Source organism: Pinus tabuliformis, chromosome 2_1 (genome assembly GCF_031772625.1).
Source record: "Pinus tabuliformis cultivar Carrire ecotype Pingquan chromosome 2_1, CPIR1, whole genome shotgun sequence".
Lineage (NCBI taxonomy): Eukaryota > Viridiplantae > Streptophyta > Pinopsida > Pinales > Pinaceae > Pinus > Pinus tabuliformis.
Genome location: NC_142299.1, coordinates 913,697,302 through 913,769,390, shown reverse-complemented (window position 1 = coordinate 913,769,390; position 72,089 = coordinate 913,697,302). Strand labels below are relative to the sequence as shown.

Below are 72,089 nucleotides of genomic sequence, written 5' to 3'. Positions count from 1 at the left end.
TTGCAGAACAGCTCACACCCATAGAATTAAATCCAGATTGCATGGAACAAGCTGCAACTGATCGGATCATGGACACACAGATCAAGAACACTCGCCAACAGAATATCCAACTGTATCGAGTTGTCAAAGCAGGCCAACTCCTTCACTAGGGCAAGTGGCTCACTAGGGACCAAGTTCAACAAAAGTTTCCTCATCTCATGGAGGAACTCAACGCAATGGGGACCATTGCTTCCTAAGGGGGTAGGAATAATCCAGGTGGATCTTGGTGGCCACCTTACAAGTCCACCTAAACCCCCACCATTGTTTCTATCAACATTTTCAGTTTCCTTAATTGTAGCACAACTTACTATTTTTAGTAGTTTTTCGGGTCTTGAACTTCCGGAGCCGTTTTGAGGCCATAAAGACGTTTTTTGAGAGGGCAACATGGGTCCATGGATCAATGTTGCCTCCCATAGTGGTAGTGCTTGGATAGATCTTTCTAACGAGCTATTATACGCGTCAAACGGAGATCGTATGCCAAAGTTACAACCCCGGGAAGTTGATGTACCAATTTACCCAAATGGGGCCCACAGTTTGGCGTTTCATCTTCTAGGGTTAGGTTTTGGAATGTTAAGGGTTTTCCATTGTTTCTCAGCAATAAATAGACCTTCGAGCCTCATTGTAAGACAATTCAGAGGCATGTAGCCACCACATCTCTTCTCAGAGATAAGCTACTGCCCTAGCTGGTTTACTTCCATTACTATTTGTAAGCATATTTCAGTATTTTACATTAATGAAATGAAGTATTATTTCTGCTGCATATCTATGTGTATGGTTATCTCTGTAATTTGTTTTGTTCCTGTTTAAGTCCGGATTAAGTTTTATAATAAATTTTCATGTACTTGTAAAGTCTTTGCGTTTTGAGGGAGCGTAGCATGAAGGTCATAGGAATTAAAAGGGGCTTTAGTCCATTAGTTTGTTAGAATATAGGGAGTTTTGAGACCCATCCATGGTCTGCGGACCATGGTATTGTAGAAGCGAACCATGGTATTGTAGAAGCGAAGGCTATATATAGAAGATTCATAGCGAGTCTAGGAGATAATTGAAGAATATAATATCATTGTATGGGCAAGTAAGGTAAGGCAGAAAATTCTATTTCTTGTACTTAGGCGAAGGGGAAGGCTCCTACAGCTAAGTACGTGGAGACCTTGGTAAGTCCACAGGCTGAGTGCATGGACCCCTGCAGCTAAGTGCGCAGGGAAGAAGAGTCTGTAACTGAAATATTATATCAATAAAACATTGTTTTGAAGCTCTACTTGTGTATCTTTGCATCTGTATTTAATTCTACAAGTTTCTATATTTTCGCTCTGTATTTGAATTTATATGAATGAATGCTTACAAAAAAGTAGTACATCATCTTAATTAACTAATGTTATGAACAATTCAAACCCTTTGCGAAGGTTTAGATTCCATTTTCGTGAGTTACTGCCATTATCTGTCTTTTAAGGATTAGGGGCCGCGAAGACCAAAAGAAGCCCTAGGAACTACAAAAGTATGTCACACATAACTCTAGATGCAGAAACCTGGTTATGTCATCCCCCAATACTGCTTCAGATGAGGCTACATCCTGCGCTATGCAGGTTGTTGCTGAAAGGACTAGCAATTTAGGGTTTTTTTGGTTGACACAACTAACTTTGAACCTGGGTCAGGACCCCTCAAGCCAACAAATGGTTCTATTTTTAGGACCAGGATCTATCTAAGGGATGTGTGATAAGTGGTTCCCCACTAAGAAATAGATAGAAAAGTGAATATATCAGAAACTACACATGTTTGCAGACCAGGAAAACAAGAATTCACGCATATCAAAGGAAGAGTGGTTGAATAGATACCTATTCACAGACGAACATGAGATATTCTTCTGCTCTTTTCCATGTGAATTTCACCAGTGGTTGTCCAAATTGGAAGATAATCAGGGTAAGTGGAAGCTTGACGACCGTATTATGTGGACCCCAGAACTAGTGAAGTGCCTAGAAGCTTTAGAAAACAAAACCGCGAGGGCTATCAATTATTGGATCGATAGTATTATGGGAGGGTTCATTACTGAGTTTGTGATTGATACATTCAACAGCTATAGCAAAGTAGAGCGTAGGTTTTTCAAGGGGCCAAGAGGTAAGTACCTGAAATCCTTAAAGACCTGGATTAAAATGTTGTTGTGCAAAAATCAAGTTATGCCTTTAAATTGATGTTTGGGGCTACGTGAAGTGGAAGATAATTCAAAACAAACTTAGATTTGGGTGGCTATTATAGTCCACTATTAGGATCGTTTGATAGTGACAACGAGAGCAGTAATTTGAAGACACCGTGAGGTGCGCTGTAGACTGTGAACCAAGGTGTCATAGGGATACCTCATCCATCCACTCCACCTCCACCTCCACCTCCACCTCACACACCTACATGTCCTCCTCCACCTCCACCTCCACCTCACACACCTACATGTCCTCCTCCACCTCCACCTCCATCATTCAACATGGATAACATGATGAAGATTCATGTGTTTAAGGTTCTAGAGACTAAAGACCCTGAGTAATTTTGGTTCATAGCAGATGCTATATGGAAGGCACAACAGATTACTGATCATGACATGAAGAAAGTGCAACTGTTCACAATGCTACAAGACAAAGTGTTGAGTTGGTATATCAAGTTTTTCTCAGGTAAACCCAACACAACTATGCTAAAACACAACAAATGCTAAATAATGAATTTAAGAAGCATAAATCGCAAGCCCAGTCAGTGGAAGAGTTTAAAGAGATCCAACAAAAGGTAAATGAGTCTTCATGGGACTTTGATCAAATACTGAAGTTTCTGACTCAAAAAGCTAACATGAGTATCACAGATGATCAACATAGAGACTAGTACATTTCTTTGCTCCTGCCTCATCTGAGATTGCCACTTTTGCAATAGAAAATAAGAACCCAAGATGAAGCATTGGATAGTTACATGAGACTAGAGGCTTCACTTGGGCAGGATACGAATCTGGGGGTACAATAGATTCAATCACAATTGGCCAGTCTCCATATGGATTTTGAGAGCCTTAAGAAGGGAAAAGAAGTCCAGCCCGAGGTGCACACATAATTTTGGTGCCTGAAGTGTAAGGGAAATGGTCATGATAAGGACCACTACTGAGTCTACCAGAATTATCTTATTGGGGGAGGTCCTGTCCCCCTGAAGCTAGAAAACATTGCTAGGCCAAGTGAAGGAGTAGCATTATGGTGCGCTATTTGTCAAATCTCCAGGAAGCACACGACTGATAATTATCATCTCCTACAAAAGTTTGTGCAGACTCTACAGCAATTGTTTTTCACTTTCTACAAATTGGTAGGTCATGATGAGCACAATTGCCGAAGTTATGAACTAATGATGGAACAGACCCCTACATATAGGATGGAGGAAGAAAATCGGCCTCAAGATCAAGGCACAGGTGCAGCACGTGGAGGATTTCGAGGCCGAGGAAGAGGTCGCTGAGGAGGAGCTGGGAGGGGTCAGCGACAAATTATTTGTTACAACTGTGGGGGGGCAGGTCATTTTGCATGCGGTTGTCATAATATAATACACCCCTCCTGTTAGTATTGCAAGCAGTTTGACCATGTCATATAAGATTTCCCAATACTTATAGAAAATATGTAAGAAGATAAGGCTCAAGCACCTACGCCGAATATCCAAATGATGAAAGCGAAGCCTCACGAAGAGGAACCTAGTGTTAATATTGTAACGCGAAACGATATAGCCAATGGAGAAGATAAGGGGAAGCAACCAGAAGTTGAGGGATGGGTACACAAGGCTGCTGAGAAGGAAGTTGGGTTCGATTTAAGTAGAGTAAAGGAAACCTTTATGGAAGTTAAAAGGAGCTTCGTAGAAGCTTCTACGTCGGGAAGTTAAGAAAAGTATAGAGGAAATAATAACGCACAAGACATAGACCCTTCGTTGTTAATAACATTTTTGAAGATTTGCATGAAGATTCTAAGGGATAGAAAAGTGGTGGAGGGGCTATAGGAATTGATTGATAACTATACAGGTAATATTAAAACTCCACCGAAATAGAGCCCAGTACGCAAACTAGGCAAAAGCATGAAGTGAGCAGGTCACGAGATGAGACTAATTGCGCAAATTGGAGAGTATGAGATGGATTAGGTGATTCTTGATCTAGGATCTGATGCAAATGTTCTTTCGAAGCAAACATGGGAAAGAATGGGGAGACCTACGTTGCAGTGGTCTCCTATCCAGCTACGTATGGAAAACCAACAAAAGATCATTCCTATGGGGAGCTTGTATGGATTAACAGTAGATATTGAAGGAGTGAGTGCCCTAGCTAACTTTGAAGTGATCGAGATAGTTAACGATAGTAATCCTTACCCTACATTACTAGGGATTGATTGGGCCTTTGATATGGACTTGGTTATTAAAATCTAAAAGTGCAGAATGACGTTCGAAAGAAAGGAGCTTTGGGTCATTGTTCCATTGGATCTAACTGAAGGTGCACGATATACTGAACCGGTACACGATTATGAAGAAGAGGATGATCTCGATCATATCTATAAGATCACTGTGCACGATGACGATTGAATCAACCCTATGACAAATGGATGGATTATATGGGATAGGGATGGTTCCTGCACTTCAGATTCTTATGAGGAGCTTGAGCATTGGCGGAATCGATTATATGAAGTCTAATTGTTGCGTTGTAACATGCTGATGAAATCGCTTCAATGCATATCCACTGAGGTATGTAATTTACCTTATTATGATGGTTTAGAAGATTTTAATTTTTTTTGGATAATTTTGAAAGGGATGTGCCAGAAGAACATCGGTTCTAAGCACTAGATCTTGCACTATGAGCTATGCCTGCTCGTTGGTGGGGTACGCATAAGGACATCTTCATCGATTGGAAATAATACCAAAGAATGATGAAGATGATGTTTGGGTATGCCAATACTTGAATGGTGGAGAAATACACAGAGAAGGACGATCCACGCAATCACTTGGTGCGATGGACAAAAGCATGGGGAGAGGAACTGCAATCTTAATGGGTTCACATCTTTTGTCATACTTTGGATACCATCCAAATGAACTGGTACTTGGAAACTAAGCTGTGACATGGGATGACCGAATGGGATATCCTGAATGAAACATTTTTGCTAAATTTCAGCTTTGAAGATGGATTTGAATGTATAGATGAGGCACTCTAGGAAATCAAAGCCGCGATCTTCAAAATACCTGAAGAAGCGGTTGAGTGGGTGTATCTAGATTGGAATGCACAACTGCAACATGTGCTTGAATGTTATAATGTAATTATAGAGGAAAGCTAAGATGATCCCAGAAATATCGATATTCTCGATTCCAAAGGGCAGCACGAAGTCGAGGGACCTAAGGCATAAATCCCTAACATATCAGAGCCTTTAAAAACTAAGCAAGTGAATATTGGATCAGATGCGCAGCCAAAGTTTGCAAAGATAGATGACTATTGGGATGAAGATACAGTTGATAAGTTCATGAAGCTTGTACATGAATATCAAGACTTTTTCCCCACCAAATTCTTTGATATCAAAGGGATAGTAGGGGATCTGGGCGTTATGAAGATTACTTTGAATCCAGATGCGAAGCCCATAAAGAAATGCCCCTACTTCTTAAATCCCAAATATAAGGAAAAGGTGCACAAAGAGTTGGATAAGATGTTGGAAGCTAGAATTATTGAACTTGTTGAGGAATACGACTGGGTGAGTCCCATGGTAGTTCAAGAAAAGAAGCGGCAGGATGAAATTCGGATATGTGTATACCTAAGGAAGTTTCATGATGTGTGCGTCCATGATCCATTCCCTACACCATTTAGAGATGAGGTGCTAGAGAATGTTAGAGGGAAGGAAGCTTACTCATTCAATGATAGGGTGCCATTAGATCAAGATCTCACTAGAGGATCAAAGTAAAACCACCTTCGTGACGGAATGGGGTTGTTTTCAATATACAGTGATGCCTTGTTAGGTCCTTATACTACTAGTGTAACCCCTTATTGTTATTATATTGTTGTGCCCATGTAGTCCCCATATTGTTATTATTGTGCCCCATAGGAGCCCACTATTGTTATTGTTGTGCCCTTGCATTATTATTGTTATGTCGGCTCTGATTACATTATGACCCCTTAGACTCCTATATATAGAAAGGAGGTCTTGTCATTTGTATCATCCAATAACTGTTCATTTGTGTAATGTAAAGGAGGTTTCCACCTTGAAGAGGCTTATTTCTAAGGCGTTCAGATTCATTTATCTTTTCTATCTTTTTGTGAGCTGGTTTCCTAACATTTGGTATTAGAGCTTTGGATTCTAAGGTTTCGCTGCTCCAAATAGGTCATCATGGAAGTTTCGCTATAACTTTTTTTCTATGACATTTTAGAAGCTAAAAAAAACCCATTTGAGAAGAAATCTCACTGAACCTCGGGTCCGAATTTCAGATCTTGTCTCACTACATTTTCGGAGATATGATCTGAGGAAGTTAGGGTTTTTGGAAGCTCCATAATTTCATCTAAAACAAGTCATCGTGGAATTTTCACTATAACATTTTGGCTACGAAGTTTTAGAAGCTAAAAAAAACCGTTTGAGAAGAAATGGGTTTGAACCTCGGGTCCCAATTTCAGATCTTGTCTCGCTATATTTTCAGATATATGATCTAAGGAATTTAGGGTTTTTGTAGACTCCCAAATTACATCCTAAATAGGTGACCTTGGGAAAATCGTCATAACTTTCTCTTTGAGCATCAGATTGAAAATTCGTAAGAAGTTACAGAAAGAGGATGACCTGTAGTTTTTTGTATATCAGTTTCAAGTACGAAGGTCGAAAGAGTGACACGTGGCACTTCGTAAAAGTTCTCTCTACTGAAAAATTATATAATTAGTTCATCTTAGGAGATTGGGCATAACTCTTTCTTGGAGAATCAAATTCTGATCAGAATTTCGGGGTTGGAAAGAGGACTCAGAAGGGCTATTACAGGAGACAATTTCAAAACTTGGAGATCTAAATTTACAAAGTTACAGTCATTTCAAGGTCGAGCTCCTAAAATCAAGAAAATGTGATATGAGGAAGTTTGATGGAAATGATCCAGTAAATTGGATACTACAGATGGAGCAATGTTTTGATCTACATGAAGCGCATCTGTTACAAAAGGTATGTATTGCATCTTCATATTTAGAACCAAATAAATTTTTATGGTATAAAGGGCTTTGTTCTCGTAAACCACTTGTTACGTGGTCAATTTTCATGGAGGAAATGATAGCACATTATGAGGATAAAAAGAGAAACACCTTCTTTAGCCATTTGATAAATCTCAAACAAAAGTGTTCAATGACAAAGAACATTGAGGAATTTCAAAAATTGAATATAAGGGTAAATAGTATTCCAGAGAAGCCAAGGATTGATGTCTTCATAGGGACTTTAAAGGATAACATTCAACATGAGGTTTGTCTTTGGGAACCTAATTCACTAGAGAAAGCATTCAGTTTGCAAGAAAAATTGAAAGCGGAATTACAGAAACAAGGAATTCCACCACTCACAACTATAAATATGGAAGTGTTTTTGCTCCTAGCCTTCCACAACATACAATGTTTATACCGCAACAATTGGAAGAAAAAAGAGGAAAAGGGCTTTGCTACATTTGTGATAGCAAATACACTAAAGGTCATAAGTGTGCTGAGAAGAAATTATTTTACATATATTGTGAAGAGGAGGAAGAAAAGGATCAAGAAACGTAAAAAAAAGAGGATATACACTGGGAACCAACCCTAGAGAAAGAACAAATGAATCCTACCATATTTTGTACTGCATTAGAAGGAATTACCACTCCTCAAAATCTTAAGATAGAAGGACATATCAAGAAGAAGAAGGCTCAAGCAGTGAAATATCAGGAAGAAAAGGATTAAGAAACGTCAAAAGAAAAGGATACTCACAAGGAACCAACCCCAAAGAAAGAAGAAATGAATGAAACTGTATCTTGTAATGCATTGGCTAGAATTACCACTCCTCAAACTATAAAGATAAAAGGACATATTAAGAAGAAAAAGGTAATAGTGTTGATTTATTTGGGTAGTACCCATAATTTTAGTCATTGTAAGATAGTCAAGGAATTGAATTGCTTCCTATATCCAACACCAGAGTGTCAAGTGACGGTTGCAAGTGGAGGAACCATAAATTTCTCTGGAAAGTGCCATAATATCAAGCTATCCATGGGAGAATATGTTTTGAATAGTCCAATGCTTTCCATTCCAATGGATGGTGCTGATGTTGTACTAGGAGTCCAATGGCTACAATCTTTGGGGAATCTGGGAAAGATAATCAACTCTAACGTTATGACAAAGTTTCTAAAGGAAGAACAACGTGGCCTAATTGCACAATTATGTTCGCTAGAGGTTCCCACGTCAAAATCATCTATTTCTTCAGATCTCCAAAAAGTCTTGGACAATCATTCCAAGGTATTTGACTCCCAAAGGCTTCCCACCTATTTGTGATCATGATCATACTATTAATTTTCCAGGAATTGTTCCTCCAAACATTAGGCCTTACAGATATCCCTTTGTACAAAAGAGTGAAATTGAAGGATATCATCAAATCAGAATCTGAAAACAACATTTAGAACTCATGAGGGTCATTACAAATTTTTGTTCATGCATTTTGGCATTACCAATGCACATTCTACATTCCAAGGTCTGATGAATTCCATTTTCAAACCCTTCCTTAGAAAATTTGTGTTAGTATTTTTTGATGATATACTAATCTACAAAAAGTCTTGGAAGGATCATGTTCAACATGTTGATAGAGTGCTCAGACTATTGAATGAGAAACAATTATATGAAAAAACCTCCAAATGTTTCTTTGGAGTACAAGAGGTGGAATACTTGGGTCATATTGTATCTCATGAAGGTGTTAAGGTAGACCCTCAACAACAAAAATTTCTCCAACTCTTAAAGGATAACCTCACTTTGGCACAAAATAGAATGAAACAATATGCAGATCAACATTGCAGCGAAAAAAGTTTTGATATAGAAGACTGGGTATTTTTAAGAATACAACCATACAAACAAATGTACCTCAAGCAAGATAAGAAGGATAATAAATTATCACCAAAGTATTATGGTCCTTACAAGGCACTGCAAAAGATTGGTATTATGGCATAAAAATTCAAGCTTCCTGCATCTTCCCGAGTGCCCCTAGTTTTCCATGTTTCATGCTTAAAGAAGTTTATAAGTGAGAAGCTCCTAGTTCAAACAATATTTTTGGAACTTGAAAAGGAAGGAAAAATCATATTGGAACCTGAAGCAGTCACAGAAATAAGAAACGACAGCTACGGAATCGATCAATTTCAGAGTATCTCATCAAGTGGAAGAACTTACCCACTGAAGATTCCACATGGGAGGATGAGAATTTTATATAGAAGCATCCAGAACTACTCAAGCGTTGAGGACAACACTTTTTGAAGGAGAGGAGCATGTTAGGTCCCTATACTACTAGTGTAACCCCTTATTGTTATTAGTGAAACCCCTTTATTATATTGTTGTGCCCATGTAGTCCCCATATTGTTATTATTTTGCCCCATAAAAGCCCACTATTGTTATTTTTATTTTTATTTTATTTTATTTATTTTTATATGTTTAGACTAACCTATGTACCCACGGGGGATTTGAATTGGTGACCTATCGTAAGGAGTGCCTTAACAGTGCACCCATTCACCATCAATCCAAAGCCCCGTGGGTGAAGCCCACTATTGTTATTGTTGTGCCCTTACATTATTATTGTTAGGTCGTCTCTGATTACATTATGACCCCTTAGACTCCTATATATAGAAATGAGGTCTTGTAATTTGTATCATCCAAGAATTGTTCACTTGTGTAATGTAAAGGAGGTTGCCCCCTCGAAGAGGATTATTTCTAAGGTGTTCATCTATCTTTTCTATCTTTTTGTGAGTTGGTTTCCTAACATGCCTTTTGGGTTGAAGAATGTGCTTGAAATTTTTTCATGAGTGGTAATTGTAGCTTTTAAGGAATTTATCCACAAATTTTTATAAGTCTACTTTGATGATTGGACCGTGTTTGGGTTGGTAAAGCTCCATGTTTCTAGTTTGCACCTCATGTTGGATACCTGTCGAAGACATCAGACAACCCTTAATTTGAAAAATGCATATTATGGAATATTATTGGGTCATGTGGTATACAAGCAAGGATTGATGGTAGACCCTGCCAAGATAGAAATCATTGTTAATTTAGAGGCCCCAAAGAATGTAAAATAGTTGCGTGCAATGTTGGGCCATACTAGATATTACAGGAAGTTTATCAAGGCATATGTGCAAATAACTACACCAATGGAAAGATTGTTGAAGAATGATGCAACATTCTGCTAGGATGAATATTTCTAGATCAATTTAGATGTTTTGAAAGAGAAAATGGTCACCACAACCATTTTGGTGTTCTCAGATTGGAAGCAGGAGTTTCATGTTCATGTGGACGCGTCCTATATTGTGCTAGGTGCGGTGCTGACCCAACTAGGCGAGGGAGACATTGACCATCTTATAGAATTTACGAGTAGGAAATTGTCCAAGGTGGAAAAGAACTACTCGACCACAGAGCACGAAGGGCTAGCGATGGTGTACACGCTACGTAAATTTTGGCACTATTTGTTAGGTTCACATTTCAATATGTATACAGACCATTCTGCTCTAAAATACCTGGTCAATAAGCCTGTGTTGGGGGCGAAGATTTGCAGGTGGTTATTGCTATTCTAGGAATATGATCTTGAGGTAATTGTGAAGCTAGGACGCCTGAATGTTGGTCCTGATCACCTCTCGAGGATTGAGACTGGTGATGAGCCTACAAGTTTGGAAGAAGGGTTTTCTGATGCGCAACCCTTTGCTATTCATGTCATAGATGATCACTTCGCAGATATAATTCAGCTTTTTTCTACAGGAACAACCCCAGAAGGATATTCAACGCAACAAAAGAAATAATTGGTGGTCCGAGCAGCTGAATTCTCTGTGATCACTGGACACTTGTACAAAGTTGTCTTTGATGAAATATTGAGCAGATATGTCCCGAAGTATGAGCGGCCAAGCATTCTTGTCAAAGTGCATGGAGGAGTATCAGGACGACATTATGCATGCAGTGCGACTACACAGAAGATCCTACGTGTAGTGATTTGGCGGCCGATAGTGCATAAGGACTTGAAGACATATTGTAGGGCATGTGATGTTTTCCAGAGGATAGGAAGACCATCACAAAGGGATGAGTTGCCACTAAATCGGCAAGTAACGTTGCAGGTGTTTGATAAGTGGGCGATAGACTTTGTGGGTCCAATTCAGCCGCCAGAGAAAAAGACGGGGGCTAGATACATTATTACACGGACTGAATACTTAACCAGGAGGGTGGAAGAATAACTTGTAAAAGAATGTAGCACAGCTACAGCCGTGAATTTTATCTTCGAGTTTATTTTGTCTTGGTTTGGCTGCCCTAAAATTTTAATGAGTGATAGGGGCACACACATCTTAAATGAAACAATTACTGCAATGTTTGAGGAATTCTAGGTATACCATGCGAAGAGTACGCCCTATCACCCTCAAGCTAATGGCACCGTAGAATCCTTCAACAAAATTTTAGAGAGCGCCATGACAAAGATTTGCAAAACAAAGCGAAATGACTGGGATGTGCGCATACCAACGGTCCTTTGGGCATATAGGACCACTTGTAAAAAGTTGGCATGACAAACCTCGTTCAGATTAGTATATGGGTAGGAGGTTGTAATGCCCATGGAATACATTGTGCCAAGTTTGCGGATTGTAGCATTGACAGATATGGCCGATTGTGATACTATGAAGGAGTGTCTCACGCAGCTGGTAGAACTGGAAGAAGATCATTTACTAGTAGGATTTGGTCAATAGGTGCAGAAGGATCGTGAAAAGGCATGGCATGATTGCCATATAAAACAATGCACCTTCCAAATTGATGATTTGGTATTGTTATATGACAGTAAATTTACAAAATTCCCTGGGAAATTTCAAATGCATTGGCTAGGGCCCTATGTTGTGAAGGAAACATACATTTTTCTGCTTCTTGCACTCAACTTGTTTCTTTGTTGTTTATGAATCAAAAATAAAATTGAGAACGAAAAACTATGAAATGTTGAACAACAAGAAGACGATTAAACCACATATCATATGGAGTTCTGTTGTTGATGACAGAGGAAGGGCACCAATTTCTAATATAAGCTGCACAGAGAATTTCTTCTCCCCAAAAAATCAATTTTACATTCTTAAAAACATCATTGAGCTTACCATATTAAGCAATGTTATGTTCATTCATTATGCAACATTGTTTTGTTGTGGATTATATGGTATTTTGGTCTGGTGTTTGATGCCATTTTCTTGCAAATATTTTTCAAAAACATGTTAAGTATATTCTCCCCCGTTATTAGTTCTTATAGTACCAATATTAAGTTGAGCTTCATTTGTAATCAAGAGATGAATTTTTTTAAACACATCAAAAACTTGTGATTTTTCTTAAAGAAGATAAACCCAACACATCCTTGAATAATAATCAATAAAAGTCAGTATGTATTTATTGTCATTCGCAGTTGGTACATGCATATGCCCACATAAATCGGAGAGTATAAGACTCAATTTCCTTGTAGCTCTAGAATTAGTATTCTGAAAAGACTATTTGTGATGCTTGGCCAATATACAAGTATTACATGGGGTCAATTTTCTTGGAACTATTGGAAGTCCTTTAATCCCACATCATCTCATAATTCTAATACTTTCATAATTAATATGACTAGAGCGTGCATGCCACAATAAATATGACAACATAGTATCATTTTGTTGAACCAAATAATTAGCGTTCAATGCAACATATGGCATACCTTTCAACTTCAACAATTTATCTTCTTCCACACCAGTAATTACAGTTTATTGCCAGTTTCTCTTCGAATTTCTACTTTATCATCAAATATGTGAATGGGATGTCCCTGCTTTCTTATTTGTACAAGAGATAATAAATTCCTTTGGAACTGAGGAATGTAAAGAACATCATTCAAATTATAATCACAAAGTCCATGAATTTTTAACTGAATAGAACTAATCCCTCATGGTTTGATTTGAGACTTATCAGAAAAATACACTACTCCATCAATATTATCACTGAATTGTTCAAACAAATTTCTTTTAAAGGTCATATGACAAGTGGCACCTGTGTTTAGAATCCAGTTGTCATGCTATGAAGAAAAAGAGGTACTAAATATATTTTCCATATGAAAATTACAATGAGCAACAACATAATGTGAATTCTCAGAAAACTGTCTTTTTTATGGAATTAGTTGATCTTTTGTTTCAAGCATTTGTTATATTCTTTCATTAATTTTCTCCTAGGGAATTCTACAATTTGCAGCAGTATGTCCAATTTTACCACATCTAAAACATTTTAGAGTGGTTTTATCAGAAAATTTTATTTGTTTATCATTACGTTGTTTATCTCCATGAATATTTCAACCCCCCTTCCTCTATAATTTGTCCTACCTTGTCCTCTGTTACCCTTAAAATTTATGACATATTCTTCTTGAGGTTTTTGGTATTTTTGAGAAACATATAGTGTTTCAGTATTAGTATTATGTAATGTTTCTTTCTTGCCAAAATCATTCTCTCATTCTGCAAATTTCCCTAATAATTTGTCAAAATCCAAATGACATATTCTTCTTGAGGTTTTTGGTATTTTTGAGAAACATATAGTGTTTCAGTATTAGTATTATGTAATGTTTCTTTCTTGCCAAAATCATTCTCTCATTCTGCAAATTTCCCTAATAATTTGTCAAAATCCAAATCTTTTAATTGCCCGCTAGCTTGGAGAGATTCCAAGTAGTGTGAATAACTAGGGTAAAGAGCTTTTGTAAAGGCATTAAGCTCTAAATCAACTTTAACTCTAGTAGATTCAATTTCATGATTGATGGCTTTAATTTCAGAAGCAAGTTTTAAAAGATCATTACCTTTCATTTCCAGATTAAATAACTTCAACAATAACTGTATTATCTCCAATTCAGAGTGTGAATCATAAAGTTGTTTTAATTTTGTTATGGCAGCATACATTGTTCTACTTTGAACAATATATCTGCTTACCTCTTCTGAAACTGAAGTGGAAATTAAGGCATAGGCCTTCTTATCTTTACTTCGAACTTCTGTGGTTTATCTCTGTGCTTCGAACTTCTGTGGTTTATCTCTGTGCAAAGCTCGTAAAGAAGATGGCCAAAGGAATGAACAAGAAGAGATCAGGCGACGGTCAGCGACTAGCTGGGGGACCTGAAAAGGAGGCAGCACCAACTAATGTTGCTGATAAGACTGTTAAGAAAGAGACGCCTGTAAAGGAGAACGAACCCAAGGGTTCAGCAGAAGCTCCTCTGTCAAAGGTTGATCAAAATAAGAACAGAAAACAAGGCCAGGAAGCAAACAATGAAGATGGCAGTGGCAAAGACAGGTTTGCCGGCTTGATTTTTATGTGTAATTCTGAAACTAGGCAGGAATGTTTCCGATACAGAGTGTTTGGCTTTCCACTAGCCAAAAAGGAGCTTGTAGAAAAGGTGAAGCCCGGAATGAAGCTCTTCTTGTATGATTTTGACCTTAGACTCATGTATGGTATCTACAAGGCAGCGTCTGTTGGAGGAATGAATCTGGAACCAGATGCTTTCCGGAGTTCTAAAAGGCCATTCCCCGCACAGGTAACCTTTCACTGTGTCTTTGCATCTTTCGTATACATCAGTTTTCTGTTGAGATGAGCATTTTCTAAATGAAGAATGTTTGTGCAGGTGCGGTTTCGTATTCAAAGGGATTGCTCGCCGCTTTCAGAAGACATATTCAAGAAAGCAATCAAAGATAACTATGATGGGAAGAACAAGTTTCGGTTTGAACTCAATCCTCAACAGGTATCATCTATCTATTAATTATTTGTAATGAAACTGCTCGACATATTTATTTGATGGCTTCTTTAATTAGGACAATTATTTGTTTTACAGGTGAAAAAGCTTACGGAGCTCTTTAATTCTCGCCCTGAAATTCCCCGTATTCCTGTGGAGGCTCCCCCTCTTGAACCTAGAGTTCAAGTTGACCTTCAGCTTTCTAGGGAGCTTCAGTTCAGGGAGGAGATGATGAGGGAGGAACTGCGTCGGGAGGAACTCCTAAGAGAGGAACTGCGCAGAGAGGAACTGCGTCGAGAAGAATTGCGCCGAGAAGAATTGGTGAGAGTAGATATGCTACGCTATCAGGAGGAAGCCAGACGTGCAGCACGTACTGATTTTGTTCCTCATGCTCCTTTAACTGGATATGGTGTTGATCCTGCTATACCTGAGAGGGAGCTGTTACGATATGGAGGAGGAAGGGATTATATTCCTCAGGCTCCTCTTCAAGCTCAAGATCCCTATGCGAGTCTACGAGCTCAAGATCCATATGGTAGTCTATTACCAAAGCAACCTGAGTTAGATTATCAGAGCCAGGTTGATCCAAGAATTGGATCTTTAAATCGTCAAAGGTTGCCGGCTGATTTAGATTATCAGAGCCGCGTTGATCCAAGCATTGGATCTTTAAATCGTCAAAGGTTGGAGGCGGATTATCGAAAGCCGATAGGTGATGTGCCAACTGAAAGCTACTATGCGGACCCTCTCCTGCAAAGGGATTTTCGTCGACCTGGTTTAGGAGCCCCTGCTCCTCGGGCTCCTTTAACTGGATATGGTGTTGCTCCTGCTATGCCTGAGAGGGAGCTGTCACGATATGGGTTTATTAAGACTGATTTATAAGTTGCTTATTACTATAGTTTCATTCCATGGTTTTAGTTATGAATCAGTAGTTAATAACTGATCCTATTGGTACGGTGGTACTAGACTATTTGAGATTGGGAACTACATATTTGACATGGTGGATAGAATTATAGCAGTCGCTTCAGTTAGAATTGTGATATCATAGATGTATTGTTTACACCAGGGATACTGTGGGAGTTCTTGTTACTGAGAAAAAAATGCAGAATTATAGTGTTGTGAATGGGAAGAATGCATAATTATAGTGTTGCGAATCAGTGTTATTTTTGTTTTCATATTTTGCCAGAGGAAAAAAAAGATTATGATATATATTAATAAAACAGTATGATATATATTAATAAAACAGTTTAATCTTTATAGTATTGCAATTTGTTTGCAAAAATATATATTTTTTAATTTATTTTACAGTACTCTTGTTACTACTATATATATATTTTTTAATAGTGTAATTCAAAATCTACAATCTCTTAGCTATGGTCCAAAAAACAAAAATATCTCTCTTAACAAATTTGACAGAAAAGATCCTTTTTGAATTCTTCATTTGAATTTTTCAGTAGTGGCTTCACACCAACTTTATCAATATTGTTATTTGTTGCTGAAGCACCTCACCTTTGATAAATCTTTCCCCATTTGATCACGAGTAAGACTAGGTAAAGCTTTCCCCATTTGATCATGAGTAAGACTAGGTAAATCTTTCCCCTTTAGATCTTGAGTAAGACTAGGTGAATGTTTCCCCTTTTGATCTTGAGCAAGACTAGGTCTTTTAGGATTTCTTTTGTTGAATTTTCTAAAGTTTCATCTATTAGATTGTCCAAAATTATTTACAAAATGACGCACGATATCCAAAAATTTGGCTTAGAGCCACGAAATTGATAGCTAAGAATGCAAGAGTAGTGGAAGCCACATAAGAGATGAGCGGCCACCAAATCATCCATAGACTGTCAATGACTCTCCAACATGGGACCAAGCCTTTACCCATACCATTGGCTAGTAGGTGACCCATTATCCCTTGTTGTTGAGCTTGACTCCCAATGATGAGGATGTCAATAATCTCTTCAATAAATACAACTTTTCTTCCACCATCTGGGATCATCTAGCTACCATCTTCAGGAAGCCTTCCATACTTTTGGACAACATTATTACAAATTTTGAAAATTGTACGTGGCATCCTTTCCAAAATTATATCCTAAATAGATCTTGGTAGTAACTCCCTAGATTCATCTTATGGGATATATGGAAAGAAAGGAACCAACACATTCAAAAATACTGTCTTATCTACTGACTCCACCTTGCATGCCATCCTCAGCAAGCTAAAAGAAAACATCCATATGATCACTTGTTCCACTCGTGATTGACAATTTATTCCTTAGGAATGATCCATCGTGGTTTCTCTGCAATTTTCTCCCAACTCTTCCACCCTTGCTGTCTCTAATCCTCTTGCTTCCCTGTCTAGTCTTATGGCTTAAATCCCCCCTTCTGTGGATTTCATCAAAATAAATTTTGATGGAGCCTCAAAAGGAAATTCCTATCCAGCAAGTAATGGATAAGTTTTCAATTTGTGGGACAAATAATTCATATTTATTTAGGAGTAATAAGACATGATACCAACAACAACTGAGTTATGGGCGTTGCAACAAGGTATTTTATTTTCATTTGCAATAGGTATCAAAAGATTACAATTGAATGAGACTCTCAACTTATCATCTCTATATGTTGGAAAATTCAATGTGGTGTTAATCATTCCAAAGTCTCCCAAATTAGTTGACATATGACAACCACAATTGTGAAAGTTTCCTCCCTTTTATCACTTGTTCAAGCTTCCTTTTTTACTAATGTCCGACACAAGGGTAATACAATAAGGTAAAAGCTTGCAAATTTTGGTCTTAGAATCGGAGGACCATATCTAGACTTGTCTCTTACTGGATTTACTCATTTACTAAACATTTACAAAAATATTTAGAACATGACAAACATTTTTTTGAAAATGATTTAAACACTTTCATTACAATGTTTCAAGTTTAAGTGGGTTTCAAGTAGATCAATAAGGCACACTATATAGATGAATAACAAAAGAGGGAAAATATAGATGGTGTTCCAAAATACAAGAGTTACAAGATTCCATTTCCAACTGTACACCAATTTTTTTGTCTATTTTTTGTGTAAGGCTCAAGATTTAATTACCGAGGAAAATTAGTACAAGTAGATCTAACTGGTGTTAATGATAATGATATAGAGAATGACACATGATATCCAAAACTTTGGCTTAGAGCCACAAAACTAAGAGTTAATATGATTTGCATGAATAGAGGGCCAGTGTTGAGCTTCAGTTGTGCCGGAGAGGGTTTCGTGGGACAGGGTTTCTGAATACCTATTTTCGGATATAGAGGTATTGCTTTTGTGTATTTTTCTCTGTCGGATGAGTTGGTTAAGCACGCAGTTGTACTCAGAAAGACTGCATAATAATATAACCCTCAGAATAGTTGCATCGGTTTTCCCACATTGGGTTTTTAGGGGATATTTGTCCAAAAATAATGGTGTCACTTGTGTGCTTGTTTTCTTTCAGTTGTTGATCTGTAGATGGTGTGACTATATTGTGCTTATTTCATTATTTAAATGTATTAAATACCTTGTTCAAATTTAGACAAGTAGAAGAAATAAACCAGCGAAATATAGATTAATTTTCTAATGGATAGACTTAGAAAATGAAACACTATATACCTAAAAGCCATGGGACATATATGAAACATATAATTTAGATTTTAGAAACATATAATTTAGAATAATTTAGATTTTAGAAACATATATGAAAAAATGATGAAAACATCTAACAGAGAAAGATGCACTTCACCAATGAACTTGACAGAAGAATTGTGTAATGCTTGAGATGTATTACTGGAATATGATCAATGATATCTCTGTGAGCTTCTTTACAACATAAGTCCTTCAAAACTAATCCCAACTCTAATACTTCTATTTTTGAAGTATTTATACAAAAATATTTACAAAATATTTTGATTCGAAAGATCAAGATGGAATCCTATTAATGTCTAAACTAATTTCAAATTTAGAACAAAATAATAGGAACCTTCAAACTAGTAAATGTTGGCCCTGTTGTTGAGGAATATTGTTGGTGACTGGGCCTCAAAATATGCTACATTGTTTTGCCTTGTTGTCCAATTATGAATTACTCCAGTAATTTGCACAATTTCTCCCACCTATATTCACTTGGGATTGAAAACTTAATCAATTTCCTGTAGCTTTCATCCACATCTGTGTATTTTTGAAAGGTTAGCTTGATGAAAAATAGATGCATGACCTCATGACAGATAAATAAATCAAAATCTAAGGCCTCCATGAATGCCTTCCATGTGATAAGACCTTTGATTTCTGCAAACTCTGATTTGTCTTGGGAAATCTTGATTAATCTTCTTGGTACTCGGTTAGGCTCATGAGCTCATTATCTGTATTAGTCAACTTTGGAAAACTTTTCTTGTTCATCACCTGCAGCTTCTTGTGGAATCTATCTATGTCGGTTTCTAAGTTCTGAATTTTTTTATCTAGCTGATTCATAAGAGTCCTTTTGGTTAGCATCCTTTTCACCTCCAGGATGGTCTTTGTTTGGTCCCGAATTCCCAACTCCTGTAGTTCTTGTCTGTTATTGGAATTTAGAAATTTGATGATGGTCGTAGCTTCCCTAGGTTTTTGCCCTAAGTGTATTTTAGTCTGCTTGATCACCCCTTGGGATTTCTGCACTAACTCCTGTTGCTCAAAACTTATCTGTATAGAAGGCCATATCTCTGTGATGTCTTCAACGATTTCTGTCCATATATGTTCTCTCACTTGGGCCAGACTATGACCCATAATTGATTCACTATGGAACTACTCAATTTTTAGCTCTGATACCATGTTGAGAAATCAATGCTAATAAGATTAGGGTTAGATTTATCTTTCTTGATAATTACTTGTGAATTATATTAGCTTCTTTTACTTATTTGTTATTATCTTTCATGAAGAAAATACCAAATTATGTGTGCATGAATATCACAAAAAAACAAGACACACGATGTAGGCACTCTGCTAGGGCAAAACCCCTATGAATTAAAGATACTTTCGAAGAGTTTCCTTTGGAAGACAAATTAGGCGAGCAAAGAGAAATCTCCATTATCAAGAGAAGTGTTATATATTTCCTTGCGTTCTTGTAGTATCTGCAAGTAAAGAGAAACAAATAGTTGCCCTTTGCACTAAAAAAATTACTCAGAAAGGAATCGACATGAGCAGGAATAATAAATAAGCAATAACCTGGAGGACATAAGGTATGACTAGGAAACATAAATAAGAAATAAATTTGAAGTTAGAGGATACCTCACAAAGTGAATTGGACCAAAAATCACAACCAAAAATCTAAATGAATATACATAGTAGACAATCTACGTGGTTTTGGAGAATGTTTGAGTAGAAAAAAGTAAAGAATTCCACACTCTTAGTAGAAGCAAGTTCTCGCAAATCTACCAAAGGTTACACTCTTTTCTCTACTTTCTGCAAACCACTCATAAATGATTAACTAGTTAATTACCTATAACTGCATGTGTGTGTGTGTGTGTAAATGGACCGTGCAGTAATATGATAACATACAATATAGTATATACAATAATTATTATAACATTGATCTATTTTGCATTAAGAAAGTATGATATTTATTGCCACTTACAAATCATGAATGATTACAACAATATATACATGGTTTTGATGGGAAATTAAAATATGCGATAAACAAGATGCAGTTTACTGATGTAGAAGAAGTTTTAAGGTCTAGGTAAAATTAACATGTTACATCTCACAACAAGAATTATATTAATTTGGAAATGGGATGGGCCACACTCAAAGTTAACATAACAAAAAATAAAAGTTCCTGAAAGCTTTGAAACAAAGGGAAGTGTGACTATCTATCTTATCCCATTCAAGACATTCTGGTTTTGCATCCTGAACTTATGTTGATTATAGATTTCGATAATATCTCGGAATCCGACGGTCAGGAGAGAGGTCAAAGAATTGACCTCTCTCCCGATCGTCAGATTTTTGGATATTCCTGAAATCTGAAATCGACATAATAATGCCAGTTTCACACAGTTTAAAGAAGCAAGGTTAGACCAAGAGGATGCATATATAATTTAGAACCTAAAATTTTCTTATACAGAACAAGTTCTCCTTTAAAAAGCCATAATTACCATAGTATCACAACTAATGGATATTTGTACAATTGCTAGACATTTGAGTTGCAAGATTTAATCTCATGCAAAGAACATAATAGAGTTCAAGCACTGTCAGATATCTCTTCAAATCTTCAACAAAACCAAAACAAAAAATAAGGCTTCTCTTGACAAATGATATAATGTGAGAGCCAAAGCATTTTTCCCTAAAACCTTCCTAAATCATAGATGTTGCAACACAATGTACTGAATGAGAGAAGGAAAGATGGAATAAACAAAAGATGTGTTGAAATTTGGGTCAACTTTGGGATGAATTTCCCCAAGAGAAATCCAATTACCCCAAGAGAAATCCAATTACCCCAAGGAGAAACCATCTTGCCCCAAAAGAGAATTCAAAGTGAATAAAATAAATATTATTATTAATGTTTTTGGCACTCTCATTATTATTTCATGTGACATTTATTTGGGCAAATTACTATGTCAAATTCAATGTCAACGTACTTATTAGAAATTTTAATTTATGTTTAACCTCCAAATTCACAAGTTAGCCTCATAATATTTCAAGTTGGTCTGCCCCAATAGTTGTGACCCTTCGCATTTGAGGTAATGCAGGCCTAAAGAAGATGAGTTGGAGAGGAAACAAGAACGTGGGTTTGTACTTGTTTCTATGGTTTGGTACAAGTTTAAGTTAGGGTTGTTGGATACAATATTTTGACAAGTTTCTGTGGAAATATCTATGGCCTAATGGTGGCATCTATTGCGGTCTAACAATGGCAATCTCCACGGCCTAATGGTGGCATCTATTGCGGCCTAAAAGTGGTAATCTATATGGCTTATAACTATGATATATGGCAATGATATGACATAGATGTATGGCACGCCTTATGACAGAGATATATGGCAGTGATATGACATAAATGTATGACACTCCTTATGACAGTGATGTATGGAAATGCTATGACATTGATGTATGGCAGGAAAACTTACCCTTATGATTGTGATGGAAGTGATATGATCATGACAAAGATATATGCTACTTTTAGTGATATGGAGGCATCCCTATCAAAGGTCTTGTGAAGGACTCCTTAAAAAATTTGCGTGCTACCATCTTATGAGGATCTTGTATGATCCAGGGTTAGCCCTATGAGGCCTAATGTGATTGATGTTGATAGACTTGTGTCTCATTATATTCATACATTGTATCTAAGATGAACATTTGATGAATATCTAAAGAACAAGAATAATTTATTTTTGGATTTTCCCCCTTGTGGGGTTTTTCCCTTGTCTCTGACCTAAATCATGGTGTCCCTATTGTGTATATTTTTCTTCTAATGTTCTTCATTGTTCCACTACATAGTTGATGTTATTTTTCTCTCTATATAATTTCTTATGATGATATGGGGTGAATGTAATGTATAAATTGTTGAAAATTTTAAAAAATGCAATTATCTTTAGCATAGAACAATCAAGCCCTAAAATTAACAAGAAGTTGGAAAAATTTATGACATCAACATTGACTATGACAATGCATTGCAGGAGCTTGAATTGGATTTTAGAATCCCTATTACATGCCTTGGACTTTACAAGAGGATAATGAAGCCATCCATACACAAGTTTAAAATGGCTCCTTTCCAAAGTGGTGATGACTCCATGACGGTAGCTTTTACTATGGTTAATACTGATAATCACAGGAAGGAAGAAGAGAAGTTGTGGCATGTCTACATGTTTCATTTGTTTTATTATTATTAAATCATTATGTGATATTAACTACTTGGTTTAATAGTAGTTGTTTACATCCTGATACTCCCCATTTGGTTGGTTCTCTCTATTTATTTTTCAAATATCTCCTAATCTGATAATTAATTCTTATGATTTCTTATATTAATCTTCCTTGAATTCAAATTCATCATAAAGCATTTACATAAAAGATCTGAACAATGGAAACAAAATACCAGTAGGATAATAAATAGACAGTTAGACAAGCAACACAAACATTTTACCTTGGAAAAACTCACTGTCAGAAAAATCCAACAACCTTTTCCTTAGAGAAATTCCTCAATTCAACAAGAATACATCTAAGTCAAATACAAAGTCAAACTGACCATCAATACAACCCTGTCTAACTTAGTCAAACTTCCCTCTTGTCAAGTCACCTATATGCCCAACAAACTCAGCCCTATCTATCTGATGATTCAACTATACCAAGATTTCCGTTAGTTGAGATTCTATAATGTCAAACAAGCCCAGGATAAACTCCACAAGGATGAATGAATTTTATTAATCAATCAAAAGAAATTTATATAGATGAAAAACAGAGGGGGGGGGGGGTAGTTATGTCTAGATAACTCCTTTGTATGGGAACAAACTGAAAAACTAACTAATCCTAGTAATGTACACAAATTACAAAATCCTGAAGGATTATTTTAACATTTCCCCTCTTAATCTAAAGGGATATCTGACATGCCAAGTAAAGATCTGAACTTTTCAATTTTTTCACATCCCAATTCTTTAGTAAAAATATCTGTGATCTATTCTGAAGTAGGACATTGTGTTAGATGAATTGTTTTGGCCTCTACATGGTGTCAAATCAAATGATACTTAGTGTTGATATGCTTGGTTCGATAATGAAATTTAGGATTCTTGGGCAGTTGAATTGCAGAAGTATTAACAATCAGAAGAGGTGTTGAAGTCTTTTGTTTCTCCTGCAAGTCTTCAAGTATTTCCAAAGCTAAATGATTTCTTTTGTAGTTTGAGATGCTACAACATATTCGGATTCAGTGGTAGAAACAATAGGGATAGATTTCTTTCATGGTCTCCAAGTGATATCTGCTGATCCAAGTGTCATCAAATAACCAGAAGTAGACTCTCCATTCTCTTTATCACCATCAAAATCAACATTTGAATAACCAGTGAGGTGGAAGTATGAAACTTTGGAATATTTGATGCCATATTTTTGAGTACCTTCAAGATATTTGAGCACTCTTTTTGATGCTACCCAATGAGATTCACAAGGTTGATGCATAAATTTGGAAAGTATTCCTACAACAAAATTTATTTCAGGATCAGTAGTGGAGAGATAAATCAAACTTCCAACAAGTTTCCTGTACTTTGTTGGATCTTCAAATTGATTGCCTTTTTTTTTTTTCCATTGGAGTACAAACAAGATTACAATCCATCATTCCATATTTATTTAATAAATTTCCAGCATGTTTCTTTTGAGAGATAAAAATAGGTTGAGGTTTCTAATCAACTTCAATCCCTAGATAATAATGAAGTAAACCCAAATCTGACATATCAAAAACGTTTTGTAGTTTCTTCTTAATAGAAGCTATATAGTCGTAATTGTTCCCTATAATCATCAAATCATCAACATAGACAACCATATATACAACTGATCTTCCAACTTTCTTAACAAAAAGAGTTGCATCATCTAGGTCAAAATGTTTATAATTCAACTTAAGAAAATATTCAGTTAGTTTTTCATACCATGCATGAGGTGCTTGTTTCAAACCATATAAAGACTTCACCAATTTGCATACCTTTTGTTCTTTACCTTTAACAAAAAAAACCCTCTATTTGAAACATGTAAACATCTTCCTTCAAATATCCATTTAGGAATGTGGTTTTGAAATCCATATGATGATTTTTCCATCCATTCTATGTTGCAATGGCAAACAAAGTTCTAATAGTGCCTCATTTAGTTGTAGGAGAAAATGTCTTTGTATAGTCAACACCCTCTTTTAGTGCATACCATTTTGCTACAAGCCTTGTCTTCTACTTATCAAGTGAACCATCAACTTTATACTTGGTTTTATAAACCCACTTGCAACCAATGGGTTTGATGCCATTAGGAAGATCCACCAACTTCCAAGTACCACTTTTAATGAGTGCATCATATTCCCTTTGCATTGTGTTTTTCCATTCATTATGACTAGCATCTTATTCAAAACAAGTAGGCTCACTATCAACAGAGAAATTATATTTAGAATCATAAGAGTAGCTACCTGAAGAACTTCCTGTTTCAAAAGCACCACATTTTCTTGGAACTGTTCTATTACGAGTTTATCTTCGTAGTAGTTTCTCAACTTGTGTTGGTGGTTGCTCATTTTGTGGAGAAAAATCTTTTGGAACACAAACATTTTTTGTCCCTGTAGAAGCACTTCTATCATCCATATTTTCTTCAGTTTCATCATTGAGAGGCAAATTTATTAAAGGAAAACCCACAAAATAATCTATAATGGGAATCCGCCTTCAGGATATGGAAGATTATTATCAGATTCATAATAAAACTTCTTAGGCATAAACTTTTCTAAATGATTGAGTTGTCTATCAACAATGGATGTATCTTGTTCTGATTCAAGAAAAGCTACATCTCTTGATAAAATAAACTTCTTATTTTCTTCATCATATAGCCTGTATGCCTTAGAAGTATTGGAATATCCCAAAATATACATTTTCTTCATATGGAGTTTTGTTGTTGATGATAGAGGAAGGGCATCGATTTCTAATATATGTTGCATAAAGCACTGGTTCTCCCCAAAACATCAATTTTACATTCTTAAAAAAACATCATTGACTTTATCATATTAAGCAATGTTTTGTTCATTTGTTTCACAACACTGTTTTGTTGTGGATTATATGGCATTTTGGTATGGTGTTTGATGCCAGTCTCTTGCAAATATTTTTCAAAAACATGTGAAGTATATTCTCCCCCGTTATCAGTTCTTATAGTATCAATATTAAGTTGACCTTCATTTGTAATCAAGAGATGAAATTTTTTAAACACATCAAAAACTTGTAATTTTTCTTTAAGCAAATAAATCCAACACAACCTCGAATAATCATCAATAAAAGTCAGTATGTATTTATTTCCATTCACAGTTGGTAGAGGGATAGACCCACGTAAATTAGAGTGTATGAGACTTAATTTCCTTGTAGCTCTAGAAGTAGAATTCTGAAAAGACTGTTTGTGATGCCTGCGCAATAAACAAGCATTACATGGGGTCAATTTTCTTGGAACTATTGGAAATCCTTTAATCCCTCGTTGCCTCATAATTCTAATACTTTCATAATTAATATGACCAAAGTGTGCATGCCACAATAAATATGATGACAACGTATCATTTTGTTGAACCAAAATGACATGCCTTTCAACTTCAACAATTTATCTTCTTCCACACAAGTCAATACAGTGTATTGTCAGTTGCTCTTCAAATTTCTACTTTACAATCAAATACGTGAATGGAATGTCCCTGTTGTCTTATTTGTACAAGAGATCTTAAAATCCTTTGGAACTGAGGAATGTAAAGAACATCATTCAAAGTATAATAAGAAAGTCCAGGAATTTTTAACTGAATAGAACCAATCCCTCATGGTTTGATTTGAGACTTATTAGCAAAATACACTACTCCATCAATATTATCTCTAAATTGTTCAAACAAATCTCTTCTATAGGTCATATGACAAGTGTCACATGTGTTTAAAATCCAATTTTCATGCCATTAAGAAAAAGAGGTACTAAATATATCTTCCATATGAAAATTACAATGAGAAACAACATAATGTGAATTCTCATAAGACTGTCCTTTTTCTGGAATTAGTTGATCTTTCTTTTCAAGCATTTGTTCTGTTCTTTCATTAATTTTCTCATAGGGAATTCTACAATTTGTAGCAGTATGTCCAATTTTACCACATCTAAAACATTTTACATTTGTTTTATCAAAAACATTTCTTTTTTTATCATTCTATTGCCTATCTCCCTGAATATTTCAACCCCCTTGCCTCTATAATTATTCCTAACTCGTCCTCTGTTACCCTTAGAATTTTTCATAGATTCTTCTTGAGGTTTTTGGTCTTTTTGAGAAAGACATAGTGTTTCAGTATTAGTATTATGTGATGTTTCTTTCTTGCCAAAAGCCTTCTCTCTTTCTGCGATTTTCCCTACTAATTTGTCAAAATCCAAATCTTTTAACTGCCCACTAGCTTAGAGAGATTCCAAGTAGTGTGAATAAATAGGGTAAATCAACTTTAACTCCAATAGATTCAATTTCACGAATGATGGCTTTAATTTCAGAAACATGTTTTAACAAATCATTATCTTTCGTTTCCATATTAAATAACTTTAACAATAATTGTATTATCTCCAATTCATAGTGTGAATCATAAAGCTCTTTTAATTTTATTGTGGTAGCATATGTTGTTTTAGTTTGAACAATATATCTACTTACCTCTTCTGAAATTGAATTGGAAATTAAGGCATAAGCCTTCTTATCCATACTTTGTCATATCGCTAATTGTTTCTCTTCATCGGGCTGATATGGTGCATTCCCTTCTTTTCGTTCACATACTCCAGCCCACAGACCATTAAAAACAAGTGTATTTTTTACTTTTCTGAACCATTCTTGATAGTTTTCCTTTCCATAAAGGACAACACCAGCTAGTAAAATCAAAGAGTTTGTGTTTTCTATAATATTTGGCAGCCTATTAGTACTAAAGAATGCTCAATAACTTCCGTTATCCTCTAAATGCACTAAACTTTAATTTTATCTATCTGTGAAAGGCAATTTCACAGCCTTTGTTGCTAAAATAGAATGTCTCTAAATACTTTGAGAGAGGGATAATAGAATCAAGCATTTAATGTTCATCATAAACACTGAAAACATAATCTAAATCTATTATTTGTATAAATAAACTGCGCTGTCAATGGAGTATAGCAAAACTAATCTCTCGGGATACTTAGCAAACCACGAATTACGTAAGCAAATAGTGGTTCAAGCAGAGGAAAAAATTGACTAACTCTGGGTCAGATCTTCTCAATGAGAAGAGAGATAGATTATTCACTTGTAGGTTGTGCTCAGTTGAGGAAAGCAATTGTAATACATCACCATTCATCAGATTAATGCAAGCAAGCAAAGAAGTTTTTAGTAGATTTCTTTCCCTTGGAAAAATACTATGTGCATGTGTGTTATTTCTCATTTCATGTTTGTGGTTGGTGTTCTAAATTTTGAATTGATTTCCATAGAGAAGTAGAGTAGGTTTGTGTCTTATGATTTTGATTAAAATTTCATTAGTAGTTGCAAATCTACATCATAATTTCTATAATAGTATGTAAAATGTCTTGATTTGGTTCTAATATATTTTATGTGGAGTAGTTTGTTATTATCTCCTTCAATACTTAACCAATTTCACTTTTTTATTGGGAAGTCCAAGGAATAACATATCTCTCACATTTACATGGTTTTCTAGTTGATACCACTATGAATATCATCAAGAACATGTAAATGTTCCCAAAACGATTCTTAAACATGAGGAATTATTGAACATAGACAACTTGTTACATAAGGATTTGGATGATTACATATCATATGTCCTAACTCTAAACCTCTATTATTTCAACATTCTCTACCAATCAAAGGGTGACAATTCTTACCTACACCAACTTTATATCTTCATTCAACTCAGACACTCTCAAGGATTCTTCCCATGTGACATCTATATAATCATCAAATCGATTTAGCACTTCAATGCCATTGTTGAGGACTTTTTCTTTGAGATTGATGATTGTTTGCAGTATCATGCATCACAATGTTTTTCTTTTGTGTTTTTTCCCTTCCAATTTTTTTAATATTAATCATTTTCCTCTATGATTGCATTCTTTTGAGCATTCTTTTATTTTTTTCTTCATCTTGTGCATACTCTCACTATCTTGTAGTTTACTTCCTCATTTTGCTGAGCATAATAAATCTTCAATATGTATCAACTAAGGTTACTCCATTTTATGCATTCTCACAAATTTTCAACCGCCACCACAAAACCAAAAATAAATTTACTGGTTGAGAAAGGAAAGTATTCCTAAGCTTCTTGAGCAAGTTTTCAACCAGTATTAGAAAAACATTCCCACCTAGATTGTTATTTTTTTATTAGGTACTAGTTAGTCTTATCAATGGAGATCCTTGGGGTTCAACAATGTTCCAAATGCCTTGGTCAATCAAGAATTTATGAATTAAAGTGGGTATTATGTAGATGAACTAGTCATACAAATTTTTGACCCACTCATCTAAGATTGTTTGACCACTATTAATAAATTTAGAGATATTAATATTAATTAAGATTAATCATGTGCACCACATTCTATAAATTTCTTAATTTCTTTAAGAGTGGATATGAGGAAATTTTCATGTGTTTTTTGTGAAAATTTGTGCTCTCACCTATGCAAGTGTGACATATTTTCATCTAGGGTCATTTTGAAATAATTTTATAATTTTCTTTATCACCACTCTCATGATTTTAAAATATTCACTTCCTTCCTCCCTTAAACCTATTTCAATCTGGTGGGAAACTAGGAAGACGAAACAAGGATAACCCTTGAATAGTGAATGATTGTTGGACTGGCTGCCTACTTCCTTTGAGTCTCATATTACATGGCTACATTCATACTTTTTAAATAATCATGCACTAGCATGTCACTTTTACTATGTGGTCATGCTAGCTTATGGGTTGCCCAACTCACGTGGCTTGGCTAAGTACTTAATGTTAGAAATTATGAAATCAATCTAAATTCCATCGACCAGTTAAGTGAAAATGGAAAAACCTACTTTCAGGTATTGCACTACTTAAGGACCTCTCCTTAAGTGGAATTTGGACCTTCTGTCTATGTTCATTTGAGGCAAAAGAAGAAGTCAAGCAGCAGAACCAAGATCAAAGATAAATTGAATATCTTGGAAAGTGTCGAGTTTTTCTATGGCTTATCTCTATGCTTCGAACTTCTATGGTTTATCTCTGTGAAAAGCTCGTAAAGAAGATGGCCAAAGGAAAGAACCAGAAGAGATCAGGCAATGGTCAGCGAGTAGCTGGGGGAGCTGAAAAGGAGGCAGCACCAACTAATGTTGCTGATAAGATTGTTAAGAAAGAGATGGCTGTAAAGGAGAACGAACCTAAGGGTTCAGAAGAAGCTCCCGTGTCAAAGGTTGATCAAAATAAGAACAAAAAATAAGGCCGGGAATCAAACAATGAAGATGGTAGTGGAAAAGATAGGTTTTCCAGCAGTGTTTCCGATACAGAGTGTTTGGCTTTCCACCAGCAAAAAAGGAGCTTGTAGAAAAGGTGAAGCCGGGAATAAAGCTCCTTCTTGTATGATTTTGACCTTAGACTCATGTATGGTATCTACAAGGTAGCATCTGCTGGAGGAATGAATTTGGAACCAGATGCTTTCCGGAGTTCTAAAAGGCCATTCCCCGCACAAGTAACTTTTCACTATGTCTTTGCTTTCCTATACATGTCAACACTACATCAGTTTTCTGTTGAGATGAGCTTTTCTAAATGACGAGTGTTTGTGTAGGTGCGGTTTCATATTCAAAGGGATTGCTCGCCACTTTCTGAAGACATATTCAAGAAAGCAATCAAAGATAACTATGATGGGAAGAACAAGTTTCGATTTGAACTCAATACTCAACAGTTATCATCTATCTATTAATTATTTGTAATGAAACTTCTAAACATATTTATTTGATGGCTTCTTTAATTAGGACAATTATTTGTTTTACAGGTGAAAAAACTTACGGAGCTCTTTAATTCTCACCTTGAAATTCCCCGCATTCTTGTGGAGGCTCCCCCTATTGAACCTATAGTTCAAGTTGACCTTTAGCTTTCTAGGGAGCTTCAATTCAGGGAGATGATGAGGGAGGAACTGCGTCGAGAAGAATTGCGCTGAGAGGAATTGGTGAGAGAAGATATGCTACGCTATCAGGAGGAAGCGAGACGTGCAACACGACCGATTATGTTCCTCAGGCTCCTTTAATTGGATATGGTGTTGATCCTGCTATACCTGAGAGGGAGCTATTATGATATGGAGGAGGAAGGGATTATATTCCTCAGGCTCCTCTGTTGGATTTAGAGACGTCTAATTACAATAGTTAAGTTGGACATACATGCATTATGATTATGATATCAAATACTGTCAGCAAGATTACATTTATGTAATGATTAAAATATGCCAAATAATGTGATTAATTAAGTCATGGCATTATACGTATTTAAATAAGGATTTGGATACAAATACATATAGAATAATGTTAAACAATTATAATTGTTAATGGACCGATTATAGTTGATTAAAATAATAGCAGTAATAAATTTGAGCTGAATAAGGAAATCAGAATCTATTCTGATTGATTTCAGTTTTTTCTGGAAAGTCCCCGATTTCAAAATCTGATGAAATCCGAAATTTCAGATTTCTTGACAGACTTGTTTCAGCTAAATTTCGGCTGCCCTAGGATTGGGGTTTTGCACTGCTATAAAGGGGCTGAGTCTCCAAGGCTTGCAATCAACTCAGAAAAATTGTCTGCTCCATTGAAGACTAGATACTCTGTCATTTAGGATAGCCAGAGAAAAGGATTGCAAGTTCTTGGAAGGATTCAAGAGCCAATAACTCAAGTCAAGACCAGGAGCCTTTGAAGATGGAAAGTAAATTCCGCTGTGCATTAATTTTAATTTCTTACAAAGGAGTAGATCTTGGTTAGGGTTTAAAGTAATTAGGAAAACCCACAAAGTAAAACCAACAATTGGTATCGGAGCACCCTTATGTAAGAACTGTCTCTCCCGTCATATTTTTCGATCCTTAAAATTTCTGTTTTTTCCTCAATTCGAGATCTGACCCGGTCTGATGGACCTAAGGGCGAGGTAGTCTCTATTGTTTTTGGAGAAAGTTTGTACTACTCGGCTTTGAGGCTGAGCATGCCGATGATCCGAATTCACAATCGGTTGATCGTCAGGTTTAAATTTCTCTATTTTTTAGTTAATGAACATAAAGTACTATAATAAGTAATTATATGGCGCTGCAATTGTGAGATCTTCCATTAACCTGAATATACAAGAAGTTATAGTCATCGTTAAAAAAAAAAAAAAAAAATCGGCATAAGTTGTTATCTATTTTTCAATCCACTGGAATAGTCTGATAGTTTGACTACGCATTTTTCAATTACTGAAAACAAAACGTTGTATATTTAGGCTAATTATTAGGATTTAGATATTATTTAAAATTGGTATTAACACCAATTAAAGGGTATAATACTGAATTCTAAATTGATCGCAATAAGGCTAATTATGGCATAAAAATTTGTATTAACGTTAATTACTGATATAATACCAAATTCAGATTTTATCACAATAATGCTAATTATGGCATAAAATTTGTATTAACGTTAATTATTGATATAATACTAAATTCGGATTTTATCACAATGATGCTAATCATGGCAACCATAAAATTATTTAGTATTCTCTAAATAAATTATTTAGTATTCTCTAAATAAATTATTGAAGCATTTCTAAAAGGTAATCATTGTAGAAACCGCTAAAGTTTTACTAAAACCTAATAATTATTTTGATGAATATAGTTGACATATTAAATTTAAAAGTGTTATAAGATACTGTGTTCTATATAGGACGAGTAGATTCTATAGGTACGTCCTAGATTAGGTTTTAGACATAATTTTGGAATCTAACTAAAGACGTTTTTTTTTTAGTATACATGTGTTGTTTTCGCATGAGTCAAGCATTGATGTTCGCAAACGAACCGCTCTCTGTAAGACGATTGCAAGGATGACTCATGACAAGTTGAAATAACGTGCTGGCAATGGACGTGGGTGTTAGCTTTCCCAAAGGAGGGTTGGCGCCTGCTAAGTTGTTTGGTGCATAAGGGTAGTGTATAAAAATAAGTTGCAATACACATGGACTAGCGATGTCTAGAAAAGCATCGGGAGCTTGGAACATAAGCAATTCGTATGTGATCCTCCTCCCCCCGTTGACTGGCCTGGTCGTTAGTTCATGGATATGTTAGTCTGACCCAAAGGTAGATTGACATGTTTGTACTTTATTCACTACACCAAAGTGCCTGAAGGTAATGATTGCACCCAAAGGTGTTTCATTACTGAATGGTGTTTTGGCTAAAGTTTTAATGGAGCAAATAGTTTTACACATGCCTTTAGATAGATTTTAGAATTATGATTAAGGATCAAATCGTGACGCATCGTATCTAAATTATTTCCTTGTTCTTCAATTTTTCAGATCCAAACATAATGTCAAGTCTAAGTCAGATTAAGCCCCTCATGGGAAACAATTTCAAACAGTGGGAGGAAAAGCTGAAATTAGTCTTAGGGATCATGCAATTGGACACAGCACTGAGATTTGATCGCCCCAAGACTAATAAAGAGAGTGAGGTAACTCCTCAAGAGAAGGCTGATATTGCTAGATGGGAGCATTCAGATCGCATGTGCATAATGGTGATAAAGCAAACGATCCATGAGACTTTTCGAGGCATCATACCTGATACAGAGACAGGCGCTATTGAATACCTTAAGGCCCTTGAAGAAAAATTCGCAAAGAGTAAAAAGGCTGATGTTAGTACACTCTTTGTGAAGTTGGCAACAATAAAATACAAGGGAAAAGAAGGGGTTAGAGAGCATGTTATTGAGATGACAAGACTGCAACGTGCCTTGAAAGGGCATAATTATGACATCTCTGATGAGGTTCTCATTGAGTTCATTTTTCTGTCTCTCCCGTCTAACTTTAGTCAATTCAAGATGACTTATAATTGTCAAAAAGAGACGTGGACATTACCTGAGTTTGAGGCTCAGTTGGTGCAGGAGGAAGAGAGACAGAAAATGACTAAGGGAGAAAGTGCTCATGTCGTAACATCTAATCCTAAGGGTAAAGGCAAGAAGCGCAAGTTTACTGCCAAGGAAAAGGGACCTACCAAGGTAGCTGCAAACAATGCCGCGCAGAAAAGCAAGAAGGAAGATACTTCTGCGAAAGCAGAAGAAAAGAACTGTTTTTTCTGCAAAGTGCCAGGACATACAAAGAAATTCTGCACCAACTATCATGCATGGTTGGCAAAGAAAGGTATGTCTCTTGCTTTAGTTTGTTCTGAAGTTAATTTAAGTTCTGTATCTAGATATACTTGGTGGATAGATTCAGGTGCAACGACTAACATCAGTATGTCGATGCAGGGTTGCCTAAGCCATCGCAAGCCAAGTGAGGCAGAGCGCTACGTTTACGTAGGAAATGGCAACAAAGTAGAAGTGGAAAGCATAGGAAAATTTAGATTATTATGTAAGACATGATTTTATTTAAGTTTTTATGCTTTAGTGGTTCCATCTTTCAGAAGGAACCTAATTTCTGTATCTTATTTGGACAAAAATGGTTATGTATGTTCATTTGGTAATGGAAATTTCAGTTTGTGTCAAGATTCTAAGCTTCTTGCTTCTGGTATCCTGTCTTCCTATGATAATCTTTATTTTCTAAATATAGACACTTCACATTCAGAGGCACTGCATATAGATAATAGAAAACGTAAATTAACTTGCGAGAAATCTGCAACATTATGGCACAAGCGATTAGGACATATCTCTATGAAAAGGATAGAACGTCTTGTGTCTAATGATATTCTCCAACCTTTAGATTTTACAAACTTAAGTGATTGTGTAAATTGTATAAAGGGAAAACAAACTAATAAACGTAAGTATGATGCAAAAAGGTGTAATGATGTCTTAGAATTGATTCATACGGATATCTGTGGTCCTTTTCCAAAGGCTACAAGAAATGGTGACCGTTACTTTATCACATTCATAGATGATTATTCAAGATATGGTCATATTTACTTAATAAAAGAAAAGGCGGAAGCATTAGACGTGTTCATAAAGTTCAAAACGGAAGTTGAGTTACAACTTAACAAACGTATAAAGTCCATTCGTTCTGATCGTGGTGGTGAATACTACGGTCGTTATGATGGATCAGGAGAACAGCGTCAAGGTCCCTTTGCAAAATACTTAGAGGAATGCGGAATTGTGCCTCAGTATACGTTGCCAGGTTTGCCTGCAATGAATGGTGTTGCTGAGCGACGAAATCGCACCCTTAAAGACATGGTGAGAAGTATGATTGCTCGTACAACTCTACCTGAGAATTTGTGGGGAGAAGCCTTAAAGACTACAGCATACATACTTAATAGAGTGCCTACTAAAGCAGCTAACAAGACCCCTTACGAGTTATGGGTTGGGTGCAAGCCTAGCTTGAATCATTTGAGAGTTTGGGGATGTCCATGTGAAGCTAGGCCTTATAAGCCAAGTGAAAAGAAACTGGATGAAAGAACCGTTAGTTGTTACTTTATAGGCTATTCTGAACGATCTAGGGGGTTCAATTTCTATAATCCAACAGAACATACAGTTTTCGAGTCAGGAAGTGCAAATTTTTTTGAGGATAATGAGTTTGTGGGGGGAGATATGACAAAAGATAGTATTTTTGAAGAAGAAGAGATGAATGCGAATGAGACTATGGACCAAAGTCCTAGTTTTGTTCAAATTCCGATTGCGTTTAGAAATACATCTTTTGACAATGTGCAAACTTCATCATCCCAAACAACTCAGTTAGAAACTCAACATGGAATAGAGAACACAAATGGACCTGAACCCAACCCAAACCCTCACATTGACATGACAAATGTTGATGGCCTAGGGCCTGTGGGAGATTCAGAAGTTGGTAATGATGTTCTTCCTCCTGTTGAAGATCAAGTTGTAAATGAACCTCAAGAAAATCTAGAGCCTGTGCCAATTAGGAGATCTACTAGAGAGAAAAGATCTACACAATCAAAGGATTATGTATATCTTCAAGAACATGAGTTTGACACTGGCATGTTTGAAAATGATCCTGTTAATATCAAACAAGCTGTGGAAAGCTCTAACTCTCAAATGTGGATTAATGCCATGAATGAAGAGATGAAATCTATGTATGACAATGACGTTTGGGATATCGTTCCGTTGCCTAAAGACAAGAAACCCGTTGGTTGCAAATGGATATTTAAAACTAAGCGGAATTCTAAAGGCAATGTTGAAAAATACAAGGCATGTCTTGTTGCGAAAGGTTTCACACAGAAAGAAGGCATTGATTATAAAGAGACTTTCTCTCCAGTTTCATCGAAAGACTCTTTAAGGATTATATTGGCGCTTGTAGCACATTATGATTTAGAACTTCATCAGATGGATGTAAAGACGACGTTTCTCAATGGTGACATTGATGAAACGATCTATATGAAGCAGCCAGAAAACTTTGTATCAGGCGATGCAGGGTCTATGGTTTGCAGACTTAAGAAATCTATCTATGGGCTAAAACAAGCATCTCGACAATGGTATTATAAGTTTCACCAAGTTATTAGCTCATTTGGTTTTGAGTCTAACATAGTAGATGAATGTATATACCTTAAGTTCTGTGGGAGTAAATTTATTTTCTTGGTTTTATATGTAGATGACATATTGCTTGCCAGTAATGATAAGGACATGTTGCATCAAACTAAGATTTTTTATTTAAGAACTTTGAAATGAAAGATTTGGTGATGCATCATTTGTTCTAATGGAAATTTCAGTTTGTGTCAAGATTCTAAGCTTCTTGCTTCTGGTATCCTGTCTTCGATATGATAATCTTTATTTTCTAAATATAGACACTTCACATTCAGAGGCAGCATATAGATAATAGAAAACGTAAATTAACTTGCGAGAAATCTGCAACATTATGCACAAGCGATTAGGACATATCTCTATGAAAAGGATAGAACGTCTTGTGTCTAATGATATTCTCCAACCTTTAGATTTTACAAACTTAAGTGATTGTGTAAATTGTATAAAGGGAAAACAAACTAATAAACGTAAGTATGATGCAAAAAGGTGTAATGATGTCTTAGAATTGATTCATACGGATATCTGTGGTCCTTTTCCAAAGGCTACAAGAAATGGTGACCGTTACTTTATCACATTCATAGATGATTATTCAAGATATGGTCATATTTAATTAATAAAAGAAAAGGCGGAAGCATTAGACGTGTTCATAAAGTTCAAAACGGAAGTTGAGTTACAACTTAACAACCGTATAAAGTCCATTCGTTGACATGATCGTGGTGGTGAATACTACGGTCGTTATGATGGATCAGGAGAACAGCGTCAAGGTCCCTTTGCAAAATACTTAGAGGAATGCGGAATTGTGCCTCAGTATACGTTGCCAGGTTTGCCTGCAATGAATGGTGTTGCTGAGCGACGAAATCGCACCCTTAAAGACATGGTGAGAAGTATGATTGCTCGTACAACTCTACCTCAGAATTTGTGGGGAGAAGCCTTAAAGACTGCAGCATACATACTTAATAGAGTGCCTACTAAAGTAGCTAACAAGACCCCTTACGAGTTATGGGTTGGGTGCAAGCCTAGCTTGAATCATTTGAGAGTTTGGGCTGTCCATGTGAAGCTAGGCCTTATAAGCCAAGCGAAAAGAAACTGGATGAAAGAAAGTTAGTTGTTACTTTATAGGCTATTCTGAACGATTTAGGGGGTTCAAATTCTATAATTAACAGAACATACAGTTTTCGAGTCAGGAAGTGCAAATTTTTTTGAGGATAATGAGTTAAAATGGGCCAAGATATGACAAAAGATAGTATTTTTTAAAGAAGAGACGAATGCGAATGAGACTATGGACCAAAGTCCTAGTTTTGTTCAAATTCCGATTGCGTTTAGAATAATACATCTTTTGACAATGTGCAAACTTCATCATCCCAAACAACTCAGTTAGAAACTCAACATGGAATAGAGAACACAAATGGACCTGAACCCAACCCAAACCCTCACATTGACATGACAAATGTTGATGGCCTAGGGCCTGTGGGAGATTCAGAAGTTGGTAATGATGTTCTTCCTCCTGTTGAAGATCAAGTTGTAAATGAACCTCAAGAAAATCTAGAGCCTGTGCCAATTAGGAGATCTACTAGAGAGAAAAGATCTACACAATCAAAGGATTATGCATATCTTCAAGAACATGATTTTGACATTGGCATGTTTGAAAATGATCCTGTTAATATCAAACAAGTTGTGGAAAGCTCTAACTCTCAAATGTGGATTAATGCCATGAATGAAGAGATGAAATCTATGTATGACAATGACGTTTGGGATATCGTTCCGTTGCCTAAAGACATTTCCTGTTTTTGCAAATGGATATTTAAAACTAAGCGGAATTCTAAAGGCAATGTTGAAAAATACAAGGCACGTCTTGTTGCGAAATTTCACACAGAAAGAAGGCATTGATTATAAAGAGACTTTCTCTCCAGTTTCATCGAAAGACTCTTTAAGGATTATATTGGCGCTTGTAGCACATTATGATTTAGAACTTCATCAGATGGATGTAAAGACGGCGTTTCTCAATGGTGACATTGATGAAACGATCTATATGAAGCAACCAGAAAACTTTGTATCAGGCGATGCAGGGTCTATGGTTTGCAGACTTAAGAAATCTATCTATGGGCTAAAACAAGCATCTCGACAATGGTATTAAAAGTTTCACCAAGTTATTAGCTCATTTTGTTTTGAGTCTAACATAGTAGATGAATGTATATACCTTAAGTTCTGTATTAAGTAAATTTATTTTCTTGGTTTTATATGTAGATGACATATTGCTTGCCAGTAACGATAAGGACATGTTGCATCAAACTAAGAATTTTTTATTTAAGAACTTTGAAATGAAAGATCTTGGTGATGCATCATTTGTTCTAGGGATTGAAATATTTAGAGATAGATCTCAAGGTATTCTGAGGTTATCCCAGAGGAACTATATCGATAAGATTCTAACAAGATTTGGCATGCAAATTTAAAACCAGGAGATACCCCTATATCAAAAGGAGATAAGTTTAGTCTGAAACAATGTCCCCAAACTGACTTAGATAAAAACCTCATGAAAGATATTCCCTATGCCTCAGCCATGGGTAGCATCATGTATGCACAAGTATGCACGCGTCCAGATATTGCGTTCATTACCGGATGCTAGGGAGATATTTGAGTAACCAGGTATGGAACACTGGAAGGCAGCCAAGCGAGTGTTGAGATACCTAAAGAGAACAAGGGACTATATGCTCACGTATCGGAGATCGGAACAGCTCGAGGTCATTGGATATACCGATTCTGATTTTGGAGGATGTGTCGACAGCATGAAGTCAACATCAAGATACATCTTTATGATGTCAGGTGGTGTTGTGTCATGGAAGAGCGCTAAACAGTCATTGGTAGCCTCCTCCACTATGGCAGCTGAATTTGTTGCATGTTTTGAAGCATCTAATCATGGCGTATGGCTGAAGAACTTCGTCACAAGTCTGAAAATTGTGGATTCTATTCAGAAACCACTCAAATTATTATGTGACAACAATTCAGTAGTGTTATACGCAACCAACAACCGAAGTTCGTCAAAGTCGAAGTACATTGACATTAAGTTTTTGGTTGTAAAAGAGAGAGTGCAGAATAATGAATTATGTATAAAACACATAGGTACAGACTCCATGATTGCGGATCCTCTTACTAAAGGATTACCACCCAAGAAGTTTCACCAACATGTTGCTTGTATGGGTGTAATATCTGTTTAGGATAATTAGAAAATGTGGGAGTCTGAATATGTTTTAAGTTCTGTTTTTGATGTTCTATGTAATGCAATTGTAAACAATTTTGATGATATATACAAGTTGCATTCAGTTTCAGTTTCATTATTTCTTTCTTTAAAGTTTAAATTTTTGGCCTCATACAGTAAAGTAAAGGTGACTCAATTAGAAATAGGCACGTCTAATCACACTTGCGTGTAATTTCTAACTATATGTCCAAATCAGATTCATGTCATTTAGTTATGTTGGCAGCGTGATTTATGACAGTTTAGTTGCGAATAAATGTGACAAATGCCGCTTAAGTCCTTTGTTAGCATAATTGATGGACGGAATTGTTTAAGAAATACGATAAGTAAAGACGAAAAAGTTGCATGCAATAAAGTTAAGGATATATAATCAAAAGGTTGCACTTGTCCATGTGGGAGATTGTTGGATTTAGAGACGTCTAATTACAATAATTAAGTTGGACATACGTGCATTATGATTATGATATCAAATACTGTCAGCAAGATTACATTTATGTAATGATTAAAATATGCCAAATAATGTGATTAATTAAGTCATGGCATTATACGTATTTAAATAAGGATTTGGATACAAATACATATAGAATAATGTTAAACAATTATAATTGTTAATGGACCGATTATAGTTGATTAAAATAATAGCAGTAATAAATTTGAGCTGAATAAGGAAATCAGAATCTATTCTGATTGATTTCAGTTTTTTCTGGAAAGTCCCCGATTTCAAAATCTGATGAAATCCGAAATTTCAGATTTCTTGACAGACTTGTTTCAGCTAAATTTCGGCTGCCCTAGGATTGGGGTTTTGCACTGCTATAAAGGGGCTGAGTCTCCAAGGCTTGCAATCAACTCAGAAAAATTGTCTGCTCCATTGAAGACTAGATACTCTATCATTTGGGATAGCCAGAGAAAAGGATTGCAAGTTCTTGGAAGGATTCAAGAGCCAATAACTCAAGTCAAGACCAGGAGACTTTGAAGATGGAAAGTAAATTCCGCTGTGCATTAATTTTAATTTCTTACAAAGGAGTAGATCTTGGTTAGGGTTTAAAGTAATTAGGAAAACCCACAAAGTAAAACCAACAATTGGTATCGGAGCACCCTTATGTAAGAACTGTCTCTCCCGTCATATTTTTCGATCCTTAAAATTTCTGTTTTTTCCTCAATTCGAGATCTGACCCGGTCTGATGGACCTAAGGGCGAGGTAGTCTCTATTGTTTTTGGAGAAAGTTTGTACTACTCGGCTTTGAGGCTGAGCATGCCGATGATCCGAATTCACAATCGGTTGATCGTCAGGTTTAAATTTCTCTATTTTTTAGTTAATGAACATAAAGTACTGTAATAAGTAATTATATGGCGCTGTAATTGTGAGATCTTCCATTAACCTGAATATACAAGAAGTTATAGTCATCGTTAAAAAAAAAAATAAAAAAAAATCGGCATAAGTTGTTATCTATTTTTCAATCCACTGGAATAGTCTGATAGTTTGACTACGCATTTTTCAATTATTGAAAACAAAACGTTGTATATTTAGGCTAATTATTAGGATTTAGATATTATTTAAAATTGGTATTAACACCAATTAAAGGGTATAATACTGAATTCTAAATTGATCGCAATAAGGCTAATTATGGCATAAAAATTTGTATTAACGTTAATTACTGATATAATACCAAATTCGGATTTTATCAAAATAATGCTAATTATGGCATAAAATTTGTATTAACGTTAATTATTGATATAATACTAAATTCGGATTTTATCACAATGATGCTAATCATGGCAACCATAAAATTATTTAGTATTCTCTAAATAAATTATTTAGTATTCTCTAAATAAATTATTGAAGCATTTCTAAAAGGTAATCATTGTAGAAACTGCTAAAGTTTTACTAAAACCTAATAATTATTTTGATGAATATAGTTGACATATTAAATTTAAAAGTGTTATAAGATACTGTGTTCTATATAGGACGAGTAGATTCTATAGGTACGTCCTAGATTAGGTTTTAGACATAATTTTGGAATCTAACTAAAGACGTTTTTTTTTTTAGTATACATGTGTTGTTTTCGCATGAGTCAAGCATTGATGTTCGCAAACGAACCGCTCTCTGTAAGACGATTGCAAGGATGACTCATGACAAGTTGAAATAACGTGCTGGCAATGGACGTGGGTGTTAGCTTTCCCAAAGGAGGGTTGGCGCCTGCTAAGTTGTTTGGTGCATAAGGGTAGTGTATAAAAATAAGTTGCAACACACATGGACTAGCGATATCTAGAAAAGCATCGGGAGCTTGGAACATAAGCGATCCGTATGTGATCCTCCTCCCCCCGTTGACTGGCCTGGTCGTTAGTTCATGGATATGTTAGTCTGACCCAAAGGTAGATTGACATGTTTGTACTTTATTCACTACACCAAAGTGCCTGAAGGTAATGATTGCACCCAAAGGTGTTTCATTACTGAATGGTGTTTTGGCTAAAGTTTTAATGGAGCAAATAGTTTTACACATGCCTTTAGATAGATTTTAGAATTATGATTAAGGATCAAATCGTGACGCATCGTATCTAAATTATTTCCTTGTTCTTCAATTTTTCAGATCCAAACATAATGTCAAGTCTAAGTCAGATTAAGCCCCTCATGGGAAACAATTTCAAATAGTGGGAGGAAAAGCTGAAATTAGTCTTAGGGATCATGCAATTGGACACAACACTGAGATTTGATTGCCCCAAGCCTAATAAAGAGAGTGAGGTAACTCCTCAAGAGAAGGCTGATATTGCTAGATGGGAGCATTCAGATCGCATGTGCATAATGGTGATAAAGCAAACGATCCATGAGACTTTTCGAGGCATCATACCTGATACAGAGACAGGCGCTATTGAATACCTTAAGGCCCTTGAAGAAAAATTCGCAAAGAGTAAAAAGACTGATGTTAGTACACTCTTTGTGAAGTTGGCAACAATAAAATACAAGGGAAAAGAAGGGGTTAGAGAGCATGTTATTGAGATGACAAGACTGCAACGTGCCTTGAAAGGGCATAATTATGACATCTCTGATGAGGTTCTCATTGAGTTCATTTTTCTGTCTCTCCCGTCTAACTTTAGTCAATTCAAGATGACTTATAATTGTCAAAAAGAGACGTGGACATTACCTGAGTTTGAGGCTCAGTTGGTGCAGGAGGAAGAGAGACAGAAAATGACTAAGGGAGAAAGTGCTCATGTCGTAACATCTAATCCTAAGGGTAAAGGCAAGAAGCGCAAGTTTACTGCCAAGGAAAAGGGACCTACCAAGGTAGCTACAAACAATGCCGCGCAGAAAAGCAAGAAGGAAGATACTTCTGCGAAAGCAGAAGAAAAGAACTGTTTTTTCTGCAAAGCGCCAGGACATACAAAGAAATTCTGCACCAACTATCATGCATGGTTGGCAAAGAAAGGTATGTCTCTTGCTTTAGTTTGTTCTGAAGTTAATTTAAGTTCTGTATCTAGATATACTTGGTGGATAGATTCAGGTGCAACGACTAACATCAGTATGTCGATGCAGGGTTGCCTAAGCCATCGCAAGCCAAGTGAGGCAGAGCACTACGTTTACGTAGGAAATGGCAACAAAGTAGAAGTGGAAAGCATAGGAAAATTTAGATTATTATGTAAGACAAGATTTTATTTAAGTTTTTATGCTTTAGTGGTTCCATCTTTCAGAAGGAACCTAATTTCTGTATCTTATTTGGACAAAAATGGTTATGTATGTTCAATTGGTAATGGAAATTTCAGTTTGTGTCAAGATTCTAAGCTTCTTGCTTCTGGTATCCTGTCTTCCTATGATAATCTTTATTTTCTAAATATAGACACTTCACATTCAGAGGCACTGCATATAGATAATAGAAAACGTAAATTAACTTGCGAGAAATCTGCAACATTATGGCACAAGCGATTAGGACATATCTCTATGAAAAGGATAGAACGTCTTGTGTCTAATGATATTCTCCAACCTTTAGATTTTACAAACTTAAGTGATTGTGTAAATTGTATAAAGGGAAAACAAACTAATAAACGTAAGTATGATGCAAAAAGGTGTAATGATGTCTTAGAATTGATTCATACGGATATCTGTGGTCCTTTTCCAAATGCTACAAGAAATGGTGACCGTTACTTTATCACATTCATAGATGATTATTCAAGATATGGTCATATTTACTTAATAAAAGAAAAGGCGGAAGCATTAGACGTGTTCATAAAGTTCAAAACGGAAGTTGAGTTACAACTTAACAAACGTATAAAGTCCATTCGTTCTGATCATGGTGGTGAATACTACGGTCGTTATGATGGATCAGGAGAACAGCGTCAAGGTCCCTTTGCCAAATACTTAGAGGAATGCGGAATTGTGCCACAGTATACGTTGCCAGGTTTGCCTGCAATGAATGGTGTTACTGAGCGACGAAATCGCACCCTTAAAGACATGGTGAGAAGTATGATTGCTCGTACAACTCTACCTGAGAATTTGTGGGGAGAAGCCTTAAAGACTGCAGCATACATACTTAATAGAGTGCCTACTAAAGCAGCTAACAAGACCCCTTACGAGTTATGGGTTGGGTGCAAGCCTAGCTTGAATCATTTGAGAGTTTGGGGATGTCCATGTGAAGCTAGGCCTTATAAGCCAAGCGAAAAGAAACTGGATGAAAGAACCGTTAGTTGTTACTTTATAGGCTATTCTGAACGATCTAGGGGGTTCAAATTCTATAATCCAACAGAACATACAGTTTTCGAGTCAGGAAGTGCAAATTTTTTTGAGGATAATGAGTTTGTGGGGGGAGATATGACAAAAGATAGTATTTTTGAAGAAGAAGAGACGAATGCGAATGAGACTATGGACCAAAGTCCTAGTTTTGTTCAAATTCCGATTGCGTTTAGAAATACATCTTTTGACAATGTGCAAACTTCATCATCCCAAACAACTCAGTTAGAAACTCAACATGGAATAGAGAACACAAATGGACCTGAACCCAACCCAAACCCTCACATTGACATGACAAATGTTGATGGCCTAGGGCCTGTGGGAGATTCAGAAGTTGGTAATGATGTTCTTCCTCCTGTTGAAAATCAAGTTGTAAATGAACCTCAAGAAAATCTAGAGCCTGTGCCAATTAGGAGATCTACTAGAGAGAAAAGATCTACACAATCAAAGGATTATGCATATCTTCAAGAACATGAGTTTGACATTGGCATGTTTGAAAATGATCCTGTTAATATCAAACAAGCTGTGGAAAGCTCTAACTCTCAAATGTGGATTAATGCCATGAATGAAGAGATGAAATCTATGTATGACAATGACGTTTGGGATATCGTTCCGTTGCCTAAAGACAAGAAACCCGTTGGTTGCAAATGGATATTTAAAACTAAGCGGAATTCTAAAGGCAATGTTGAAAAATACAAGGCACGTCTTGTTGCGAAAGGTTTCACACAGAAAGAAGGCATTGATTATAAAGAGACTTTCTCTCCAGTTTCATCGAAAGACTCTTTAAGGATTATATTGGCGCTTGTAGCACATTATGATTTAGAACTTCATCAGATGGATGTAAAGACGGCGTTTCTCAATGGTGACATTGATGAAACGATCTATATGAAGCAGCCAGAAAACTTTGTATCAGGCGATGTAGGGTCTATGGTTTGCAGACTTAAGAAATCTATCTATGGGCTAAAACAAGCATCTCGACAATGGTATTATAAGTTTCACCAAGTTATTAGCTCATTTGGTTTTGAGTCTAACATAGTAGATGAATGTATATACCTTAAGTTCTGTGGGAGTAAATTTATTTTCTTGGTTTTATATGTAGATGACATATTGCTTGCCAGTAACGATAAGGACATGTTGCATCAAACTAAGAATTTTTTATTTAAGAACTTTGAAATGAAAGATCTTGGTGATGCATCATTTGTTCTAGGGATTGAAATATTTAGAGATAGATCTCAAGGTATTCTGAGGTTATCCCAGAGGAACTATATCGATAAGATTCTAACAAGATTTGGCATGCAAAACAGCAAACTAGGAGATACCCCTATATCAAAAGGAGATAAGTTTAGTCTGAAACAATGTCCCCAAACTGACTTAGATAAAAACCTCATGAAAGATATTCCCTATGCCTCAGCCATGGGTAGCATCATGTATGCACAAGTATGCACGCGTCCGGATATTGCGTTCATTACCGGAATGCTAGGGAGATATTTGAGTAACCCAGGTATGGAACACTGGAAGGCAGCCAAGCGAGTGTTGAGATACCTAAAGAGAACAAGGGACTATATGCTCACGTATCGGAGATCGGAACAGCTCGAGGTCATTGGATATACCGATTCTGATTTTGGAGGATGTGTCGACAGCATGAAGTCAACATCAGGATACATCTTTATGATGGCAGGTCGTGCTGTGTCATGGAAGAGCGCTAAACAGTCATTGGTAGCCTCCTCTACTATGGCAGCTGAATTTGTTGCATGTTTTGAAGCATCTAATCATGGCGTATGGCTGAAGAACTTCGTCACAAGTCTGAAAATTGTGGATTCTATTCAGAAACCACTCAAATTATTATGTGACAACAATTCAGCAGTGTTATACGCAACCAACAACCGAAGTTCGTCAAAGTCGAAGTACATTGACATTAAGTTTTTGGTTGTAAAAGAGAGAGTGCAGAATAATGAATTATGTATAAAACACATAGGTACAGACTCCATGATTGCGGATCCTCTTACTAAAGGATTACCACCCAAGAAGTTTCACCAACATGTTGCTTGTATGGGTGTAATATCTGTTTAGGATAATTAGAAAATGTGGGAGTCTGAATATGTTTTAAGTTCTATTTTTGATGTTCTATGTAATGCAATTGTAAACAATTTTGATGATATATACAAGTTGCATTCAGTTTCAGTTTCATTATTTCTTTCTTTAAAGTTTAAATTTTTGGCCTCATACAGTAAAGTAAAGGTGACTCAATTAGAAATAGGCACGTCTAATCACACTTGCGTGTAATTTCTAAACTATATGTCCAAATCAGATTCATGTCATTCAGTTATGTTGGTAGCGTGATTTATGTCAGTTTAGTTGCGAATAAATGTGAGAAATGCCGCTTAAGTCCTTTGTTAGCATAATTGATGGACGGAATTGTTTAAGAAATACGATAAGTAAAGACGGAAAAGTTGCATGCAATAAAGTTAAGGATATATAATCAAAAGGTTGCACTTGTCCATGTGGGAGATTGTTGGATTTAGAGACGTCTAATTACAATAATTAAGTTGGACATACGTGCATTATGATTATGATATCAAATACTGTCAGCAAGATTACATTTATGTAATGATTAAAATATGCCAAATAATGTGATTAATTAAGTCATGGCATTATACGTATTTAAATAAGGATTTGGATACAAATACATATAGAATAATGTTAAACAATTATAATTGTTAATGGACCGATTATAGTTGATTAAAATAATAGCAGTAATAAATTTGAGCTGAATAAGGAAATCAGAATCTATTCTGATTGATTTCAGTTTTTTCTGGAAAGTCCCCGATTTCAAAATCTGATGAAATCCGAAATTTCAGATTTCTTGACAAACTTGTTTCAGCTAAATTTCGGCTGCCCTAGGATTGGGGTTTTGCACTGCTATAAAGGGGCTGAGTCTCCAAGGCTTGCAATCAACTCAGAAAAATTGTCTGCTCCATTGAAGACTAGATACTCTGTCATTTAGGATAGCCAGAGAAAAGGATTGCAAGTTCTTGGAAGGATTCAAGAGCCAATAACTCAAGTCAAGACCAGGAGACTTTGAAGATGGAAAGTAAATTCCGCTGTGCATTAATTTTAATTTCTTACAAAGGAGTAGATCTTGGTTAGGGTTTAAAGTAATTAGGAAAACCCACAAAGTAAAACCAACAATTGGTATCGGAGCACCCTTATGTAAGAACTGTCTCTCCCGTCATATTTTTCGATCCTTAAAATTTCTGTTTTTTCCTCAATTCGAGATCTGACCCGGTCTGATGGACCTAAGGGCGAGGTAGTCTCTATTGTTTTTGGAGACAGTTTGTACTACTCGGCTTTGAGGCTGAGCATGCCGATGATCCGAATTCACAATCGGTTGATCGTCAGGTTTAAATTTCTGTATTTTTTAGTTAATGAACATAAAGTACTGTAATAAGTAATTATATGGCGCTATAATTGTGAGATCTTCCATTAACCTGAATATACAAGAAGTTATAGTCATCGTTTAAAAAAAAATAAAAAAAATCGGCATAAGTTGTTATCTATTTTTCAATCCACTGGAATAGTCTGATAGTTTGACTACGCATTTTTCAATTACTGAAAACAAAACGTTGTATATTTAGGCTAATTATTAGGATTTAGATATTATTTAAAATTGGTATTAACACCAATTAAAGGGTATAATACTGAATTCTAAATTGATCGCAATAATGCTAATTATGGCATAAAAATTTGTATTAACGTTAATTACTGATATAATACCAAATTCGGATTTTATCACAATAATGCTAATTATGGCATAAAATTTGTATTAACGTTAATTATTGATATAATACTAAATTCGGATTTTATCACAATGATGCTAATCATGGCAACCATAAAATTATTTAGTATTCTCTAAATAAATTATTGAAGCATTTCTAAAAGGTAATCATTGTAGAAACTGCTAAAGTTTTACTAAAACCTAATAATTATTTTGATGAATATAGTTGACATATTAAATTTAAAAGTGTTATAAGATACTGTGTTCTATATAGGACGAGTAGATTCTATAGGTACGTCCTAGATTAGGTTTTAGACATAATTTTGGAATCTAACTAAAGACGTTTTTTTTTTTAGTATACATGTGTTGTTTTCGCATGAGTCAAGCATTGATGTTCGCAAACGAACCGCTCTCTGTAAGACGATTGCAAGGATGACTCATGACAAGTTGAAATAACGTGCTGGCAATGGACGTGGGTGTTAGCTTTCCCAAAAGAGGGTTGGCGCCTGCTAAGTTGTTTGGTGCATAAGGGTAGTGTATAAAAATAAGTTGCAACACACATGGACTAGCGATGTCTAGAAAAGCATCGGGAGCTTGGAACATAAGCGATCCGTATGTGATCCTCCTCCCCCGTTGACTGGCCTGGTCGTTAGTTCATGGATATGTTAGTCTGACCCAAAGGTAGATTGACATGTTTGTACTTTATTCACTACACCAAAGTGCCTGAAGGTAATGATTGCACCCAAAGGTGTTTCATTACTGAATGGTGTTTTGGCTAAAGTTTTAATGGAGCAAATAGTTTTACACATGCCTTTAGATAGATTTTAGAATTATGATTAAGGATCAAATCGTGACGCATCGTATCTAAATTATTTCCTTGTTCTTCAATTTTTCAGATCCAAACATAATGTCAAGTCTAAGTCAGATTAAGCCCCTCATGGGAAACAATTTCAAACAGTGGGAGGAAAAGCTGAAATTAGTCTTAGGGATCATGCAATTGGACACAGCACTGAGATTTGATCGCCCCAAGCCTAATAAAGAGAGTGAGGTAACTCCTCAAGAGAAGGCTGATATTGCTAGATGGGAGCATTCAGATCGCATGTGCATAATGGTGATAAAGCAAACGATCCATGAGACTTTTCGAGGCATCATACCTGATACAGAGACAGGCGCTATTGAATACCTTAAGGCCCTTGAAGAAAAATTCGCAAAGAGTAAAAAGACTGATGTTAGTACACTCTTTGTGAAGTTGGCAATAATAAAATACAAGGGAAAAGAAGGGGTTAGAGAGCATGTTATTGAGATGACAAGGCTGCAACGTGCCTTGAAAGGGCATAATTATGACATCTCTGATGAGCTTCTCATTGAGTTCATTTTTCTGTCTCTCCCGTCTAACTTTAGTCAATTCAAGATGACTTATAATTGTCAAAAAGAGACGTGGACATTACCTGAGTTTGAGGCTCAGTTGGTGCAGGAGGAAGAGAGACAGAAAATGACTAAGGGAGAAAGTGCTCATGTCGTAACATCTAATCCTAAGGGTAAAGGCAAGAAGCGCAAGTTTACTGCCAAGGAAAAGGGACCTACCAAGGTAGCTGCAAACAATGCCGCGCAGAAAAGCAAGAAGGAAGATACTTCTGCGAAAGCAGAAGAAAAGAACTGTTTTTTCTGCAAAGCGCCAGGACATACAAAGAAATTCTGCACCAACTATCATGCATGGTTGGCAAAGAAAGGTATGTCTCTTGCTTTAGTTTGTTCTGAAGTTAATTTAAGTTCTGTATCTAGATATACTTGGTGGATAGATTCAGGTGCAACGACTAACATCAGTATGTCGATGCAGGGTTGCCTAAGCCATCGCAAGCCAAGTGAGGCAGAGCACTACGTTTACGTAGGAAATGGCAACAAAGTAGAAGTGGAAAGCATAGGAAAATTTAGATTATTATGTAAGACAAGATTTTATTTAAGTTTTTATGCTTTTGGTGGTTCCATATTTCAGAAGGAACCTAATTTCTGTATCTTATTTGGACAAAAATGGTTATGTATGTTCATTTGGTAATGGAAATTTCAGTTTGTGTCAAGATTCTAAGCTTCTTGCTTCTGGTATCCTGTCTTCCTATGATAATCTTTATTTTCTAAATGTAGACACTTCACATTCAGAGGCACTGCATATAGATAATAGAAAACGTAAATTAACTTGCGAGAAATCTGCAACATTATGGCACAAGCGATTAGGACATATCTCTATGAAAAGGATAGAACGTCTTGTGTCTAATGATATTCTCCAACCTTTAGATTTTACAAACTTAAGTGATTGTGTAAATTGTATAAAGGGAAAACAAACTAATAAACGTAAGTATGATGCAAAAAGGTGTAATGATGTCTTAGAATTGATTCATACGGATATCTGTGGTCCTTTTCCAAAGGCTACAAGAAATGGTGACCGTTACTTTATCACATTCATAGATGATTATTCAAGATATGGTCATATTTACTTAATAAAAGAAAAGGCGGAAGCATTAGACGTGTTCATAAAGTTCAAAACGGAAGTTGAGTTACAACTTAACAAACGTATAAAGTCCATTCGTTCTGATCGTGGTGGTGAATACTACGGTCGTTATGATGGATCAGGAGAACAGCGTCAAGGTCCCTTTGCAAAATACTTAGAGGAATGCGGAATTGTGCCTCAGTATACGTTGCCAGGTTTGCCTGCAATGAATGGTGTTGCTGAGCGACGAAATCGCACCCTTAAAGACATGGTGAGAAGTATGATTGCTCATACAACTCTACCTGAGAATTTGTGGGGAGAAGCCTTAAAGACTGCAGCATACATACTTAATAGAGTGCCTACTAAAGCAGCTAACAAGACCCCTTACGAGTTATGGGTTGGGTGCAAGCCTAGCTTGAATCATTTGAGAGTTTGGGGATGTCCATGTGAAGCTAGGCCTTATAAGCCAAGCGAAAAGAAACTGGATGAAAGAACCGTTAGTTGTTACTTTATAGGCTATTCTGAACGATCTAGGGGGTTCAAATTCTATAATCCAACAGAACATACAGTTTTCGAGTCAGGAAGTGCAAATTTTTTTGAGGATAATGAGTTTGTGGGGGGAGATATGACAAAAGATAGTATTTTTGAAGAAGAAGAGACGAATGCGAATGAGACTATGGACCAAAGTCCTAGTTTTGTTCAAATTCCGATTGCGTTTAGAAATACATCTTTTGACAATTTGCAAACTTCATCATCCCAAACAACTCAGTTAGAAACTCAACATGGAATAGAGAACACAAATGGACCTGAACCCAACCCAAACCCTCACATTGACATGACAAATGTTGATGGCCTAGGGCCTGTGGGAGATTCAGAAGTTGGTAATGATGTTCTTCCTCCTGTTGAAGATCAAGTTGTAAATGAACCTAAAGAAAATCTAGAGCCTGTGCCAATTAGGAGATCTACTAGAGAGAAAAGGTCTACACAATCAAAGGATTATGCATATCTTCAAGAACATGAGTTTGACATTGGCATGTTTGAAAATGATCCTGTTAATATCAAACAAGCTGTGGAAAGCTCTAACTCTCAAATGTGGATTAATGCCATGAATGAAGAGATGAAATCTATGTATGACAATGACGTTTGGGATATCGTTCCGTTGCCTAAAGACAAGAAACCCGTTGGTTGCAAATGGATATTTAAAACTAAGCGGAATTCTAAAGGCAATGTTGAAAAATACAAGGCACGTCTTGTTGCGAAAGGTTTCACACAGAAAGAAGGCATTGATTATAAAGAGAATTTCTCTCCAATTTCATCGAAAGACTCTTTAAGGATTATATTGGCGCTTGTAGCACATTATGATTTAGAACTTCATCAGATGGATGTAAAGACGGCGTTTCTCAATGGTGACATTGATGAAACGATCTATCTGAAGCAGCCAGAAAACTTTGTATCAGGCGATGCAGGGTCTATGGTTTGCAGACTTAAGAAATCTATCTATGGGCTAAAACAAGCATCTCGACAATGGTATTATAAGTTTCACCAAGTTATTAGCTCATTTGGTTTTGAGTCTAACATAGTAGATGAATGTATATACCTTAAGTTCTGTGGGAGTAAATTTATTTTCTTGGTTTTATATGTAGATGACATATTGCTTGCCAGTAACGATAAGGACATGTTGCATCAAACTAAGAATTTTTTATTTAAGAACTTTGAAATGAAAGATCTTGGTGATGCATCATTTGTTCTAGGGATTGAAATATTTAGAGATAGATCTCAAGGTATTCTGAGGTTATCCCAGAGGAACTATATCGATAAGATTCTAACAAGATTTGGCATGCAAAACAGCAAACCAGGAGATACCCCTATATCAAAAGGAGATAAGTTTAGTCTGAAACAATGTCCCCAAACTGACTTAGATAAAAACCTCATGAAAGATATTCCCTATGCCTCAACCATGGGTAGCATCATGTATGCACAAGTATGCACGCGTCCGGATATTGCGTTCATTACCGGAATGCTAGGGAGATATTTGAGTAACCCAGGTATGGAACACTGGAAGGCAGCCAAGCGAGTGTTGAGATACCTAAAGAGAACAAGGGACTATATGCTCACGTATCGGAGATCGGAACAACTCGAGGTCATTGGATATACCGATTCTGATTTTGGAGGATGTGTCGACAGCATGAAGTCAACATCAGGATACATCTTTATGATGGCAGGTGGTGCTGTGTCATGGAAGAGCGCTAAACAGTCATTGGTAGCCTCCTCCACTATGGCAGCTGAATTTGTTGCATGTTTTGAAGCATCTAATCATGGCGTATGGCTGAAGAACTTCGTCACAAGTCTGAAAATTGTGGATTCTATTTAGAAACCACTCAAATTATTATGTGACAACAATTCAGCAGTGTTATACGCAACCAACAACCGAAGTTCGTCAAAGTCGAAGTACATTGACATTAAGTTTTTGGTTGTAAAAGAGAGAGTGCAGAATAATGAATTATGTATAAAACACATAGGTACAGACTCCATGATTGCGGATCCTCTTACTAAAGGATTACCACCCAAGAAGTTTCACCAACATGTTGCTTGTATGGGTGTAATATCTGTTTAGGATAATTAGAAAATGTGGGAGTCTGAATATGTTTTAAGTTCTGTTTTTGATGTTCTATGTAATGCAATTGTAAACAATTTTGATGATATATACAAGTTGCATTCAGTTTCAGTTTCATTATTTCTTTCTTTAAAGTTTAAATTTTTGGCCTCATACAGTAAAGTAAAGGTGACTCAATTAGAAATAGGCACGTCTAATCACACTTGCGTGTAATTTCTAAACTATATGTCCAAATCAGATTCATGTCATTTAGTTATGTTGGCAGCGTGATTTATGTCAGTTTAGTTGCGAATAAATGTGACAAATGCCGCTTAAGTCCTTTGTTAGCATAATTGATGGACGGAATTGTTTAAGAAATACGATAAGTAAAGACGGAAAAGTTGCATGCAATAAAGTTAAGGATATATAATCAAAAGTTTGCACTTGTCCATGTGGGAGATTGTTGGATTTAGAGACGTCTAATTACAATAATTAAGTTGGACATATGTGCATTATGATTATGATATCAAATACTGTCAGCAAGATTACATTTATGTAATGATTAAAATATGCCAAATAATGTGATTAATTAAGTCATGGCATTATACGTATTTAAATAAGGATTTGGATACAAATACATATAGAATAATGTTAAACAATTATAATTGTTAATGGATCGATTATAGTTGATTAAAATAATAGCAGTAATAAATTTGAGCTGAATAAGGAAATCAGAATCTATTCTGATTGATTTCAGTTTTTTCTGGAAAGTTCCCGATTTCAAAATCTGATGAAATCCGAAATTTCAGATTTCTTGACAGACTTGTTTCAGCTAAATTTCGGCTGCCCTAGGATTGGGGTTTTGCACTGCTATAAAGGGGCTGAGTCTCCAAGGCTTGCAATCAACTCAGAAAAATTGTCTGCTCCATTGAAGACTAGATACTCTGTCATTTAGGATAGCCAGAGAAAAGGATTGCAAGTTCTTGGAAGGATTCAAGAGCCAATAACTCAAGTCAAGACCAGGAGCCTTTGAAGATGGAAAGTAAGTTCCGCTGTGCATTAATTTTAATTTCTTACAAAGGAGTAGATCTTGGTTAGGGTTTAAAGTAATTAGGAAAACCCACAAAGTAAAATCAACATCCTCTTCAAGCTCAAGATCCATATGTGAGTCTACGAGCTCAAGATCCATATGGTAGTCTATTACCAAAGCAACCTGAGTTAGATTATCAGAGCTAGGTTGATCCAAGAATTGGATCTTTAAATCGTCAAAAGTTGCAGCCTGAGTTAGATTATCAAAGCCGGGTTGATCCAAGCATTGGATCTTTAAATTGTCAAAGGCTGTAATCTGAGTTAGATTATCAGAGCCGGGTTGATCCAAGAATTGGATCTTTAAATCGTCAAAGGTTGCAACCTAAGCTAGATTATAACAACCAGGTTGATCCAAGCATTGGATCTTTAAATCGTCAAAGGTTGGTGGCAGATATCGAAAGCTGATAGGTGATGTGCCAACTGAAAGCTACTATGCGGACCCTCTCCTGCAAAGGGATTTACGTCGACCTGGTTTAGGGGCCGCTGTTCCTCAGGCTCCTTTAACTGGATATGGTGTTGATATTGCTATAGCTGAGAGGGAGCTATTACGATATGGATTTATTAAGACTGATTTATAAGATCAAGATCCTACTACAACTGAGAGGGAGTTGTTACGATATGGATTTATTTTGACTGATTTAAAAGCTGCTGAATTTTGAATCATAGGTTTATTACTAGAATTTCATTCCATAGTTTTAGTTATGAATCAATCTTAATATAACTAATCTAATTGGTAGGGTACTAGCCTATTTGAGATTATTGCGTAATTTTGTTTTGAACCCCATTATGGTTTTCAGTTTGGAAACTACATATTTGACATGGTGGATACAATTATAGGATTCGCTTAATTTAGAATTGTATTATCATAGATGTATTGTTTACACAAGTGGAATTCCCCCATCTTAAATTATACCCGTCATCATTTGATGGAATCGACCAATATTGATCTTAAATTATATCCATCAAATGATGATGGGATAAACAAATATTCATATGATTCCGTAACTTATTCTTTCGTTAGGGCATCTTGCAAAGTTTTTATTTCATGTATATAAAGAGTACCCTTATATTTTATAGAATAGAATGCATGTTATGAACCATTTTATGAGCGAGTCTTTGTTGATTATATATGACATATGGCTAAGAAGATATATAAATCTCTCTTTTTATTCCAAGACAAGTTCACAAGGCATCTAATTAGTGCCTTTTAATTTTTGTGCTATTAGATGTTTCACATATTGAGTTTTAACAAATGATAAAAAATGGTCTTTCACTTCCATTTTTTTGTTTTTTAATTTTCCTTAAAATTCATAAATCATGTTAACATTCTTTCTTTAATTCTCTAACACACTTTCCAATTCGCTTTGCTTTGTATGTGGTATATCCATCACAACTCAATTTTTCTCACATATGAACCAATGAATTTTAATATCTTCATCACCCTCAGAGAGGGGTAGATGTTGGTGCAACATTTATTTGAGGGGGGTTTCTTTACTTTATTGTAGTAGGTGGAGCTAGTCATATAGGATATTCAATGGTTTCCTAGTGTTTGATCAACTTTAGTTGATATTACTAGAAGGTTCATTTCATCGATCTAAAATTTTTGATCTTTATAGTTGTTGAAAAAATGCAGCAAGAAATTCTCAATTTCATTTTGCCTTGATTAAATTGAGAAAATTTGAATTTCCACATTAGGAGGCAACTTGGATGCAATTAACTTGTGTGACATGGTTCTTGTCACTTAGTTAGCAAATTAAATTTGATTTAGAGGAGTTGGAATTCAGTTAAGCATGTGTGATTGTTAATTTGTAGCAATCAATGTCTGTTATTTCAAGTTGTTTTCAGTGAAACTAGTTCTAACTATTGAAGGAAGTAGTGGAAGGTCAATTGTGTAGTGGGACTTCAGTCAAGCTTAGTGATCATCCAATTAACTGATCAATCAACCCAAAATAGGTAGTGCATGCAGAGAATTTGAGTTCCCCAGCTATGGTGGATATTCCACGGTAGTGTAACATTAGTTGCAGACTAGTATTGAGTGTAAAAGTATTGTATGCAGTCATATGATCAACCTTGGGAATTATGTAATCAATTTCAGAGAAATTCTAAAATAATAGGGCCCTAATTTCTCAACGAAGTGCATGTGTGTTATTTCTCATTGCATGTTTGTGATTGGTGTTCTAAATTGTGAATTGACTTCCCTAGAGTAGTAGAGTAGGTTTGTGTCTTATTATTTTGATTAAAATTTCATAAGAAGTTGCGAATCTACATCATAATTTCTATAATAGAATGTAAAATGTCTTGTTTGTGGTTGCATCACTTCCAACCACAAACAAGACATTTTTATTGGGTATCCTCCTCAAATAGTAAATCATACAAAGGGTATAGTTCTAATATCTTTTATGTGGAGTAGTTTGTTATTATCTCCTTCATTACTTAAGATATTTCACTTTTTTATGGGGTATTCCAAGGAACAAAATATCTCTCACATTTACATGGTTTTCTAGTTGATGCCACTATGAAGATCATCAAGAACATACTTGTAAATGTTCCCAAAAGAATTCTTGAACATGAGGAATTATTGGAAATAGACAACTTGTTATATAAGGATTTGGATGATTACGTATCATACGTCCTAACTCTGAACCTCTATTATTTCAACATTCTCTACCAATCAAAGGGTGACAATGCCTACCTATACCAACTTTATATCTTCATTCAACTCAAGAACTGTCAAGGATTCTACCCATGTGACATCTATATAATCATCAAACCAATTTAGCACTTCAATGGCGCTGTTGAGGGATTTTTTCTTTGGGATTGATGATTGTTTGCAACATCATGCATCACTATTATTTTCTTTTGTCTTTTGTCCCTTCCAACATTTTTAATATTAATCGTTTTCTTCTATGATTACATTCTTTTATTTTTTTCTTCATCTAGTGCATTCTCTCACTCTCTTGTAGTTGACTTCCTCATTTTGCTGAGCATAATGACTCTTTAATATGTATCAACTAAGGTTACTCCATTTTAGGCATTCTCACAAATTGTCACCCTCGCCACAAAACAAAAATTACTTTTACTAGTTGAGAAATGTACCACAATTATCCATTCATTTCTATAAGTATTCCTAGGCTTCTTGGGTAATTTTTCAAGTAGAATTCAAAAAATATTCCCACCTAGATTGTCACTTTTTGTATTAGGTATTAGTGAGTATTGTTAGTGGAGATCCTTGGGGTTCAACAATGTTCCAAATTCCTTGGCCAATCAATAATTTATGAATTAAAGTGGGTACTATGTAGAGGAAATAGTCATATGATTTTTCATAAAATCTTATTTTAACATCATCGAGGGATGCTTTTCTTTTATTGCTTGCTCCTCAAAAAAGTTATCTACAATTTTTTTGACCCACTCAGCGAAGTTCTTTTGACCACTATTAAAAAAAATTAGATATAGTTCATTAATCTTAATTAAGATTAATCATGTGCACCACATTCTATAAATTTATTAATTTCTTTAAGAATGGATATGAGGAATTTTTCATGTGTTTTTGTGAAAAATTGTGCTCTCAGCTATGCAAGTGTGACATAAATTCAACTAGGATCATTTTCAAATAATTTTATAATTTTTTTATCGCCACTCTCATGATGTTGGAATATTCACTTCCTTCCTCCCCTAAACCTATTTAAATCTAGTGGGAAACTACGCAGACAAAGCAAGGATAACTCTTGAATAATGAATGATTGTTGGATGGCTGCCCACTTCCTTTGAGTCTTGGAGCTACATGGGTACATTCGTACTTACTAAATAATCATGCACTAGCGTGTCACTTTTACTATGTGGTCATGATGGCTTATTAGTTTCCCAACTCACCTGACTTAGTGAAAATGGACAAACCTACTTTCAGGTATTGCACCACTCATAAGAAATATATAGGGATATATAATAGTATTATAATATATTATATAAAAATATATATATTATATATTATATAATAGATATCATATAGTTTATATATAATATGATATATAATCGTATAATCAAAGGGTGGGTTTGGTTTCATAGTAGAGAGAGCAGGGTGGTTCATAGAGTGAGCATGAGGGAATTCCATAGGGTGTTCAAGGAGATCACGAGGGAATTTGAGCAGTGGGAATGAGGGCATTTGAGCAGGGCGGTTCATAGAGTGACCATGAGGGCATTCCATAGGGCGTCAGAAGTGTGTTCGACGATACTGTGAGGGAATTTGAGCAGTGGGCATGAGGTCATTCAAGCAGGGAGACCAATTGTCTTATCATTCTCAGTCCTTTATTTTCCTCAAAGTCACCCACCTATTTCCACAAAGGGAATTTACTCATATTACCTATAATGGGGTGAACCATTACCCATGATTCTAAGCTTGAAACCCTTACCCTCTTGTTCATCAAATTGTTATGCTCCATCTCATTCTTATGCCTCTATCCCTTATCCCTTCAATGATGCTAGTTATGAATTGTATGCTCCCACTCCTTCCCACCATTGTATGGTATTTGGCTTTCCCCCTATAATTGTTGGGTTGGCTACCCTCGTAGATACTATTCCCACTAGCCCACATGTTGGGAATTGGAGTAACATAGAACCGATTAATTCTTGGTTTCAGCCTTATTAGGACGATGTTGGGAAGGATTTGAATGTAAGGAATTAAGCAAGGTCATTTTGTAAATAAGCTTGAAACACTTATTTCTATTACATGCAATGGGGTGAACCCTTACCCATGATTGTAAGATAAAAACCCTTACCCATGAGTGTAAGTTCAGAAGGAACTTCTGTATGGTATTCTTATGTTGTTCGGATGACACTTTTTTATGGTATTATTATACAGTTCGGATGGAATTGTTGTTTGGTATGATTATACAATTTATCCGTCACAATCCATATGCACAGTTGTATTATCTTACTACAATATATATGGTTATGTGATAGAAGTTTGCATACAGTCTTGGCATCGATTATTTACATAGATCATATGGTATGCCTTCTTTGAGAATTATGGCTTCTATACCAAATACATATGACCAAAATATAAAGTTTCTTTTGGCTCTGTGATGGAATTTTATATACAATCTTGGCATCGATTATTTATATAGTTCCATATGACCTTAATATAAAGCTTGTTTTGGCTTTGTGATGGAAGTTTGCATACAGTCGTAGCATCAAATATGTATACAATTTGTATGATATCTCTTCTTTGAGAATTATGGCTTCTATACCAAATACATATCACCTCAACATTAAGGATGATTATGTTCCTCAGGCTCCTTTAACTGGATATGGTGTTGATCCTGCTATAGCTAAGAGGGAAGATGTTAAAGTATCGATTTATTAAGATTTATGAAGGACCTACTAAATTTTGAATCATGGGATTATTACTATACTTTCATTCCATAGTTTTAGTTATGAACTAGTAGTTAATAACTGATCTAATTGGTATGGTACTAGACTATTTCAGTTTCGAAACTACATATTTGACATGGTGGATAGATTTATAGTAGTCACTTCAGCTAGAATTGTGATATCATAGATGTATTGTTTTCACAAGGGATATTGTGGGAGCTTGTTACTAAGAAAAATGCATAATTATAGTGTTGTGAATCAGTGTTATTTTTTTTTTCATTTTTTTTATTATCTATCTTATAGTACTATTGTTACTACTATATTTCTTAGCTTTTTAGTATAATTCATAACCTATGATCTTTCATTTATTGTCCAAAAAGAAAAAATATCTCTCTCCTAACAAATTGACAGAAGAGATCTCCTTTGAATTCTTCACTTGAATTTTTTAGTAGTGGCATCACACCACCTTCATCATTATTGGCATTTGTTGCTCTTTCGATCTTAAGCAAGACTGCCCCTTTTGATCTTGAGTACGACTAGGTCTTTTATGATTTCTTTTGTTGAATTTTCTAAAGTTTCACCTATTAGATTGTCCAAAATTATTTACAAAATGACACACGATATCCAAAAATTTGGCTTAGAGCCACAAAACAGATACTTAAGACGGTTTGCATGACAAGACTATCATATGGAAGAGGATTGGAAGCCACATAAGAGATGACCAACCAGTTCAATGAGATGAGATAACTTTAGAACATGGGTAGGTTGTGGAGAACCACAAACCATAGGCAGTTTCCTTGACCATGCACAACAGGGACATCCACGACACCCTTGAATTATTAATTTTAATGTTTCCCCAACTACAACCGATGAGCGACCACCAAGTCATCCATAGATTGTTAACGGGTCTCCAACGTGTGACCAATCTTTCACCCATACCATTAGCTAGCAGACAACCCATTATCCCTTGTTGTTGAGCCTAACTGAGCTTTAATTAATATCCAAGAAACACAAATTTTATCTGCTTTAGAAGAACCCCTTGGACGTATATCCAACATGCCAGGATAACTAGTTATTTTCTAGAATGACGAGCTAGCTCTCCATAACTATGAGCCTTGCACCAGAATAAGCATTGACAAAGAGAATTACGTAAAGGAGCAGCTATGAACCAATCCCCTCCATGACTGAGCACAAAGATATTGATCAAACATCATGAATTCCCACCAACGTATTTATTGCATTAAGTGGTTAGATTCCCCAGGTTTGAAAGGAAAACCTTAGTGCCGAATTGGATCCCCTTACTATCCATAAAAAGAATTGGGTCATGAAATTCCCCATGTTGAGAGGACGACCAACCCCAACGCCCATGAAAATGTAAAGAGAAAAAATTAAAATGAAATTTTCATCCTTGGCTGCGAGAGAATTGCAAAGATGAACGACATTGAACTCACCATACACCATACCTCAATCTGCAACCTAAAACATAATGTGGTTCTCCATAAAGTTAGATGAATGTATAATTTTCTTGTGCGCTAGAGCATTAAACCCACACAATTTTCCATAGGTTGAATGACCTTATAATTATGATACTCCATTATTAATCATAGTCAGAGGTACTATCTCACATCTATAGACAAGATGGAATTTAACGGAGCATACAACTGAGCCATAGTTAAAGTATGGCCCCCAAGGTGGAGAGCCCCATTGCCTCGAGCGATTGATCTTGTCCGTTCAATAACAGAACCTTTTCACCTACGATGGGGGTAGTTGTTCAAAAATTAATGATAAGAGAAGTAATGTTTTATTCAAAATATTCAAGGTTGTTGAGTATTTTTAGGGACCTTGATTGATAAGAGACTATGTTAATACCGAAAGATCAGTTAGAAACAAAGTTGAGCATAATATGAGATTCATGGGCCAATGGGTTTGAGAGTCTCACTAATTTTCCTAAAGAAGAAATTGAATGGTGGTAATCTACATTTAAAAATGATAATAGAGACCATTGATGACAACGAAATAGTTACGCTTAATTAGATTTTAAGGAAATAGAAGATGACATATTTTAATTTAGGTTAACATATTATATTATAGTTCCACCCATGAAAGAGTATATTCAAGATTGTTTGAAAAGATCCTTAACATAAAACAGTTACTTCTGAACATCCACCAAAGGTGGCTACAATATGAAAATCATGAATCCTAGATATATGCTCAAGGACATGGATGAAAGTAAAGATATCATTCCATCCACATTTTCATTGCAATTTTTCTTATTATTACTATTTTATTTATTCAATGGAGCCCTATCCCAGTTCTTTTAGGATGAGTTCATTTCCTTTCTCCATTTAAGTATCATTAACATTGTTTTGTGTTAGAGGAATGCACTTAACTTCATGACTTCATAACATTTGTGGTTTCAATACTTTTAACAATCATGATATTTCGTCTGTGTTTTTTTGTGGAATAAATTATTTTTGGTCATTGGGGAAGATCAACCATATGCTAATGTATGCACTTTCGAGGCCCTAAAAGTAAACCAAATAAATAGGAAACTGAGAAAGCAAAGACATAATAGAAATGAAGATACTAGGAAGAGGATTATAAATCAATAGCTACAACCTCTATCAACTCCTTTTTTCTACTAGGTGAGTGACCAATGGTGGGGGAAATGCCAAAGTAAGTTTTTTTGTGGAAAATGAGCTATCACATTTGAGATAAGATTGAATTATTATAACCACTTGGTCCAATGGGTTAAGTATCCTTTATAAGAGTGTTTGAAGGATCATGTTGATCCTTTGGAGGGTTATGATGAGTCTCATCAATAGGTAAACTATATAGGTCACAATGCCACTCTCAGGTTTATTAAATTGTATTTTTTCAAATTTATTTACAGATTTTGTTATATTTTTCATAGTGAGAAGAGTAAAAGTAACTTACTATGTCATATGGCCTAATGTGTGTTAAATGAAAGAAATTGGAGCAGTTTTGAGTTGACTTGAGTATAGGGACACAGAGTAGGCAAGCAAGAGAGATTCTAGGAAGTGGTCTCCCTCCTTAAGTCCTCAAGTCAGTCAAATATTCTCCCACTCTATCTTGTCATCTTAGTGGCACTGGCAGCCAAGCAAGCCGATTTCATTGGAAACCAAGCCAGTGTCAATCAAGGAAGAGTTATTCTCGAGTTAGGGAGCTAAATATCCCTATTTTCTAGGGAGATTTTGGTAGCTCCATTTTTGTAAAAATAAGAAATCTAAGGGACTCATTATGATTCAAAATTTTATTGTAACCAAGAGGCCATTAAGTTGAAGCACATTTGACTATTATTGTTATGATGAATTTGACACTTCTATGATAATGAGAAATTATGCTTTGATCCAGCACTGAGTTGACTCAGAGGGATGAAGCTATTGGGTTAGGGCTTGACCCTAGTAGTAGAAGTTACTCTCTTTTGTATTTGTATTCTTAGCTTACAATGTTGATTAACTGTTGAAGTTATTTATCTTTCTGATTAGCTTAGAAGGTTTATTAAGTTGTTTCTTATCCATGCTTTCATTAACTTAAAGAGTAGATTAGTGTTGTAGTCTAGTGAAGGAGAATATACTAGAAAATCTTGTGAGAGTGACCTCTATCTCATCTCTCTTATGGGATCATGATTAGGGTACCCCGCACTCACAACCCAGAAATATAGTTTGTCTTTTGTTCGTTGCATAGATTAAGTTTCATTCTTAGTTAGATGATTGTTTATGATTTCCTAGAAATATTTGCAGTGGTTATCCTGCTTCTTAAGAGTGTTGTAGCTTAGAACGTAACCCATTTCACAGATCTAGTCCTTAACAATAGTTAGATCAAATTTTCTAAATTAAATTCATCTTTTCCATCTTGACATGCAATAATTTGTAAATGAAAAGAGAGATAGGTCTTATTGTAGGGTTTTTTGATATGTAGGAAGGGACTCCTCTAACCAAAGCAACCTAGGTCTTCTCCACCGTCTTTTGATGCATATCATCACATATTCCTAACCTCCGTTTTCCATCCACCATGAGCAAGTTGAGTGATGGACTTGGGCTTGGGTGATGCTTACCATCCCTACCCCTTCCACAACTATCATGTACATTTCCAACACTTCATCCCACCATTATTGTCCTCCAAAATCCCTCTCCAAACTTCTTGTAGCAGTGCAGGACATCATGTAGTAGTCGAGTGCTCCCTGTAGCATTTTTCTGTGGCAAACTTGTAGTAGCTTGTTTTGACCCTGTTTGACCTATAATGATAGTCTAGCCTAGTTTAGGAGTATCTTAACCCCTTAGGCTGGACTCCATGACCTCCTTTCCTTCCTACAAGATCAAATAGCATTAGCTCTTTATTTCTAATTTTATCAATTATAATTTTATCAATTCTGCAAGTATGAATGAGATATTTAATTCATGCATGTTTGACTTATGAAATGATAGATTAATATTCCATTTTAAAGAAACCATGATAGCTAGGTTATCAAGTACAAGATTAGCATATTTTCCTTTCTGCAAGTGATTTGTATCATTTCATGGCATTTACAAGTTGGAAGCATTCATTTCCTGTTTTTACAAGCATAGACCTTCTCTACACTAGAAATAACTTTACCTTCCATTATCAGGAGTTAGACTCCCTTTAGTTCAATAGAGGAATAGTTTGGAATCCTAATGGTCAAGTGCCCTAGTTGAGAAATGACATGAGTAGAATGATGCCTCTGCTGTGTATATATCACTGCAACCTCCAAGTTTTTATGAAACCCTGGTTTGATAAAATAAAGTTAGTATCCCTTGGAGTTGCAACAGCCTCGTTACAATATTGAGCCTCATCAAGTTCCTTTTTTTGTGATAAATTAGAACTTCGAATCCCAACACACTAAGACAAGCTCTAAATTCCATGACATGGTGGAGATGAATCAAATACCCAAATGCTTAGTGAAGTCAAACGTGGTAAAAACAAGTATGCCCTTACCACACCTGCCATATTAATAAGTAGAATGGATGGATACATACACAGATCTCACTGTCGGAACATTGTGTGGAAAAAACACAAAATTTGTGCAAGATCATAGCTTATGGGAGATATGAAATGGAACTACCACCTTATTTTGATATGACTCTTGGAACGAATGGAAAACTATTTCAAGAAACTATCTCTTTAAAACTAAAGTTGACCACATATATTAAGGTTATACCTTGGTAGCTCAATATTGAGAAATGAAAGATCCACATTCTCAATGGCGATGATGGAATAATGGTTCCTCTTTCCCAATATTATGTCACCACAAGAAGCATATTTATTATCTTACGAGCTAGCTAAAAGGAAAACTGAAGTTCAATAAGGGAAGGACACCTGGAGATGGGGATATCATATTGCTGGTAATTTCAACATCCAAGAAGCATCCAAGCCCCTATCTCAAAATGAACAAATGGAAATTCACTTTGTGTGACACAAAATATGGAAACTCAAGCATTGGGCCAAAATCACATTATTCTTGTGGTTGCTTCTATGGAACAAAAAATATCACATGACATAAACTCCAAAAAAGTGGCTTCCACAACCCCCCAATATGTGAATTATGTTTCTCCAACAACGAGGATATTAATAATCTCTTCGAAAAATAAAAATTTACTTCCACCATCTGGGATCATCTAGCTACCATTTTATTACAAATTTTGAAAATTGTAGGTACGATCCATTCCAAAATTTTGTCCTCTATATATGTTGGAAGCTACTCCCTATATTCATCTTATGGGATATATGGAAAGAAATGAATAGACACATATTCAAAAATACCACCTCATCGACCAACTCTACCTTGCAAGCCATCCTCAACAAGCTAAAAGAAACCATCCATCTTATCTCTTGTTCCACTCACTATTGGGAATGTACTGCTTAGGAACTATCCATTATGGTTGCTCTGGGAATTTCTCCCAACTCTTCCACCCCTGACATATCTAATCCTCTTGGTTCCCTATCTAGTCCCATGGCTTGGACCCTCCTTCCTTGGATTTCATCAGACTAAATTTTGATGGATTCTCAAAAGGAAATCTAGGTCCAAAAAGCTATGGAGGAGTTCTAAAAAATTATGTGGGACAAATCCTTCATATTTATGTAGGAGTAATAAGACATGATACCAACAACACAACTAAGCCATGGGCCTTGCAACAAGGTCTTTTAATTTCCATTTTCAACAAGTATCACGAGCTTACAATTTAAGGAGACTCTCAACTTATCATCTCTATATTTTGGAAAATTCAATGTGTTGTCAATCCTTCCAAAGTATCCCAAATAATTTGACATTCAAAAACCACAATTGTGAAAGTTACCACCCTTTTATCCCTCATTTAAGCTCCCTTGATGACTAATGTTCGACATGAGGGTAATACAACCTGGTAAAATCTTGCAAATTTTGATCTGATAATTGAAGGACCATCTATAGACCTGTCTTGGGATCAAAACATTCCTTTTATGTTGTGATCAACTTGCCAACACTATTATCAGCAGGAATTCTCAACATGAGACAAATCCTCTCCTTAGTAAGATCTATGTAACAAGACTACAATTTTTACCAATACTTTCTATCGGTTTATATTTTCCTTTGTATATCAAGCCTTACATCTCTCCTAAATGATAGTTTGGTTAAGTGAGGTCTTTACAAACACAAAGCTCTGAATTTCGTTGTTGGTTTGGTTTCCCTTCAGGAAGATCAATAAGAACTTATCTTTCCATGTCCTATCTTTCTAAAGTAATATAGATTCCTAGATTCACAAAAAAACAATTATTGATTTGAATGGTTGTTGAATGTGTTCATATCAAATTTATTATTGCATAAATCATAAACCTATGTTTACATCATCAATATGTATAGTTGAACCATATCAAACATTGTATAATACACTCGAAACATCAAGTAAAATAAATAAGGCTAGTAAATTATTCAGTGGAGTAAGATCTTATGTTGTGGAGAACATTAATAAACAAGTAAATATTATTTTAGAATATTGGGATGTTAGTTTGGACTTGAGGAATCTCTCTCAATCGGTTTCCTCTATTAAACATTTACAAAAATATTTAGAACATGAGAAATGTTTTTTGTGAAAATGATTTAAACACTTTCATTACAATATTTCAACTTTAAGTGAATTTCAAGTAGATAAGCAAGGCTCACTTTCTAGATGAATAATAAAAAAGGATAAATATAGATGGTGTTCCAAAATACAAGTGTTACAAGATTCGATTTCAAGTTGTACAATATTTTTTTGTTTTGTTTTTTGCTTGTATTTTTATGTGTAAGGCTTGGCATTTAATTACTGATGAAAATAAGTACAAGTAGATCTACCTAGTGTTAAGGGTCGCCCAACAGGTAAACCAACCCAAAATCACCAGTTTAAAGTCTTGAGGTTACATATGCTAAATTTAACTAGTATGCATTTCAAAACCATAGGAAGGAGTGATAATGATTTACATAATTACACATGATATCCAAAATTGGCTTAGAGCCATATTTTAGCGGTTAAAACTCCCCTCCAAAATTTTTCCTTTGCTTCATTTTGGAGCCTCCCTCCTTAATCCTTAGCAACTTGTCTTGCACTGCTTAGGTACTTGTTTTTTCATTTGAGTTTATCTTTTTCTTTACACCTTGTTTTCGCTTACTTGATCTACTGTCTAACTACAAGCTAACCCCTTGTGACTTGGTTGCATATGGTTTTGGCATTGCCTTGGAAAATTGCATAGTCCTAGAGGGAAATGGGCCTTTTTCTTAGGAATTGTGCAGTGGAACCCAATAGTGAGCCTTGCTCTCAATAATTGCGCAAATTAACCCAACAATGAGCTTCGGCTTTAGAACTATCTGAAATCTTATCTTTAGCTAGGAAACTGCATAGAGCATGAGAGGCATCTAGAGCCACTCAACCCAAGAATTGCGTAGAAGTATTCCCTCAACAGTTGTCTGATGCATGTTCCAGAAAGTTTCCCTGTTCCCTCTAGAACTGCGCAATTTCTCCATGCATGCATGGCTGCCATTCCAAGAAAATAAAAAAAGCAAAAAGTGTCCCTAAAAATAGGGATCTATTTTTAGCATTGAGAGTTACACTTGAGCTAGTTTTAGAAACTTTTTCCAGTTGTCATTTTTCCAAGAGTTTTAGCATGCGCATTAGAAACCCTAAATCAACCAAATATGTTTAATGGACACTGCCACAGCTCATTTTCACATTTGATCTTGGAGCTCTAGCATTCTTGAGGCATCTAGGAACCTTCGACACAATTGACATAGCTTTTTCAGGTAATTTTTGCTTTTCAAGTCTTTTCCTGCTTTTTTTGTCACTTTTGTTTCCTTGGCTTCTATAAGTGTTGTTTTGCATGTTTGATTGAATGGTTGCTGGAATTTTAGTTTGTTTTAACGTGTAGAAGTGTTTTTGCAAGATTTTCATTTCCTTTCTTAAGTGTCACATGCATAACCCAGTTTATGCACTAACGGTCATTGTTGTGGCGACTCTCTCCACAAGCTTCATTGTTCGTCTGTTTGACTGATTTTTTCACTTGATTTGATTGCATGCATAATCATTCACTTAGATCTTCACAATAATTTTCTCATGCATTCACATCTACTTGTTTTTAAGTTTCCCTTGGGTATATCTCGGCTACCTTGGCTTCAGGAATTACACAGATGTTTTCAGTCAATGACTCAAGTCCCAAAGTCTTGCCGGTTGAGATTTCACAATGTATAGTCCCAATCAACATCAATCCAGACTGAACTACACATTGCGTAGTTCCAGACCACAACAAACCCCACTAGATAGCGCTCTGTGCAGTTCCACTCATCAGTACCTCTCACTAGCATCTGGGAATGTGAAATGCACAAATCTAGCTGATAGTTCCTCACCTCTTAGAGTCACAATTGTGAAATATTTCCTAGAAGTTTCCCATTTTGTTGCATGATTAGTCCTTGAAGTGATTTTTGTTTTTAAGATGACATTTTCTTGTCATGAACGTTCGCTCTGTCTCTAGGTACATCAATTATTGAAAAACTTCTTAGCAGTATAGACAACATGGTTTCAAAGTGAGCTAGATCAAAAGATACTATAGAGAGAAGAACTTGATATGTGGTTGAACATGTGCTAATGAAATTTCCCATCTATGTAGATATGAAACTGTTTGTAGAGAAAGACATGGAGATTACATGGCAAGAAATAAAGGACATATTTGCAGGTAGCTTCAAGGAAGATCTGGAAGATCGACATATCTATGTCAACATTCACAAGTCAGGCTTGTACATGGTTTCATGAGTGTACCTCTCCTTCCCATGCATGGAGATCATTCATTGGATTGTATCGCACACCGATCTTGAGATGATGACACTAAGTAGTATGAGTGGAGCATAGCTTGCCACCTTCAGGATGGAAAGCTACCATCAGATGTATCACTTGCCATAGCTTGTGAACCACATGGATGCACTATTATACACTCCCAAGAGCCATCGAAGTTTAAGGTGACAACCAAATAGGTCTACAAGATGAAGTCACTTAGGAAGGCCTACCAACTCTTGGTCATCTTTTCATGCCACTTGTATGGTCAAGAGAGCACGAAGACCTTTCCGCAGTGTTGGGTGGTTATGTTGAATCAGGTGGAAAATGAAGGAAGGCCATTCAACTGGTCAAACATGTTGTCTCTTTGACTGAAAATGGATTTTTCTAATGCCCAGAGTCTACTAAAGGATGAGCAAGCAATATTCTTTATGTACGCATACTTGCTTGATGCAAATTGTGCCCAATAGCAGTTCCATGGCATGGATTGGATGTGGACACCATCAGATGATGTTGTGAACATGTGTTGCGAGTTTCTCTCTGAGTGCAGCTATGGAGGAGTCATGGCGAGGTTTTATTACCACTTCATCACCCCAGTTTACAAAAATATCTTCAAACATGATCCACCTTTCATGTGCCAAGAAGCGATGCAGGCATTTCTTAACATTGCAGATTGGTATGCCTCACCCGATGATACCTTCATCAGGATGCTTGGTGGAGAGAAGCCTCTACATGATCTACCAAGGTTTTCCATGGACAAGTTGGTCATGCAAGAGGTTGCATACCACATCTCCACATGGTTACCAATAGGATTGCACAGGAGGAAGAAGGCACCATGGCGTACTCTTCCTTTGTGGATTGGATTGTATGGGATTTGTATCTTGAAGGATGTGAATGTTGAGGCCAAGGTATTCAAGAAGTTTGGGTTTAGCACCAAGAGTTTCAATCTGTATTATCCCCACTACATATGAAAGAACAACTGTGCAAAGGCATATTACCCATAGATCCATGGGGCATGTCATTGGCCAGAGGAAGACCCTTAGAGGTATTGCTACAACTCCTCTAGGCTTAATGAATGAGTCAACATGGTTGTAGAATGGAAAGCAAAACTATAGGAAGCAACACCATAGGAAGTAACAACAAAAATAATAGTGAGCAACAAACCTGCACAAGACAAAGGAAAGAGGAAGATTGCCAAGAGCATAGAGGCTAATCAAAGCTACAAGTTTAGAGAAGATCCTCTTGTTGAGAAAGTAGCTTTGGACATAGAGGCGAAGAAGTTAGAATGTGAAAGGAGAGTAAAATGGAGGAAGGGAGAGAAGCAAAGGTTGGAGGACAAAAAGAGGAAGTTGCAAGAGATGGAGAAGAAGTTGAAAGTAGAGCAAGAGCTCAGGAGGAGAGAAAGGGAAGAAAATTAGAAGCAAGAACAGGAGGAAAGGCAAGGCACACTGACAAAGAAAATTGCACCTATACAGGTTGAGGAATCAGAGTAGGTAGTAGATGAAGAAGAGGTTGATCAGGTGTAGTTTCAAGAACTTGCTAAGTAGGTTGAGCAAATGGTTCAAGAAACGGACATGGAGATGGAATAAGATCTATATGACCAAGACATCGATCTCATGCCAAGAGCATCCGAGGTCACCCCAAAGTCTCTGCCACCTCTAGAATCACAACTAGTCCCGAGTGAGAAGGGAGAGGTTGTTCTCCTTGATGATGATCTAGTGTTGGATGTGTACAATCTGTCATTTGATGAGTCATAACAAAGGATTGTATAGGCATGAAGAAAGCATCTCTTGGATGATCACACATCACCAACGCACATAGAGGAAAGAGTGATTGTGTCAGATGTTAGAAGACATCTAGCTTCCATGACTGAGGCTTCCAAGGCTTATGCGGAAGCCACGAGTTCAACGATCAAGTTCTTGATAGAAGAGAATGCTCATATGGAAAAGGACTTACAAGAGGCCAGGGAGAGAATAGAGCAGTCTGCAAGATCCGCTATGGCACAAATGAAGAAAGAAATACTTGTTGAGATATCAACTCTTGAGACCACCATGCAGACACTATATGGCATATTTGTCACCATTCACAAAGTGGTTGTCGATCTATACAATTTTCAAAAGCAGTGCATGCATATAGCCCAAACTCTCAAAGACATCCATATTGTTATTGCGCATGTACAAGAATGGAAAATGAGGTACAAGGGATCTCTTCTCTACTTGCACAAGATGATGAAGCCATAGGTAGATCTAGGCAAAGCACGAATTCAGATGTTGATATGGAACTATGAGCATATCCCTCTACTCATCACTAGCATTGAGGCTTCCTATACACGATTGTTCAGGAGTCTAGATGTCATAGTGAGGACACACAGGATCCCTTCCATTGGAAACCTCACTCAATCCATGAGGAAGAAAAAAGTCATGCTAGAGGTCAATAGGTAAATAGAGCAGTTGATGTGCGGAGCCATCATTGATGACTTGAAACTAAGCGAAGAGAACATGCAGAAGTACATTGGTGGTCCATCCACACTTAGGAAAATTCTGCACATTTTTCAAGATGAGTTGGATAGAGGTTTCAGAACTATATACCTGGAGGCCATGGAGGCAAGAGTTTTCTTCGATAAATACATCACCAAACAATATGGGGACACGATAGCGTAGTACCAAGCTTGGTATCAGTTTGTCACCGAAGACCATTGTGAGGATGTTTCCGAGTTGGTATTTCCCCAAGACCCCGAGTAATGTTGTTTGTCTTGTTATGCTGAGTCAAGCCTATTTTGTCCCACATGGGTATACGTGGAAATTGTTTTATTGTAAATATGTTGTAAGTGAAATTCCAAGTGTCACTAGTGGAATGTGAAAAATGGCTATGCAATGTCAAGAGTCATGAGGGTAGTAAAAGAGTCAAAGGGGAATGTCAAGGGTCACCCCACACTTTGTTATATATAGAACCTCATAAATCATAGTACAGGCTTTTGGGAGCCAAGGTTTTGGCTAGGAATTTCTTAGAGGAGGCTTAGAGAGTATTATAATGAGTCTTGATTTCTCCACAACATAGAGAGAGTACATCCCTTTGGAGGAGCAAGCGGTGTTGACTATAATGTTCCACTATTGGGGCTAGTGGCTGTCAAAGGTGTATGTTTGGATGGAACTTTCACTTAATATATATAATAGAGCCAACACTTTTTCATGCATGTGTTGTTACTGTAGTTCAACTTTTCTGGTTA

The 72,089-nt window shown here is 36.1% G+C and overlaps 1 protein-coding gene and 1 pseudogene across 1 annotated transcript; both read left to right on the top strand.

Moving 5' to 3' along the window:
- Positions 1–14,288: 14,288 nt before the first annotated feature.
- LOC149203618 (uncharacterized) lies at positions 14,289–15,833 on the top strand. The gene is made up of 3 exons (XM_089401937.1): positions 14,289–14,762; positions 14,850–14,966; positions 15,057–15,833. Exons 1-3 carry the CDS (start codon positions 14,289–14,291, stop codon positions 15,831–15,833), a joined length of 1,368 nt encoding a protein of 455 aa, XP_089258063.1.
- Positions 15,834–29,858: 14,025 nt separating this feature from the next.
- LOC149203617 (uncharacterized) lies at positions 29,859–54,763 on the top strand (annotated as a pseudogene).
- The last annotated feature ends 17,326 nt before the right edge of the window (positions 54,764–72,089 follow it).

Bases quoted from the DNA above. Each gene is read 5' to 3' on its own strand.
- LOC149203618 (XM_089401937.1), top strand. From the start codon at position 14,289: ATGGCCAAAGGAATGAACAAGAAGAGATCAGGCGACGGTCAGCGACTA. The intron at 14,763-14,849 runs GTAACCTTTCAC...ATGTTTGTGCAG, and splicing joins AAAGGCCATTCCCCGCACAG to GTGCGGTTTCGTATTCAAAG. The intron at 14,967-15,056 runs GTATCATCTATC...TTTGTTTTACAG, and splicing joins TTGAACTCAATCCTCAACAG to GTGAAAAAGCTTACGGAGCT.